The sequence below is a fragment of the Symphalangus syndactylus genome, chromosome 19 (assembly GCF_028878055.3).
Source record: "Symphalangus syndactylus isolate Jambi chromosome 19, NHGRI_mSymSyn1-v2.1_pri, whole genome shotgun sequence".
NCBI classification, from domain to species: Eukaryota; Metazoa; Chordata; class Mammalia; order Primates; family Hylobatidae; genus Symphalangus; species Symphalangus syndactylus.
This window is the reverse complement of record NC_072434.2, coordinates 64,242,899-64,314,987: the sequence shown is the minus strand read 5'-3', so window position 1 is coordinate 64,314,987 and position 72,089 is coordinate 64,242,899. Positions and strand designations below refer to the sequence as shown.

The 72,089-nt window shown below is 35.5% G+C and overlaps 1 protein-coding gene and 1 pseudogene across 5 annotated transcripts; one reads left to right on the top strand and one right to left on the bottom strand.

The window, feature by feature from the left end:
• Nucleotides 1-23,703: 23,703 nt before the first annotated feature.
• Nucleotides 23,704-63,996, bottom strand: LYPLAL1 (lysophospholipase like 1). 5 transcript variants are annotated; one of them, XM_055233467.2, is made up of 6 exons: nucleotides 63,844-63,967; nucleotides 57,566-57,665; nucleotides 57,386-57,412; nucleotides 42,319-42,488; nucleotides 25,083-25,198; nucleotides 23,704-24,244 (listed from the first exon to the last, which is right to left on the bottom strand). In XM_055233467.2, the coding sequence occupies exons 1-6, from the start codon at nucleotides 63,932-63,934 to the stop codon at nucleotides 24,008-24,010; spliced, it is 741 nt and encodes a 246-aa protein (XP_055089442.1). In that variant the 5' UTR covers nucleotides 63,935-63,967; the 3' UTR covers nucleotides 23,704-24,007. The 5 variants fall into 5 exon arrangements, with proteins under 5 accessions (XP_055089442.1, XP_055089444.1, XP_055089443.1 ...); XM_055233469.2 differs by having other exon boundaries at nucleotides 42,319-42,440; XM_055233468.2 differs by lacking the exon at nucleotides 57,386-57,412 and having other exon boundaries at nucleotides 63,844-63,996.
• On the top strand, nucleotides 33,062-35,665 carry LOC129458795 (beta-citrylglutamate synthase B-like; annotated as a pseudogene).
• Nucleotides 63,997-72,089: the final 8,093 nt, after the last annotated feature.

Here is a 72,089-nt window from a genome sequence, read left to right as displayed (position 1 = left end):
ATAATAATTTGATTCAATAGCTTACGAATAAGAGTTACATTCATTAAGTATTAGTATATTACTACTTTGTTTTGCAAAGTTGAAAACAATTTTGATTTGAAGCAAAAACATTTTTATTTGAAAATAAGCAATAATTATGGTAATAATGATTTATTAGTATATTCTTTGTTCCAGGCTGTGTATTGGATACCTAACAAACACACATACATAAATTGATTCTCAAACGATCTTATAAGGTTTATACCATCATCACTTAACATGGAGAAGTCAGGGACCAGGATGTTTAATGAACTTGGCTCAAAATAGCAATACTTAGTATGGTTCAAACCCTAATGTAAATGACCCAAGATGCTACAGTCTTTCTGATGTTTTCTTTACTTCTCCTCCTCTGCCCCATCACCCATACACATTACATCTCTTTTTTCAGAATCCCTATCACAGCTTCTTTCCCCTATGTATGGTCATACTTAGAGGCAGAGATTATACTACCTTGGAAGGCATTTCTTTATTATTATTGATATCTGACTGCATTTTGTTAGGCCTTTTTTATTTAAAGTGCTAAAATGCACATAACGCAAAATTTATCATCATTTTTTTTTTGAGACAGGGTGTCTGTCACTGAGACTGGAGTGCAGTGGTGCAGATCACGGCTCACTGCAGCCTTGATCCCCTGGTCTCAAGCCATCCTCCTGCCCCAGCCTGCCAAACTAGCTGGGACTACAGGCTTGCACCACCAAGCCCAGTTAATTTTTAAAATTTTTTTGTAGAGACAAGGTCTCCCTATGTTGCCCAAGTTGATCTTGAACTCCTGGGTTCAAACGACTCACCTACCTTGGCCTCCTAAAGTTCTGGGATTACAGGCGTGAGCCAGCATGCTCGGCCAAATTTACCATCTTAACCATTTTTAAGTGTATAGTTTTAGTATGTTAAGTATATTAATACTATTGTGCAAACAATCTCCAGAACTTTTTATACTGCAAAACTGAACCTATACCTGATTTACAATTCCCTATCACTCCCTCCTTTATCCCCAGGCAACTATGATCGTATTTTCTGTTTTATGAGTTTAACTATTCTAGATACCTCAAATAAATGGTTGTCCTTTTGTGACTGTCTTGTTTCACTTAGCATAATGTCTTCAAGGTTCATCCATGTTGTAGCTTGTCAGAAGTTATTTCATTTTAAAGGCTGAATAATATTACACTGTATATGAGCCACATTCTGTTTATCCATTCATCTATTGATGGACATTTGGGTCGCTTCACCTTCTGGCAATTGTGAATAATGCTGCTGTGAACATGGGTGTACCCTTTTAATGTTTTTGAATACCAAGAAGAAGAATCACTGGATCATAAGGTAATTCTATTTTTAATTGTTTGAGGAACTGGCATACCGTTTTTCATGGTGGCAGCATTATTTTACATCCTCAAAACAGTTCACAAGGGTTTCATTTCTCCATATCATGACAAACACTTGTTATTTTCCTTTTTTTTTTTTTTAAATAGTAGCCATCCTATCAGATGGGCAGTGATATATTGAGGTTTTAATTTACATTTCCCTAATGAGTAGGCATGTTGAATATCTTTTCATATGCTTGCTGGTCATTTATATATCTTCTTTGGATAAATGTCTATTCAAATCCTTTGCCAATTGTTTAACTGGGTTATTTGTTTTCCTGCAGTTGAGTTGTAGGAGATCTTTATGTATTCCAGATTGTAACCTCTTACCAGATAAATGATTGGCAAATATTTTCTCCCATTTCATAGGGTGCATTTTCACTTGTTGATAGTATCCTTTGACATACAGAAGTTTGTAATTTTGATGTAGTCTAATCCATCTATTTTTACTTTTGCTGCTTATGCTTTTGGTGTCATACCCAAGAAATCATTGCCAAATCCATTATCATGAAACTTTCTTCTTATGTTTTTTTCTAAGAATTTTATAGTTTAGCTCTCATTGGTCCATTTTGACCTAATTTTTGTATACAGTATAGGGTAAGGGCCTAACTTCATATTACACAATTTTTTTAAAAAGCATGCGTATATGTTTGTGTGTATGTAAGTATATTTTTAAATGAACTGCACTGAGTCTATCTGAGCTTGGGTACTACTGTTGTTATAGAAGAGCTAAGTTGTTTGGGGGTCTCAAATCTATGTAATAAGTATCTCCCTTAAAATCTCACAGACTTTAGGTGAACACAGGTAGTACAAATACCCTTTCCAAAACAAACACAGTATGAAAGCTAAGATAATAAAATATAGAATTTGAAAACATGTCTCCTGCAATCCAAAGGCCAGTTGTATGGAAATGACTGTGACAGAAACATATATAATTTCAATTGTATAGGAAGGGACAATAGTCTCAAGATATGTGTCATGGAGAACATAGAAAAAATACAAAATGGTCCCTATTTCTGAAAGCGTTTATTATTTAGTGAAAATATGACAGCTAGTATATGCTACATAGAAAATAATTACATATACATATTGGTAGTTATTTGACATAGCCTTTACCCTCATGACAACATATATAGAGTTGTCTATAGATATTGATGTTCAACATGTAAGGGAGGCTTGCCAAGCTTGTCAAAGCATGGCAGACAGTCTACAGGGAAATTGATGCAGACAAAACATCAGTCTGGTTGGACTTCCCCAGGGACTGTTTTTGCCATCTGTTTAAAAATGAATGATCCTTTTTATTTTCTAGCTTTAGTGTTGTTGTTAAGAAAATTAGGAAATAAAGGTTTAATAACAACAATTTTCTATCGTTTACTAGTGACATTTGTTCTCTGAAAAACCTCAATACATGGAAATATACACCCACATATATATATATATATAAAAATGTATGTATATTATATACATACATGTGTGTTTATTAATATGCACATTTGCATGAATATATTTATATATCAAGCTAAACTCTTGCTGATAGAAAATACAAATATTTTTAGTCCAGAGAATGACTAAATGAACATACCATGGGCTTTGACATCTTCATGTTCTTGCATTGTTTTACAATTTAGGACAGTTATTTCCATTCTTACAATCACAGTGTTTGATGTTTCCAATGTTTTCCTCTAACATGTTTCAAACAACCCTTTCTACATTCTTGTCATCTGGATCTCATCTCCATGTATGCAAGGTATTCACCCACACGGCCCTCCATCTGTACGGAATTGTTAAGGGGTCTTAAAGATGATTTACTTAAAATTCTAAACATTTCAATATACCAGCAAGAAGGACTAATTTAAAAGTAACATTCTATTTTTTTAGAAATGCCCTATATGAGTTAGCTGTCATTGTTAATGGTTTTTATTAGCTATTTGCAAAGACTTATATAATTACATTTTGGCAAGTAATTTTTTAAAAGAGTCTCTAAAAATGACTTCTGAATCGGAACAATGCCCACTTGGGTGGGTGGTCAAGTGGGATGCTGTGAGTCTGGCACAATGTTGGATGGAGAACTGCCCTGGCATGGTTGTCTTAAGAATTCAGCTCTTCAGGTAGAACGGTGGCTAGTAAAAACAACTTCAAATCAGCACTCCAAAAAGCTGCTTTGCATCAATCCATGAGTATTTAAGTTGAACAAACATTTTGAATTTAAATATTCACTGAGCACGTAGATAACACTTTAGGCATTAAGAACCAACTGAGTTAATAGAATAGGGTTAAAAGAGACACAGATGGAGGCAGATTGTTATACTTGGGGATAGGAAGTTGTCTGCTAAACTTTAATTATAATTAGATTTTGAAACTTTAATGCCATAAGATTAGCTTGATACATATTTTTCTTGTATCTTTCTTTTAGACAAGATTGAAAACATTATGAATCAGGAAAATACAATCCCACAGAAACTAATTTTCTCTTGATACAGAAACTAATTTTCTCTTGACCAATGAATTGACTTTGCTAAGCCAATCAAATTGCAAGATAAACCTATGGCTGGATGCGGTGGCTCACGCCTGTAATCCCAGCACTTTGGGAGACCGAGGTGGGTGGATCACAAGGTCAGGAGTTCGAGATTAGTCTGGCCAATATGGTGAAACCCCGTCTCTACTAAAAATACAAAAATTAGCCAGCTGTGGTGGCAGGCGCCTGTAGTCCCAGCTGCTCAGGAGGCTGAGGCAGGAAAATTGCTTGAACCCGGGAGGCGGAGGTTGCAGTGAGCTGAGATTGTGCCACTGCAATCCAGCCTGGGTGACAGAGTGAGACTCTGTTTCAGAAAAAAAAAAAAAAAAAAAAAAAAAAAGATAAGCCTACCATACAGTTTTTAAGTTGTTGAACAGTGAAAGTAACCCAGGACTTTTATTCTTGTTTTCAAAATGGCCTTTATATAAAATGATTCACCATAGTTGATAAGAGCTAACTTGGAAAAGTTAGCTAAAAACACAGATTAAGATATTAGCCAAAAGCTAAAAGCACAGAGAGGATTCTTTTGAACAATGAAACATGGCTTCTCCATGACATTTCAATGACTTAAAATACTGATGTGGTTCAGATATCTTAGCAATTATACAATCCTTTCACATGTCATTTGCTTTCATTTTATTTTTATTTTTATTTTTATTAACACTTTAGTGTAATAAGGTTTGTCACATAAAATAGCGGCCCTCTTTTTTAGTTGCTTATTCTGGTACTTACTTTCACATCTTTAAATAACATGTTTTAGCTGCTATTTCTTTTTCAGTTTTAGACTTTATCATCTTTCCAGTAGGGAACAGTGAATCTGCCCTTCTGTGATGTTTAATATTGAGTGTCATTTGATTGGATTGAAGGATGCAAAGTATTGTTCCTGGTTGTGGCTGTGAGGGTGCTGCCAAAGGAGATTAACATTTGAGTCAGTGGACCGAAAGAGGTAGACCATCTTCAATCTGGGTGGGCACCATCTAATCAGCTGCCAGTGTGCTAGGATCAAAACAGGCAGAGGAACGTGGAAGGTCTAGACTGGCTGAGTCTTCTGGCCTCCATCTTTCTCCCATGCTGGATGCTTCCTGCCCCTAAACATCGGACTCCAAGTTCTTCAACTTTTGGACTGTTGGACTTACACCAGTGGTTTGTCAGGGGGTCTCTGGCTTTTGGCCACAGACTGAAGGCTGCACTGTCGGCTTCCCTACTTTTGAGGTTTTGGAACTTGGACTGGCTTCCTTGCTTCTCACCTTGCAGATGGCCTATTGTGGGACTTAATCTTGTGATCATGTAAGTCAATACTCCTTAATAAACTCCCTTTCATATATACATCTATCCTATTAGTCCTGTCCCTCTAGAGAACCCTGACTTATACACCTTATTTTTTGCTTTCTTATTTACCTATTCTACACGTGCACCTGTCTCCTCTCCATCCTCCTATTCTCTATTTGTAGTATCTATCTATCTATCTATCTATCTATCTATCTATCTATCTATCTATCATCTATCTCATCCACATATCACCCATCTATCTATTATCTATCTATCTATCTAATCTTCTATCTTCTTTCCTCCCTGCTCCTCTCTCTCTTTCTGTATATGTATATACTTCTAAATACATATAATATTTATATTTTCCTTTATTATGGTGAACAAAATGTCTTTTTAATTTTTTATTATACTTTAAGTTTTGGGATACATGTTCAGAACGTGCAGATTTGTTACATAGTTATACACGTGCCATGGTGGTTTGCTGCACCCATCAACCCGTCATCTACATGAGGTATTTCTCCTAATGCTATCCGTCCCCTAGCCCCTCACCTCTCAACAGGCCCCAGTATGTGATGTTCCCCTCCCTGTGTCCATGTGTTCTCATTGTTCAACTCCCACTTATGAGTGAGAACATGTGGTGTTTGGTTTTCTGTTCCTGTGTTAGTTTGCTGAGAATGATGGTTTCCAGCTTCAACCATGTCCCTGCAAAGGACATGAACTCATTCTTTTTTATGGTTGCATAGTATTCCATGTTGTATATGTGCCACATTTTCTTGATCCAGTCTGTCACTGATGGGCTTCTGGGTTGGTTCCAAGTCTTTGCTATTGTGAACAGTGCTACAATAAACATATGTGTGCATGTGTCTTTATAGCAGAATGATTTATAATCCTTTGGGTATATACCCAGTAATGGGATTGCTGGGTCAAATGGTAGTTCTGGTTCTAGATCCTTGAGGAATCACCACACTGTCTTCTGCACAGCAAAAGAAACTATCATCAGAGTAAACAGGCAACCTACAGAATGGGAGAACATTTTCCCAATCTATCTGACAAAGGGCTAATATCCAGAATCTACAAGGAACTTACACAAATTTACAAGAAAAAAACAAAAAACCCCATCAAAAAGTGGGTGAAGCATATGAACTGACACTTCTCAAAAGAAGACATTTATGTGTCCAACAAACATGAAAAAAAGCTCATCATCACTTGTCGTTAGAGAAATGCAAATCAAAACCACGAGATACCATCTCACAACAGTTAGAATGGCTATCATTAAAAAGTCAGGAAACAACAGATGCTGGAGAGGATGTGGAGAAATAGGAACACTTTTACACTGTTGGTGGGAGTGTAAATTTGTTCAATCATTGTGGAATATTTATATTTTCTTAATGATTACTGTTTATTTACTATAATTACGTAAACTCCATTTAGAGCTGAGATATGTAATATTCCATGGTTACATTTCCTCCCGTGAATAATAAAGTGCTTATAATTGTATTTGAAAAAATATATTTCCAAATAACTACTTACCACAGTGATACAATGAGCCATCAGGCATATATTCTGTATGGGAAGCTTGAGGAAATACATGTAATTGTAGTAAACAAAATAATAAATTATGTCACGTGAAAAAAACCATATTTACTTGAGATAAGACATAGCAATATTTAAGGGGAAAGTTTTCTATATTGGAGATTGCGGTAGGATTTCCAGTTGCCTACCCAGCATTGATTTTCTCACTTTCCAACTTTTTTTTTTCTTTTTTTTAGCAGGATCTAATTACATTCAGGTATCTGCTCTCCACAAAGACATGTGCTTCATAAAAAGGTGATTCTATCCCCAGTTGTAGGTAATAAACTCTAATTTGGCTAAGCAAGGCATGATAATTCCACTTCTCTCATCAGTGATTGGTTTAGAAATGGGCAAGTGACCCACATCTGGCCAATAACATGTGAGAGTTGGTCTTATGGGAACCCTTAGGGAAGTTTTCTCACTCTCAGGAAAGAGCCAGGAAGAGATGGTTTCTCTTTGTTCTCTTGATGACATTACATCTGAATGTGATGCCTGGAACCGCTGAAGCCATCTCTCTACCAGAGAGGGAGTCAGTCTGAGAGCAAAACCAGCCCTGTTAGCATGGCAGTGCCAAGTGATGGCATGAACTTGGGTCCTGAACAGCCTGGCTGCACTGTGGAGGGCTCTAGGCTTACCCAACCTCTGGACTTCTTTTTGTATGAAGTAATACCTTTATTGCTTAAGTCAGTTTGAGTTAGTATTTTCTATTACATGCTGTTGCAAAACATCCAAGCTGATAGAATATCCTTTTAAAATAGACAATAAGGAATAAGTTATTATTTAAACATATACGGTTCTCCTTTAAGAAAACCATATCATGGAGAAAGGGTGATATAATAACATTCCCTCTTTTCTTCTATAAGGTGTTAAAATCCTAAGATTAAATTTTTTAAATGTCATTCTTCAATTTTTTTTTTGCCAAGTCCTATACAATCTAAAAACACTCCTGTGGCTGTTTTCCAAAGTCATGTTGTATAGCAAAAGTTTCCATTTAAACTATAAACTCCTTCCCCAAATGGGACACACTAAAGGAAAGCTGGCTGTTTAAAGTGCAAGACTACAAAATTTTCAGCACTATAATTGATTAAAATGAACAAAAATATGCAAAAATAACCTTGCAAGTGTTAATACTTATAAGTAGGAAGAAGCCCAAACTGATTTCATAAACTAAGAAATATTAGCCAGGAAAAACACAATATCGAAACAGACACCACAAATCAACATCCAACTCCTGTCTTTGAAAGAGGAAAGCAGAGTGGTGGGAAGTAAGTAAAGGCAATTCTGAAAATCTTCTGAACTCCTCTGATTTAGATGTTTTTTCTTGAATGGAATATGGATGTGCTACTAGAATGTAAGCTCCTTAGGGCAGAGATTTTCTCTGCGTTGCTTACCAAAATCTCTCAGCATTTACAATAATGTTCAATAAATGTTCATTGAATTAATTCATACATACACTGTAATCTTGGCAGAATTAGGCCCCTGCATAGGGGTGTGAACAAGTTCAAACAAACAGATGCAGTTTTTTCCACATATCACTCATTCAGTACAAAGATAGAAGAGTTGAAATTATCTTAAAGTATACATTGGTACCTTCTACTTGCCTGGTTGTTATAACGCAATCATAAGATACTGAATTGGTTTTGCAAGTAACTTAATGAAGTACATAATACTTAAACTTAATGAGACTATTCTTTTTATATGATTTTAAACTTTTCCCCTAGTTAATTCACATTCCTCATTATATTCATCTTTACACCAACTACCAAAAGTTGCTTGAAAATTAACTCTTCAATTTTTGAATAAAGAAAATGAGGCAAAATAGTTTGGCAATAAATATTAACTAATAAACAGTTAACTGTTGAATATCTATGGCACACAAGATGTCAGAGTACCATGGCATGCATGTTGGAGTTGTTGGTCAGCAACAAAGCTGGATCAGAATTTGAGGTCATTGAGAATTCACCTTTTTTTTTTTTGACTATGTGTTATTCCAAAGAGATTTCATATCAGCTACCAACTACATTCAGCTGATAGAAGCTACTTGATGTGCTGTATTGAGAAGGGTTAAGAACCTACATGGCTTCTCAGGGAAGAATATTTTGACTGATGATCAGTGTTTTCCAAGGACTGAGTGGGAGCAGAACTCATGCTGTGTATTTGGCAGCATTTTATAGTCAAAAACAAAATGTTGCCTTCATAAAAACTAAATCTAACCTCAGGGAAAACAAAGGCAAAAAACAGAGGATCAGATCCCTGGATTCTTATGAAATAAATATAAAAGAACATCCAAATAAACTAGCAGTTTAAAAAGCCAACCAGAAATGATAGTTATGTTATTGTTCAGTATTGCATGTCAATTGTGTGGTAATCACTGTACTAGGCATTAAGAGAAAAAAAAAGATAAAGGGATAGATAGCCCTTAGCCTTGAGTTCAAAATGTGTAGTGGGTACAGGACCAACATGTAAAAGATGAATACAGAAACATGGAGAACAGAGAACATGAGTGACTTCTTCTACCATAGACACTTGGGCAAGGCATTGGGTCACTCAAAACTTGTGTCTGAAACGATTAGTTTGTCAATTGAGGGAGAAGGAAAGAGCATTCCAGGTAGAAGGAATAATATGCTACACACAAAGTCATGAAAAGGTTTGGCACATCCAGGAAATATTGGCATGGCAGAAGCATCAGGTGTGTGTGTATGTGTGTGTTTCTATCTGTCTGTGCACATGCACTGTAACATGGGAGACAAGAGAGGCAGGAGGTGAAGCTGTGATGAAGCTGGTAAGGACCAGATTGTGAAGGGATTTACTGCTGAGCCAAAGAATTTGAATGTTATTCTGAAGACAGACTAACATGGGGAGCCAGCAGGGCTTATTAGGTGGTGGAACAGACCAATAACTCTCAGAGCACATGGGAAATAAATAGATGGAAGAGAGGAGAAACCAGAGGCTGGGAGATCCATCCAAACTGATGATAAGGAGGGTAGTTGGAGACAACAAGGATGATTTAGATTTCACAATGGAAAGATGTTGCTTTTATAGAACATCAAAAGCATTTGTTAACTGACAAGTGAGAAGATGAGAGGGGGGGATGAATAGATGCTGACACAATGATATTATGTGGAGAAAATGTCATTTTTTAAAGATCACAAAAGGAGAAGCAGGTTCCAGGATGAACCACAAAAACAGTAACTCAACTTCTGTCCTGGGCTCTTTATATTAAATCTCACCAGAAACCCATTTTACAGTTAAGGAAACAAAAACTCGGAGAGATTAGCATTTTTTTCTCCCAAATCACGCATTTGGTAAATGTAAGAATTTTGCATTGTTTTGAACATATTATGGCTGGTGAGCAACCAGGAGAGGAGGCCCAGCAGGAAGTTAGAAACATGAATCTGGAACTAGGATGAGTGCTTAGGGCCAGAGGTATAGACATGGAGCCGGTAGTCTGAAGCCATAGAAATAGCAGCTCAGCCAGAGAGAGAAAAAAAAGAAACAATAGAGTCAAAAGGACCTTCCACATTAAGGGGCTAACAATGAGTGGGTCATTGAAAGAAACAGGAAAATAGCTGAGAGAGACAAGAAAAACTAGACTGCAAGGTCCAAGTTTCTAGAATCAGTGGTTAATCAAACCCTATAAAGATATGGAAAAGATAAGGACTGAAGCAGGCTATGTAATTAGAAAATTAGAACTCTGAAGGAAATGATTAATAACCTTCAAAAACTCCTAAATATACAATTCTACACCATGACTATAAAAATTAGATTGGGCCTGCTATCACAATGAGGCAGAGGGAGAGACCAATGCATTCCTTTAGCAGAACAATAAAAACTGAGCTAAAAGCAGCATGAATATAAAATGTCTACAAAGGAAATAGCTCTGAATCTAGAACATTTGAATTTTATATGAATTTTAAACCATATTTTTTTCTGCACACTGCCATTATGGCAGTGTGGCACAGTGACAATAACATCCATAAGGAGAATTATGTTTTCGTCCTGCATAATCAGAACCATGAGTACGTCACCACTCTTCTTTGGGTCTCTGTTTCCATATGTATAAAATGATAATCTCTGAATTCCCCTCCAGCAATAAAAGTTCTTTGATTCTATGGAAGAACTAAGACAATGTTAACCAGCTGACCCAAAACACACGACACTTCATAGGGTAATTAAGAAGTCCCCCTCAAAAATGCATTTTAGCTACTATTTGAAATTGATATTTTTTCTCTTGCCACTTAAAAATACTGTTGTTAGACTTACCTAGAGATTTATTGCTGTTGAAGTAAAATATTTTAAAAGAGTCATATATTTGCTCTTGCCAGTTAGTTCATGTTGTGAACTTTCATTTTTAACACTTCTTTCTTTCTTGTTACATAATCGAGAAGCTGGCTTAATACCTAATGCCCAAAGGAAAGACTTCTGTCTCTCATGGACATCCCCACTCAATATTTCAATTTCAGTAATTTCATTGGCAAAAGAACACATACCAGAAGTTGCCAAAATTAATATGTTAAGTAACTAATATGTCAAGTATATCTCTAGTTTCAGTTGGACAAGCCAACAACTGAATAGGAAAAATCAGGGTAGGGAAGAAAGAGAGAGACACAAAAAATGGAAACAGAGTGATTTTTAACTAAAGTAATACTATGCCTTTAAGAGTAGAAAGTGAAACAGCAAAAGAAAAAAACAAAACAAAATACGATTTATGAATTTATCACAATAAAAACTGAAGTAACAAGCTATTTTGAAATTACCCCTAAAACGAATTTAAAATAAAATGCAAAAGCATCAAACTTTCTCATCGCTTCTTAAGAAAAAAAAAAAAAAAAAAGATCTCAGAAGCTCTGAACCAAACTATTGGCAAAAACATAAGTCTCTTATGGGCATTTTGCCCAAAATATGATTTCTTCAGAACAAAACATCCACTATGCATCATGGAACCATTAATTCTATTCTTGTTATAAAAATAACATTACTTTCAAAACCAAATAGAAAACTAAAGGCCTAAATAATATCACAAAGAAAAAGCACATAATAATGAAAGGATAGCACAAAAATATATTTTGAAGTAATATTTTACATTTTTGAAAAGTCCTCAATATTTTGAATATAATTTCACACTTATTTTCTAAAGTACTCAAGGGCTAGAAACAAAGGATAAAGGTTTTGCAGGAGGATTAACAGGATTTGAGGGAAGTCAATGGCAAATGTTGAAAATGTTGATCAAATTGTATGGTTTACTGGGCAATAAATTATTTTTCACTTTATTTCCTCTTAATGAGGAGAAATTAGGGAGGCAGGTAACTGTAGGCTGAGGGAAGACATCCAAACAACTACCCAAATGGTTCCTATTTGTTGCTACTTCTCTTTCAGGTGGGAAAAACTTGGTCCACCTCAGCCTTGGGCCCATGCTTTTATATCTAGTATTAACATTCATTCTGGATGTGTAGAAGGCTCTGCCCTCTTTCAGACAACAGTTATTGCTATGGTTTGAATATATGTGTCTCTCCAAGATCCACATGTTGGAATTTAAACCCCAAGGTGACAGTATTAAGAGGTGGAGCCTCTTGGAAAGTGATTAAATCATGATGGCTCTGCCCTCAAGAATACATTAATGCTCTTCTAACAGAAGTTGAAGGAAACCCCATAATGCCTTTTGCCTTCCCCATTCCACAATGTGTGGACATAACATTCTGCCATATGAGAATTTAGCAAAAAGACACCATCTTGAAGAAAAGAGACAGCCTTCACCAGACACCAAATCTGCTGGCACTGTGCTCTTGGACTTCCTTATCAATTAATGATTCTATGGTATTTTGTTATAGCAATGGGAACAGACTAAGACAGTTAAAGAGAGACACATTTTCATTGAGTGTAGAAAGAGGGAAACTTACAGTCCTTTTAAGCAGAAACCAAGCAAGTTGCTAGACAGCTGGCTGGTACAACTGGAAGATGAGGGGGCTGGTGTGCATGATGGTTGCTAACGAAAAACCAGCAACAGAGGGACTTCTCCTAAAGTCCATCATGCCAAACTTTGATCCATTTGAAGATGGCAGTGAACCACCTCGGAACTTTGTTTTGTTTTCTTTACAACTAGGCATGCCTGCTTTCAAGAAGCTTTGGCCCTCTCAGGGAGATTTCCCTGAGACAAACAATTTCCCTTGGGAAACCAAAAATGGGCCTTGACTAGTATTCAGGGTCTTATTGTTTAGATTGAGTTTACAAAGCTGAAGAGGTTGATGCCCTGAAGTGTGAGAAACTGACCCCTCAAAATCAAAATAAATTCTTGCAAGCAGCTGCCACATTGCTCAAAATTGAAATGTGGTTTGCTTACTGCATAGTGCCACTCTTCTTCTCCATGGAGAGCCCTTTGGTCCATCCCTCCTCCTCTCACTGCCTTAAGTGGCATGAGAAGGATGATTTGAGATAGGACATCATCTCCCTGCTCCCAAGAGGGATTAAAAGCCATACATCTATTGAATATTTTGAAGAATGTCAGGTAGGGAAAGGATCCCAACTTTTGTGGCTCTGTTGGATTCTATCACGAGTTATCATCCTATTGGGTCCCATAGGGTGAGGATATGTCCAAATTTGAGTTGGGGCAGAGATCATAGTGGGGAAGGGAAGTTACCATAACCTGAGTGTTGAGCCCTCTATTGTTTTAACATATTGTTTTGGCTTCCACTACTGAAAGTATAAGTGGTGTTGATGTTTTACATGCTTATACTGTGAATGTTTGCAAGTACCAAAAGGGATTTTACTGATTGGAAACAGCCAGATGTAGAGAGGTGCTAATACTTCTGCAGTCCCACATCTTCAACGATTCCTTTGAGTTACACATCTCTGTGACTCTAATGTTGCCAGTGGGAGCCTCTGGCAAATGAAGGTGGCCTCCACTTGGAGGTGCCCCTTAGACTTTGGGCTTTGCCTCCTTGAAACAGCTACCAGCAGATAGGCTTCTTTTGAAAAGCAGCTATTAGTTTACTATTGGGTGGGTTCTTGTTGAAACTGAGCACCTGACCCCCAGGGGAACTGTAACTCTTTGACTTGATATTTCAATTTTGGCAAGATCAACTCAGACTCCATGACTAACAAAGTGAAAAGGGTCCAGAAAAGCTCACTTGTCAGATAGAAATGGTAAATCAAGAACACAGCCAGCCTGGCTTTGGTGACATCTAGGTGCTACATGAAAAGATGCAGCTTTTCTACTCCACCACCTATAGCAAGATGCTGGCTCAATGAAGCCCCTGATTCATAGAGGTTCCCCATAATCACTTGGCCTGCTTCACCAATGGTTCGGCTAAGCTGAAATCTGCTGGTGTCCACTGGGTGGCTTCAACTGGTCAGTCTTAGGCAGGACCAACTATTCAGAACTGAAAATAGACACAGTCATCACTGCACTTAGTGGGCAGAACTCAAGGCTGTTCTCACAGCTCTGGCAAATAATACCCTTGATGCGTAGGCTACAACTGCATGCTAGAATTTTGATTCCTGCTAAAAGTTGACCTGGTTGTCTTGCAATGAGGGCAGCCATACAGCATGGGTCACTGACATCGACCATATCTGTTTCTGACACATTAATCGCATCTGCCCTGTGACGTCTCCTAGGGGTTGTAAATGCTGCCTTACTGCAATTAACACTTTTTCAGGTTGTGTATTGGTGTTCCAGTCTCATAAGTTTACTCCGGGCACAAATTGTGGCCCATGAAACTAATCTGTTGTATTTCTGACTTTATGGGCCACTTGGTATCTGACAATAATGTGTGTTTTATTGCAAAACAATTCAACAATGGGCTAGTAGTCAGATCTGATGGACCTTTTATGCTCACTATAATTCTCAAGGATATAGAATTGTTTAATGTTGGGCGTTCTCCTCAAAAATCAACTCCAGAAATGTCATGTCTGGCTGTACCTCCCGCCCTTTCTTCTGGTTCACATGCCTTAGTAAGGCAGTTTGGTCAGTAAATGCAGGTGTTCCCAGAAGGAGATCATCTCCTTTCAATGATATCCCAGATAACGGTCAGAAGGAAAGTGCTGGGAGCTACTTTGAAAATCTGGCATTCCACCTGACAATTACTGGGCATGATGATGCTCTTTTACTTAATGGGTAGCCCTAGGGAAAAGTCCTTCTTTTCTCTAATGGTATTTGGTACTAGTAGATGGCTGACCTGGTCGATACACCTTCTGAGAGGCTGCTTAGTAAAAAAGAGGCAGGATATTTAAACTTCATTCTGGTTAGCAGATACGGATTTACTTGTTGCACTGACAAGATCTTAGATCAAAAAGATAATGGCTGGCCAGGCGTGGTGGCTCACGCCTGTAATCCCAGTTCTTTGGGAGGCTGAGGCAGGCAGATCACGAGGTCGGGAGATCGAGACCATCCTGGCTAACATGGTGAAACCCCGTCTCTACTAAAAATACAAAAAATTAGCTGCGAGTGGTGGTGAGCGCCTGTAGTCCCAGCTACTCGGGAGGCTGAGGCAGGAGAATGGCGTGAACCTGGGAGGCGGAGCTTGCAGTGAGCCGAGATCGCGCCACTGCACTCCAGCCTGGGCGGCAGAGCCAGACTCTGTCTCAAAAAAAAAAAAAAAAAAAAAAGATAATGGCTAATTGGTTGAGTACATTACTCCCCAAGTGGCCCTACAGCGGTCCATGTGGGCCAAAGTAGGGTGGCATAATGGGTCCTTGTATGTTTTTTAAATGCTCTAGTCCCTTTTGTATCTAGTCCTTCTAGAAGAAAGCTCTGGATTAGGGCTGACTGGAAAAAAGATGAAGTTATAGCTTCTGAAATGGGACACAAAATTATAATTATAGGGAAAGCAACAATTCTAGGACCTGAGAACACTCCAGTAGCTACACAGAAGGGAGAAACTTTAATGATTGCTATCTTCCACAACAACCCCTGGAGCTTTCCTTGCAAAGGAAAACAACATGATGTTGTTCTCCCAAACTGTTGCAAGCACCTTAAATTTAAATTAAAGTTGAAATTAAATTTGACTGCTAGGCTTGCCATACCTCAACAGAGGACTCACTAGTTGATCACTATTCTCTTTTACCTTACTGAGAAGTTTATGGAAACAGCAAAAGAGAGCGCCAGCTCCTGTACCACACCTGGGCTTGTGCACAGACACACACACACACACACACACACACACACACACAAACATGAACCCACCTACCAATACCCCCAGGTATCTTCCCCATTTCTCATAGAATAATAGTCACTATTCATTCTGTGGTATGGACAGATGCCACCCAACTGGTGGTGCAAACAGCACAGGAATGCCCTTGGGCATCCCCTGCATAAACCAAGAACTGCACTCAATTGTTTTAACTAACTGGGAACTCAAAGGCTTACCAGATGGCCAGAAGACCACACTGTGACTGATATTGGTCCTGTTTGAGGTGGCCTAATAAGTGTTAACTTGTCTCTAGAAAACATGGTGACTTTCACCTTTTATAAGAAACTTTGGCATTTAAGGAAATACCACAAATCACTCTTGTAGACTTCAGGTGACTGCAGGGATCTCTCCAAAATGAGGCTTACCTTGGTTATTCAGGAAAACTTTCCGGAGAGAAAACTGATTTGTTATTTAAGTACAGTCTGAGGGCCCATGATCCCTACAATGGGAATAACTATGAGAATAATTAGAAAAGTTGGTATGAAGTTTGTGCCAGTCTTTAGCTAAAATGATTAATGATACCATCTTGGCCCTGGAAGCATTCAGGTCCACCTCAATTCACTAGCTATGGATGCTGTGAATGGCAACACCATCCTAGACTTCCTCCTTGCAGGCCAAAGTGGAATCCGTGAACTTGCTCATACATCCTACAATGCTGGGACTAATGTTTTGGACAAAACAGGAAGGTCAATACAGAAACTTAAGGAGGAGGACAGCTGGCCTCCTAATGCACACCTTTAATCATGGGATTTGTTTGGCTGGATGGGGCCAGGACCATGGGAGGGACAGTTGAGGTTAGTACTTCAGGTTGGCCTCATTCTGGTACTTGCATTCTTATTCATGGTTGTCTTAATTCAATGCTACATGAAACAAATTGAACTGATTTCATTGCAGCTAAATGGCAGAATTGAACAAATATGAAAAAGATAACACATGCATGGGTCTGAATCTTACCTTCAATATAGGAATATGCTTAGTCTTCCCTTCAGAAGAGTTTACATGTGTACACTTAGGGTGTACACATGTAACATTTCTTAAGGGAAACAGAATTATAATATACCAAACAGCCTATTTTTTCTCTCTAAATACAGTTGTAGCTCTTCATGTGTTAAAATTACTCAAAGGCTGGTGAATCGGCTGTCTTGAGTGATCATATAATCTGAATTTTCTTGAAATGTTTACATCAAGTGTGTCCAATTTTTTGGCTTCCCTGGGCCACATTGGAAGAAGAAGAATTGTCTTGGGGCACACAAAAAATACACTAACAATAGCTAATGACCTAAAAAAAAAAAAAGGCAAAAAAAGTCACGATGTTTTAAGAAAGTTTATGAATCTGTGTTCATTCAAAGCTGTCATGGCCCACATGTGGCCTGTGGGCTGCAGGGTGGACAATCTTGGTTTACATGCTGTTGGCATTTTCTTGAAATATTTGGTAATTTGTAATTACATGGCTTTGCTAATTCTGTGCTCTTGTCATATGTCAAGAAATTCTTTTCATCTAATGAAGACATTGTTTAAATATGTTCTTGGTAATAATATCTGGACATTTTATTTTACATATCAAAGTACTACACATGCTCAATTATAACCAGTCTGCCTCCTATTTTGTTCTCAGTTCATTTTGTTATACTTCGATTGAACTATCCAATTTCCTATAAACAATATATTTAATTTCCTTACTACTGATGGTCATTGCCTATTCAGTTTTCAGCTGAGAAAAAAATCCTATCAATAAACATTTTACTTCTCTTTAAGGATTATAAAGTAATAAAGCCTGTTATAAAACTTCAAGCAGAAGAACTATATAATAAAAAATGAAAGTCCCCCTTCACTCACATCCTCATGTGTCTCTCTCCTCCTCTGCAAAATTCCAGTTCCCCCAACACATAAATGTAATGTATTGATAATGATTTATGCTTTCTTCTTGCTGCAATTTCTCCTCACTCATGTAAGAAAGTATCAAGGCTACTTCAACTTCCTGGCCTTAGGAAATGTTTATATGTGCAAAGCAACAGAAAGTTTTGGGGTGGGGGGCATGCAGAGAATGGTTGAGTGGTTTCTTAGGAGAATAAAACCTTAAACTCCAGGGTTGCCAGCCTTAGCAATGATTTGTCAGGCTCAAATATTTGGCTTTAAGAGACCACGCATATGTGGGCAATCACCATCTCAAGGTGAATGAGGAGTAGATAATTGAAGGTCTCCTCTGAATATATTGCCCTGTGCAAGGGGCCCAGACCTTGCATGATTTAGAATGAAGAGTTCATAACTAAGACTGAATATCCTATCAGCTAATTAGATGGAGGACCAGGATTGAAGATTATATAAAATATTTTGATATATCTTCCACACATTACTCAGTCTGTGAAGAAAGATTTACAACCATCACACACATGCACACACACACACACACACACCAAACCTGGCAAAACAATACTAACAATACTTTGAATCTGTTTAACTTTTCATTTTGTTAAAGACTTACAGAACAGTCATTCATTAAAAAATCTGGATTTCTTTCCTTTAAATTATATTTGGTATATACAATGAACATGTCACAGGCATGATATCTATGACACATGCATGTAACATGTATGCTACTCTTAAGGCAAAATGCATCCATAAGGATTTTAAACATGAATGGCACAGAATATGGTCAAGATAAAACATTCAATATTTCAAGGTGAAGGTCATTAAAAGCTTTAGAAAATTAAAGCACTGCATGAGTTGAGTCTTCTCTGAAGGGATTTTATTAAATTCTCAGTCTTAGAGGAAGGAAGAGACTTCTACTTTTGACCAATATGATCAAGATGGAATAATGGGGTCCAAATTAATTCTACTTGAAACAACTAGAAAGCTGTACTACATATATGTTTTTACATATTGTACTCTGGCAGCACAGGACAGTCATTCCTTAAGAAGGGAAGATAAATGAGGTAAGCTCTAAGGAATGTCCCAGCTTAATGTCTGAATCAGTTTTCAGATTGCAGCCTGGGGAGGGAGATCTAGCTGGGGCCATGAGGATGCTGAGCTGGGAGTCCACAGAGGTCAAGAGCTTAGAGTTCACAGAGTACAGTACTGCGCACAGAGTGCCAGAGATCTGCAGAGGCGCCCCCGCAATTCTTCAGTAGAGTACTAGTTAGTCACCAGGTATGTGTGAGGAAACCATGAACCCCCCGAAAGGAAGAGGAGCAATAGGTGGGGCTCACATGAGGATGAGAAGTTTGTGTTCCCACTAGCTATAGTGTAAAAACCTCACAATCCAGACAGTATCATATAGAGTATGACAAAATGTATTGCTTGAGTAGTATGGCAACATTAGTCCTGGACTAAACACTGCTCTGCTACCACCAGGAAACCACAAAAGAAAGCCTGAAAGGATAAAACAGTTTTTAATACTTTTCAATAATTGTATTCCATGACAAAACTTGTGAATATTTAGAAATGCAAAAATACCAAGCACTTAACAAGCGAGAGCTCACATGTCTAGAATCCAATCAAAAGTCACTAGATATTATAAAGGGACCAACAAAATACTACCCTTAATAAAAGTATATACAAACTCAAAAGTGATAGACTCAGAAAATATTAAAAACTGCTATAATTACATTCCATATATTCAAAAAGGCAGAGATTAAGCCTATTATATAGAAAAATATAAGAAATAAAAAAATAGAGATGAACAGTATTTGCTATGAAAAATAAAGTGCATTTTAGAATAAAAGATCAATGAACTTCATGAAGTATTTCAGGCAGAAGGAAAATGACACCATATTGAAATTTAAAGCTATATCATGGAATGAAGAGCATTAGAAAAGGAAAATGTAAGGGTAATATAAAAAATTTTTAAATATTTTTAAAGGATCATTTAGCTTCTAGCTATGATGTAGTAACAGGGAGTCTTATTCTTTCACCTGAAACAAATAAAGAAACACATAGCAAAATAATGGAAAAAATGTCTTTTCAAAAGCAGTGGACATTGGGTAGTAAAGGACAGTGAACCCTCAGAAATGGGAAACAAACAGGGTAAGCTTTATGACTACTCTGGCTTACTGACTTAAGTGAGTCCCAGTCCACAGTACAGTGAGGGGAAATCCATACAAAGCCTGGTGGACTCCCTGAGGTGAGACGCAGTTATGAGTCTGAGTATCTGAGCAGATCAAGCTGGCTACATTTGATAGGGCAGAGTATCAGAGACAAGTGAACTGCACAGAGAGAGAAGTCCTGAGATCTAGAGATGGTCTATCTTGAGTATTAAGCAGACTACTGATCACCATGGGTGTGAGTAAATACCCTCAGGCTGAGGAAAGAACCACCCACAAAGATCAGAGGGCACTCCAAGCACAAGACACGTGAGAAATTATACCAAGACACACAATAATCAAGTTGGTCAAAATCAGTGATCAACAGAGTACTAAAACCAGCAAGAATAAAAAGACACAATAGATACAGAAGAACAGAGATAAAAAAAAAAATGACAGAAAATTTATTGCCCGAAATAATTCAAGTAAGAAGATAGGAAAACAACATGTTTAAAACACTAAGAGAAAACATGTTTATCTGGAATTCTACACTCAGTGAAAACACCTTTCAAAAACAAATGTAAAATACAGACTTCATCAGACACAAAAGCTGAAATTTATCACCAGATTTGCACTCCAAGAAATACTGAAGAATGTACTTCAGTCACAATGAAAATACCAGAAAAAAAATACAGGTCTAAACAAAAAATTGAGGAGCACCAGAAATGGTATCTTCATGGGTAGATCGGTAAGATTTTTTTCTCATTATGTAATTCACTTTAAAGAAAAATTGCCTGGGCCAGGTGCAGTGGCTCAGGCCTGTAAATCCAGCACTTTGGGAGGCTAAGGTGGGCAGATCACTTGATGTCAGGAGTTTGAGACCAGCCTGGCCAGCATGGTGAAAACCCGTCTCTATTAAAAATACAAAAACTAGCTGGGGATAGTGGCAGGTGCATGTAATCCCAGCTACTTGGGAGGCTGAGATACAAAAATCTCTTGAACCCAGGAGGTGGAGTTGTAGTGAGCAGAGATCACGCCACTGTACTCTAGTAGACTAGGTGACAAAGCAAGACTCCATCTCAAAAAAAAAAAAAAAAGAAAAATTGCTTGTTTAAATAAAGTAATATGAGGTTGATGGTACATGCAACTTATATTTATAAGCAAAATAACAAAAGTAGCATACAGGCTGGGAAGGGAAATATGAAAGGTTATTATAATAAATGTGAAGTGGTATAATATTGCTGTAAGAAAATAAAAAGTTATAATATACAGAAATCTCTGAGCCCAGATGATTTCACTAAAGAAATCTACCAAACAGTTAAGGGAAAATTAATAGCAATACTATATAATTTCTCCCAGAAAACAGAAGAGGAGAAAATACTACCCATTTTATGAAGCTAATACTGTCCTGATACCAAAACCAAAGATAGTACAAAACAAGCAAAAACTGCAGACCAAAATCTTCATGAACATACACGCAAACATCCTTAACAAAGTATTAGTGAATACAATTCAGCAATATTTAAAAATTATACAAGATAACCAAGGGAGTTTATTTCAGGAATGCAAAGCTGACTCAATATACCAAAATTGAGCACCACAGTAAGAGACTGAAGAAGAAAAATCACAAATATATTAATTGTTGCAAAAAAATCATTTGACAAAATTCAACAGCCATTCATCGTAATAACTCTCAGAAAAGTAGGAACAGAGAGGAACATCATCAATTTGATAATGGACATCTATTAAAACACTACAGCTAACATATTTAATGATGTAAGACTGAATGCTTTCTCCTAAGGCTGGGAAGAATACAAGGATGTCTGCTCTCACCACTCTTGTTCAGCATAGTACTACAAGTTCTAGCCAGTGTAATAAGTAAATAAAAGAAAATAAAAGGCATATATTTGGAAAGGAAGAAATAACACTGTTTCAGTTTGTAGATGACATAATGATCTTTGTAGACAATCCTAAAAATCTACAGAAAAACTCCTAAAATTAATAAATTGAGTTCTATAAGATCAAGACCAACATATAAAAATTGTGATTCAATATGCTAGCAAAGGGTACTTGGAAACTGAAAATAGTACAAACCACTTATAATCAATCACAAAATAAAATACAAGTATAAATCTAACAAAATAGGTACAGAACTTGTAAGGAGAAAGCCTCAAAAACGCTGATAAAAGAAATCAAGTATCTAAATAAGTGGAGTAACATATCATGTTTGTGGATTAGAAGATTCAACAGAGTAAGGATGCAAATTCTCCCCAAATTGATATACAGGTTTAAGATAATTCCTACCAAAATCCTAGCAAGAATTTCTTTTCTTTTCTTTTCTTTTTTTTTGTAGATACAGACAAGGTTGTTTATGTGGAAAGGAACAACAATAGTCAAAAGCAATCTTGAAAAAAAATAAACTGAGAGGCCTTACTCTACCTGATTTCAAGACTTACACAGTTATAGTAATTAAGACTATGTGATGCTGGCTGATGGATGGATACATAAATCAATGGAACAGAAGACAGAACCCAGAAACATCCACAAAGGCAAGATCTAGCTGAATTTTGACAAAGTTGCAAAAATATTTCCATGGATGATAGTTGTTTCACCAAACAGTGCTGAGACACTGTTAATCAGCATATAAAAATTAACATATTCATTTAGAAAATGTAAATTAAGCCACAATATATTACTACCATATACTTACTGAATGGATAAAGGAGTCATAATGAGTGTTGGCAAGGATCTGGAGCAATAATACTCTCATACACTGCAGCTAGAATGTAAAATGGCACAACTGTTTTCTCAAAGAGTTGGCTATTTCTTGGAAGGTTATAAGTATGCCTAAAATATAACCCAGCCATTCTACTCCTACTTATTTACCAAAGAAAAATAACATAGGTCAATGCAGAGACTCTTAACATGAATATTCATAGCAGCTTTATCTGTAACAGTCTCACACTGGAAGCAACTTAAATATGTCAGTGGTGAATGTGTAAACAAATAGTGATACATCCACACAATCGAATATTACTGAGCAATAAAATAGATGAACTATTGATGTACACAACATGGAAAAATCTCAGGATAATTTTGTTGAATGAAAGCAGGCAGGTATTGTATGATTCTATTTATACAAATAGGGATAATGTATATTTTATCAAACTTAAACGGTTCTGAGGATCAAATAAAATCAGATTATGTATGCATGAGAACCAACTAATATATGAAAATGTTATTATTTATAGTATTTTCATTGAAGTAATACAATTTCATTTTTCAGTGTATTCCTGGAACCAGATCATGACTCTCCTTATGGTTAATCTTTATCGAGTGTTTATTATGTATTGGCTTTTGGCTATTTATTTAAATCTCAACAAAAATCCAATGGGATAAGTACTATTAGTATCATTTCACAGACGAAATTGAGACCTAAAACAGAGCAGCAATTTGGGTTAACAGAAATAGAGCTCCACTGAGAATTAGGAGACCTGAATTTCTTGTCTTGACCCGCAAGCTGTGGGAAAGTCTTTAACCCCTCTATTGCTATTATTAAATACCAGTAACAACTTCTCAGCTTACTTCACAAAGCTCTTGTGATGATCAAATGAAATAATGTGAAACCGGTTTATAAACCTAGAGTATTAATGTTATTCTGTGGAAAATTACATAAACATAAATATCTTTGGAAAGGTAATTTAAACAAAGTTGTAGAAAAGATAAAATAACACTATGCTAAGTCCTTTCACGTTTTTTCATTGTCCTTTATTATATTAGTTTAGAATACTTTATTTCAAAAATTTAAATGTTTAAATACTTAAAAGGTTTCCAGATATTTACAGAATTGTGTCTGAAAAATTATGCACAGATGTTTGTCTATTGTTTTTCATTAATAAGATTAGCTACTGTCTACAGTGATAAGCATTTTCATAATAAATAAGTCAGGAAAGGGTTATTTCTTAATATTTTAATTATCATTATAATTTGGCAGTAAAAATCACTTTTCACAAAGATATTACACTTATATTGACAAAACACTCGATTCATTCATTTTTGTTTTTCCATTTCTCCTGGCAGCTTTGTAAGAATCCACAACTTCAATATGTCTAACTCAGTTTTGCTTAGCTCATGGTAAACATCTGGAAAACTATGAAACTTCGTGGTCACTCCTAGAGATTTTAACATTGAGTTTGTCTCTTCTGCCCAAGAATGAAGAACTAACTCATCTGCAGTACCATGACACTGAAATAATTCAGGAAGTACACCATTACTCTTCTGAAGAGCCTAAAGAAGATATAAAGAAAGAAAAGTTTAAGAAATTCCATTTAAGATCATTCTTAGAAATCAGAGAGAGCAGGAAAATTCCAATTTTACCAAGCCTTCAATAACTAATGGGAAAAAAAAGAGAGAGTGCTGTCTGAGGTATACATTGGTGGCCCAGGCCTGGGGACTTAGCTGGTTCCTGGCATCACTCAATTTGTAACTGTGTGTCACTTACATTTATTCTATAAAGAACGTCTTAAAAATGGCCAAAGCATTTCCTAAAGAAACTGAGTGACTTGGGAAGACAGACGTCTTCACACAGTGTGGAAGGAGGGAGGAGTACAGAGCTAAGGCACAATCAAGGGGACAATTACATTTTAGTTCTCTATTCTGTATCTGCTTTATCATTTCCACTTCTGGTACTGAAGCTGTAACATTATAATTGAAGCTGCATCATATTCATAGATGAGGATATTGCTGCATAATAAGTATGTGCTATGTAACTGATTTTTGTTTTATGTTCATGATGCAATAAGCAAATCCAGCTATAACCATCATGCAGTTTTAATATGTATAAAATTTACACATATGCTCCCCCACAACCACACACGTAATTATCCTTTCCTCCTTGACATTTTGCTTAACAATATTTCTTGTACAGGGGATTTCGAAAACATTAATGATCAGCTGGAATTTAATCACTATGACTCATTTGGCCATGAATTCCAGGAATGGTCAATCCATATCAACTGTGCATCAACTGTGTGTGTGTTTTACAGCTTTATTACTGATTTTGCTTTAGTTTCAACATGTATATATTTCATATTTTTTTCATTTTTTTTTTAAATCTGGAACTTACCTGGTAAACAGCAGATGCTTTATTCAGAAAACTAGAAAGAGCAAATACTCCTGCCACATCTTGATGATTTCTATATGCTAAATGCATGGCCATGCATCCTCCCATAGAGAATCCTCCTAAAAGCAAAAATATACTTCAAAGTAGAATACATAAAATAATAATTTAGGATATGATATATAACAATTTTCCATATTTTAAAAATATCTGGAGACCTTTAAAGAGAATGCTAAAAAGAAATTTCGTCTAAGTTTCACAGACAAAGGCCTGCGATACGTAAATAACCCTGTTCCCTCTATGTCACCACTGGTAAAGAGAGCTGTGCTCTGAGCTAGGATTAAACAAATATAGTTCACCAAGTAAAATATCTATCGTAATTCAGAATGAGTCATATTACAAGCATTACTTAAATTCTCAATATTTACTTATATTTTGTTTACTCTTACAGAAACCCTCACACTGCAACTACAATAATTTGCACCTTTTTGTCTTACTTGCTAAGCTGTGAGCTCCATGAGGAGTTATGTTTCTGGTGTCTGCTATATAATAGATGCTTAGTGAATTCTGAATTAAGAAGAATGATAAAAAAATTTGAGGAGCTAGTTAACACTTTTTGGATTACAATATTATTTTGGAAACTAATTTATGGTAGTATAATAAAAATGAAACGTGTATGCCTGTATGTAGTTTTTAAAACCAAAGTTTGAAAAAAAAATTAGTCAAACTGTTATTGTCTCTTTAATGTACCAACTCTATGCCAGTCACTGGATATATGCAGATTAAAATACACAGACCCTCCTGTTCAGGGGAACTTTGACAAGGAAACACATCCAACACAGAATATGGAGATAGGTGTATGAGGTGACGGCAGCAGAGAGAATGGTAATTCCAGGCCTGACGACAAGTCAGTGACTCAGTGTGACATTCCTAAGCTTGAGAGAAAGCTAAATGACATCTCATTATATTCCATGAGAAAATACAGAATGTTAATCATATAGCCACACACTCATAGAAATACAAAAATATACTTTGATGTAGAATTCAAATCTCCTAATTTCAAGTCTGCTGCTTTATTTCACTTAACAAAGTGTAAAGCTGAGCTCTTAAGAGACCATAAATTTGAATTTACTACAACAATCTTTTATGCATGGAGGGAACTGAGGCCCAAGATTAGGTACACATTATTTTAGATATAAAGCTATTAATAGTAATTTTGGAATTCAGATCTTTTGCAACAGAGTTTAATATACTTTCTACCATCCTTTGATATTTATTAAAATAGGACTACTTTATCTGGAATAGGCAGGTAATATTATTTTGGACTCAGAACACAAATACCCGAGAGAGGATTACCAGTCTGGCAAAGTTTAGGTTTTTTTAAAAAAGGCACACTATGTAAATAATGAATAAAAATTATCTGTGATTTTCAACATACCAGCAAGAAATAATAAGGTCTTATCGTAGCAGTAGCCCACCATAGACAAGAGCCACCTGAAAGGCTCTTTCAAAATACCCCCAATAACTCCAGATGCAGATACATCTAATTAGAAGTTCATAAATGAGCTTGGTGGGGGAGAAAAAAGCACAAGCATCTTAACACTGTATGTAAAATTTGCAAATGTACATTAGATTCTCCAAAAGGTTAAAAGCCACTGGGCTACATTATCCACGAATTTGTGCATTAATAAATCTTTGACATGTCCCATTTAGATATGAACAGCTTACGTAAATACACAAAATTAGTATTTCTGGTAAACATTTATTGTAAGTACACAGAAAGAATTCTCAACTTTATTGTTTTCTGCCACAATTCTAGTTACAGATTTCTCTCTGCTTATGAAGTTTTCTCTTTAATAACATCATGAAGGTTGTAAAGTGAAGACATTTTGAAATAAAATTCTTATCGATTTAATTTATTGAATATAAATTATTTAGATTTTGAAACCCTTAAGGGTAAGAAACAGTTTTTCTTCAATAATCAAATTTTCATTGAGTGCTTATGATTAGCTGAACAAAGTGTCTCTGTGGTGCATGCATACTAATGAGTCAGTTTCAACTTTACATGCTCAGTGGTAAGTATAGTGCTTTGCACATAGCGGTAACTCAATAAAAATTTAACTGAATTTTTAGAAACCGTCTGTTATGGGTTTCTAATGAAAGTAGTAAAAAATTTACAAATATCTCTTAAGCTTATCAGAGACAACATTAAGGAAACTAGTTTTAGTCCTGCCTGTGATACTCCCAAGCTGAATGTCTTTGTGTAAATTATTTAAAATGCAGGATTTCATTTATAGTAAAACAAGATAGATGGACTAATCTCTAGATTTTCCATCAACCTTTTAAATACAAATACTTAATCAGTTATAAAAACTAAAATTGTAAGAGCTTTTAAAACGTACAGTTACTGTAAATACAGAAATCGACTTTAAAGTATAAAAAAAAAAAAAAAAAAAGAATCCCTATCTCTCAGAACACAATTCTAGCTTTCCTAAAAGTTCACAGAATAGATCTTAGCAAACACTCACTTCCTTCATCTCTTCCAATCTCCCCTCTGTTCTTTACAGCCCATTTACTTACAAAGGAATTTCAAGTTGCTTAAAATCAAATGCACTGTTAATAATAAAACTACATCTCTAAAATAGGAGAGAATGTGAGAGAGGAAGAGATGGGATTTGAGCAAAGAGTGAGACACAGAGAATAAAAAAAGAGACTTACAGACCATGATGTTAGGGTGGGGGCAGTAATTACGTGCGCAACTGGGCATTTAACAGTTTCTCTGTAGCAAGGCAATATTCTTTAACAGAAGGAATCATAACAAGTCATACTAGAAATTTTTCTTAGCATTGAATTCCTTAATGGAATTTATTAAATGGATCTTTATTAAACATAAAATTCAAAATCAGACATTCTACATACTGCCACTTCTGTTGCTGATTCTTTTCATAAAATTTTCGGACATAAAGATTTAACTTTCACTAGAATTTAAAGATGATGGGAGCTGGGATTTTTGTGTTTGATTCACCAATGTATCCCTCTATGCTTACAACAGTGCCTGGCACACAGAAAGTGCTTATACTTATTAAACAAATGAACTTAATGTAACTGTAACTCAGTAACAGTATCTCTGCAAGGAGACAAATTTATCATCAGAAAATGTAGGTTTTTGGTGATTTAATCTGATATAAAAGTAAAGCTGAAAAAAACCTAGGAAATCTAGGAATGAATGATTAGTGTGCTCCAAGCCCATCATTCCTAATCTGACCTCTTAAAAATAAAGATTTTAGACCCAATCCCAGACCAACTAACAAAATCTCACTGCATATGTCTAATTTTTAAAAGCTCTTATGCCATAAATCTGATGTCTGAGAATCACAGCTGTGTGGCAAATAATTCAAAATTAAGTATAATGGGTAAAACCAAAAAGTTAAAATATGGTCACCATTTAAAGAAAAATCCACATGCGATAGATAACAAGGCTGCAGGAGCAAATTTATTATTTTTTTCTGAGAAATTCAAGAGCCTGAATTATATGTCTGCCAAATGTAACTAATCAATATTTGAAATATGCTAGTGTGACCAAAGAACCAAATTCTATATTTTATTTAACTAAAGAGCCACATGTAGCTAGTGGCTACCATAGTTCTAGATCATCTAAGCTGTACAAATGATTGAAAAAAGCTTCAAAATTTATAAATGAAGCAAAAATAAAATTAGTATTTCACAGATAATTTTGAGGCTAAAGATCATTAAAAGATAAGATGTAAATAAAAGATTAGTAGGCAAAAACTTACATTAAAAAGAGATTTTAAAAGCATAACTATCAAGAAAATTTTACATATGAAGTGACAAAGACTTCATTTTTGTTGACCAGGGAATTTAATCACTTTATGTAGTTTCAGAGCCTTTTGATGGTAACAACTTAAAAAAAAAAGAGAAAGAAAACATTTACCCGCACATAAAATGTCATTATGAATACACATAAATGCATCCTGCAGACATTTAACTTCATGTTCAATTCTCATAAGTTACAATGAAGAAAAATATACTCATTGAAATATTATTTTAAGATTTAATCTAAGTCCCTTTCCCATTTATGATTTTGTGAGGTAATCTGTAACTCCTCACTAGCCGTCTTTGACAATACAAGGACCTTTAGCATAGGACACTACTGTGAAAAGAGACTTTGTGTATTTTTTCCTAACAGAAGAAAATTTAACACAAAGAACTAGTTATTTGAATTGAATTTTCCACCTAAGAGTCTAAAAAATGATATAAAATCTACTGTTCAATAAGTAAATACCAAAATAGTAAATCCATTGTAGGTAATGGTTATAACGGGTATTTACGGTTGCTGGCAAAGTATTTAAAATGTCAAGAGTTAACATTTCAACATACACTTAAGATTAACAAGCTGAATAAAACATGTTAAAAAATAATAAACCTGGCTTTATGAACTCTTTATATAAAATAAAACAGAAACAATCTATAAAAAGACTATATTGGGAACATTAAGATAATCAATCCGAAAGTAAAATCCTTAAAAAAATCCACTTACAATTAAAGTGTGCTATCAACTGAAAAGAACTTTAAACACGCAATAAAGTCCTACCATTCTAAATTTCAACAGCTCTTCCATTTAACTGGTGTACTATTATAATTATTCTTCAGATTTGGGAATATGGAAATTATGACTAATATATTTATTTGTATATCTCCTCTCATAGAAAACTTGTGGGATAAACAAAATATTTATTTTCCTCTATGGAAAACTGTTAGAACAACAGTCCAGAGCCTTTAAAGTCCTACTAGTTGTTGAAGAAACATAAAATGTTTAATTAGAATATATATATGTTCAAAGAAAGTAGAAGAATGCTGTCATTCTGAAGTTTTAGCTCCCAGCTGGGCTACAGAGAAAACGTGTACAAGTTCAGAAAAAGGCAGGCTGGAAATTTTGATGCTAGACTTCATCTTGGGAATTCTATCCCTTCATTTATTTTTATTTTTAATCTTATTGCAAAATTAATATACACCCATTGTACAAAATGTTTCTTGTACAAAATTTTCTTGTACAAAATTTTACAATATTTTGAACTGTACAGAATAATTTTGACATGTTCTCTTAAATTTCATTTTAACAGTTAAACTAACTCTACATGTTCAATTTGTCTTATTTTTTCATGTAATACTAATTTGAAAGTCTTTCTACAGAATTACAAAATTTTATAATTATTTTTAATTGAACACATACTTACTGAGTGCTTTTTATGTGTGTGTACATATAGCACTTAATGGTTACATAATACTCAATTCTATTAATTTATTAATACTCAATTCATCATTCCCTTAACCATTCCCGTCATGATGGACATTTAGATCATCCATGTAAATTACTGCAGTGTAGTTCCAGAAAGACTTGATTTTCTCTGCTTCAAACTTCTGATAATATGCTTATATTATCAAAATTCTGATAATATGCTTATATTATCAAAATTCTGATAATATGCTTATATTATCAAAATTCTGATAAATCTGTTCATATCATTTGTCAAGTTCTATACACCCTAGATCTAAGTTAAGCCTAAATTATATCAGTATTCTCTCTTAACAACAAATTATCACCACCTAGTGGCCAATAAAGGAAGGTATTATGGGGACCCGGGTTCTAGTCCCAACTCTGTATTAGCCAGGAATCACTTTGAATTTTAGTTTCTTCACCTCTGAAATGAAAATAATTATATCCTATTTTACTTTTACATACTGAAAGGCCCAGGAGATCTAATGTATATAAAAACAACTTCAGAACTTAAAACATTACCTAAATATAAAACACTGACATGTAATGGCAATTTAAAAACTATCCAGTGCAATATAGATGCCAATTAATCTAAAGCTATCTCTACCATATGTACTTTCTAAGCACAACAGTACACAAGGGAAAAATGATATACTTTTCTCCAGTTTCCTGTCTTATACAGAAAAAAACTAGAAGGAAATGAAGAGTTCAAGACAGGCTTTAATAGTGATGGAGAATGTACTGACAATAAAATGCTTATATTCCACACACTGGACACTTTTAATATGTTAATAAAGCCAGAAGAAGGCAGGATAATCTATTATTAATAATTTTCTCAGAAAACAGAATTTGAATCCTGGTTCTGTCAATGACTATATTGCCAACTTTTGAAAAGTAATTTAAAAGTCACTATTTTATTGCCTGTTTTCCCTAAGTTTTATCTTAATGTCTGGTAGAATCGTATGAAACATAAATATACAAAAATAAATTTTAAAAAATCAACATTTTTCTTATATTCCTAATGTACAGAGTGAGCATCCATGAATGTCTCCAAGGAACCCCCTTTAATTGAACATCCCCTGTAACGAGCCTTTTGCTGGTTCTTCCTATCTTAACAAAGTTTATTATTTTTTTCTATTAAGAAAGCAGTGCATATCCGTTGCAGAAAGATTAGAAAACAAAAAATTTTCATAGCTAAACCCTACAGATGATTGAAATTTTAAATGTAATTTTACTCATCCTGGTATTCCTCAGGTCTTAAAATAGTGTGTCAGTTTAGCATTTCATCATTCTACTAGATCTATTGCATTTGCTTTCTTGCTGTTTTTCTGACCTTCACACTGACTAGTCAGCCCTCCAGAGTTGTCAGCATAATCTTTCTAAAATGCCCATTTGATCACATCATTCACTCCCTGTATATAATTCAATGATACTAGGATTTGGGATGTACACCAAACTATTTCCTGGAAGGATTTAATGTGTCCCTTGCTTTCTTTCATGAACATATTTCTCTCCTTGTTTACCAGTCACATTCTCAATTACTCTTTAAGACTCAGTTGCCACTTCAACAAAGCAGTTCCCAACTCTCAGAAAGATTTACTTCTCTCCTTGCTGCTTACACTATACCTTCTACATTGTTCTTCAATAATACCTGTACAGTATTAGAATACTTTACTTCCCTATCTGCCTTACTAGACTGTAAATTTCTCAGTTTCTTTTATACTCCAGCACATAACATTTTGTTGACAATTTGAAAATAAAATTTAGTGAGAAGTATCACTTTTGACCTGTCCAGGCTAGACACACTACCTAGAAAAGGTAGAAGATCATATACCATAAGAAAAAAAAAAAGTTTCTAAAACTGAGTTCAACATAACAAAATACCACTAATCAAATAAAACCACAAAGAATGGGCTCCTATCTACATCAAATACAGAGAGTAGTTTTGTTTATAAAGTTACACAAATATAACTACACTCTCAGAGATTGGGTCCTATTAGGACATACTGTCTTATATTAAATCAGAAATCTGAACAGATTATTAAACAAAATAAATAAGGGTAACAACTTTTGAAACTATTACTTTCACATTTCTTTTCCAATCTTACATTTTGCTAGTTTTTCCCATTATAATTCATTTTTAAAAGAAACCTAGCCTGGGCCAGCCATGGTGGCTCACAGGTGTAATACCAACACTCTGGGAGACTGAAGCAGAAGATCACTTGAGGTCAGGAGTTTGAGACCAGCCTGGGCAACATAGAGAGACTCCATCTCTACATAAAACAAGCAAACAAAAAAAAAACAGCCAGGCAAGGTGGCAAGTGCCTATCATCCTAACAACTCAAGAGGCTGATGCAGGAGGATCACTGAGTCCAGGAGCTTAGGTTGCAGTGAACTATGATCACGCCACTGCACTTCAGCCTGGGCAACACAGCAAGACCCTGTTTCAAAAAAAATTACCTAACTTTATTCCTCACTATGGGTTGTGTGTGCTTAATAAAAATTGTTTGGAATCTCAAATGCATTTTTCTTTTATTTCCCACTGAATCCCTCCTTCATTAAAATATTATGAATAACACTTAAATCTGACCTAACAACTTAAATGTACCCCTAACAGACACTGTACAAAAGTATAAAAGCTAGTAGAAAAATACTAAACAGTAACTCTTGTTTAAATAATCTAGGAGCAATGAAAAAGAAAGAGGGAAGCAGAGCTCATATACCACTGAGGAAAAAGCAAGCAGCTGGTAGGAAAGAAACAACTAAGCTACCTGTAAGTCTCCAAGTGGTACCACTGTTCCGGTGTGGCCTTTTGCTATCCAGGTGACCATAGGGTGGGTGGTATGAAGTATGTAACAATGGCAAGAAAACTTTTTCAACATTACATGTCAGACACATTTGTAAGTATTTCACACGAACTGACTAGTTCAACTATTACAACTCTAAAAGGTAGGTATTATTACTATCATCCAAGACACAGAGAATAAGGAGACTGGACACCTGCAAACTGGGGAATATAGGATTAGAACTCAGCACTCTGAGTCTAGAGCCCAAGTTCTTAACTATGTTATATGATGTCAGCTTAAGGGCATTTGTAATTATGATGTTTCTAACTCAGGGAATACATACATGAGAAGTTCAGCTAGATCACTATGGTAAACAACAAATATATACGAGAGGTTCAGCTAGATCACTAAGATAAAAAAACAACCACAACAAAAAACTGCAACAAAAGACTTGAATACTATTTGCTCTATGAATCAATAACTAATGTATGTGAAGAATCCAGCATATGAAAAGTGGGGTAATAGGACTAATGTTTTGTCACAGTATAAGAGGTCAAGAAACGTGTGTTTTGTGCCATGTGTATAATTCCATAAAACTTAGTGAAGATTTATTTTCACTGGCTAAAGAACTATACAGTTAACAAAAACAAACATGACTGCATTTGCACTTTTGTGGTCTCTTTCTGTATCTCAATGTAGAAAAAAGAGGCTTCATAGACATTAATTAGCTCATCTCACAAAAAATGTTATTACCCCCACTTTAATTTGGTATATTATATATTATAATATGAAATTAATAAATCTTAGATTTTATAATTTCATAATAGTCAATATATCTTCCAAAAAGAAATTTTATTCTCATAAACCCAAAAGAGGCTTAACAAAATACTGAACACATAACTGTTCCTTTAGAATTATAAATAAGACTGTCTTTTAACAAGGTTCTCTTGGTACTTCAGAAAATAATTAGTCTTCCATTATATGGTGGAAAGAAACAAAAATAAACTCCAGAGGAGTCAAATAATTCAGTGTAAAAAAAAAAAAAAAAAGCAACACTAGAAAAACCAGTAGAATATTTATTTTATATTCACCCACGTTCTAATGAGAAAACTTAAACTCAGAAATTATTTCAAAAAAATTATAAAAGATTTTTAAAGTTTCTTATGTCAAACTATAATGGAATTGAAAATAACAAATTAAGCACAAATTAAAATTAGTTACCACTTCCTGTGTACTTATTTTGAGAAAAATTTTTTCAAGACCATATAAATCACAATGTAATAAGGTTCTAATTCTACTAAAGATGCTTGGAAGTATCAACTGGTACACTTTTTTTGTGAAAGGAATTTGATAATACGTATTAAGAATCTTTAAAAAGTTCAGCTAAATTTAAGAATCGTTGGCTTTAAAATGAAATAAAGTTAGATTCAAAATTCGTATTGGCTCCCAGACCTTAAAAAAATCCAGAGATTCCAGGTTAGTGGACTGCTTCCTTGTACCAGGAGGCAACTCTGGGGAGACAGAAGCTCCTGTCCTCAGGACCCTTCCAGACCTTGCCATATATATCTCTTCACTTGGCTGTTCCTCTCTTCTTTATAATATCTTCTATAATCAAGTGATAAACTTTATACTCAAGAGGAAATAATCCAAGCAAGGAAGAGCAAGCAGATCAAGATGTGTAGCTCTTTTGGCTGCCGAGTTGTGGTTTTTGACAGATCACGGCATCAGGAACACTACCCCCAAAAGAGATCTTGTGAGCGCTGAAGGCCAAATGCTGTGAAGGCCAAGGGCTGTGGTGACGGATGAGGTGGTATCAACAATCCAACAAGGAAAGCAGGTCTACGGATCAACTGCTTATCCCACGTGGTGGCAGTGACAGTACCAACCCTTGGGCGATATCAATGTTTTGCACCATCTAGAGAAGATGGAATGCCAGTTGATGAACTGACCTCAAACCATCCTGAAATGTGCTATTAAGTGGTGGGCATTTCAAGAGTTGGTTGGCCATGGTGTTCCTCTGTCAGATACTTTTTCTTATGATGGCTATAAAAATTTTGCTAAAATGATTGATGAAGCAGAAGTACTGGAGCTACCAATGGTAGTGAAGAATACATGGGGTCATAGAGGTAAAGCTGTTTTCTTGGCTCGAGATAAGCACCATTTATTTGGCTGATCTAAGCCATCTTACTCATCATGAAGCTCTATACCAATTCCAGAAGCATGTAGAAGAGTTTCAAGGACAGGATATATGTTCCATTGTCATGGGAGGTTGTATGGTTGGCACCATGTTACGTTGTTCAATAGATGGAAGGATGCAAAGCAACTGCTCACTAGGTGGTGTGGGGATAATGGGCTCACTGAGTGAACAAAGGAAGCAGCTAGCTGTCCAGGTGTCTAATATCCTGGGGATGGATGTGTGTGGCACTGATCTCTTGATGAAAGATGATGGCTCCTTCTCTGTCTGTGAGGCCAGTGAAATTTGCTATTTTCCTTCAGACGGACCTTAAATTTAATTTCTTGGACACTTGAAGGCAATAATATTCGAGACCAGCCTGGGCAACACGGTGAAAGCCTGTCTCCACAAAAATACAAAAAATTAGCCGGGCATGATGGTGGGTGCCTGTAGTCCCAGCTACTCGGGAGGCTGAGGCAGGGGAATGGCATGAATCTAGGAGGCGGAGCTTGCAGTGAGCCGAGATCATGCCACTGCACTGTAGCCTGGGCGACAAAGTGAGACTGCATCTCAAAAAAAAAAAAAAAAAAAAAAAAAAAATGAGCCGGGCATGGTAGCGTGTACCTGTAGTCTCAGCTACTCGGGAGGCTGAGACAGGAGAATTGCTTGAACCCAGGAGGTGGAGGTTGCAGTGAGCCGAGATCTTGCCACTGCACTCCAGCTTGAGAGGGCCACAGAGCGAGACTCTGTCTCCAAAAAAAAAAAAAAAGATCAGTATTAACCAGCTTTAAGAAAGGTTTGATCATGCTTACTTGTACAATTTTTCCCCATTTTAAAAAGAAGTGTTATAAATTTTTTTCCCATAGACTTAAATAATATTAAAATTGAGTGAAATGTTGATTATTCATGAACAGAATAATACTTCTTGTCTGTACAGTGTCTCATTTCACCTCATAAAAAAGATACAAAAGAGGAGTTTCTAACTTATCTTCAGATATTCTAATCATACCTAAGAATTTGTCTTGCATAGGGTAACTGAGGGACTCACATACATATATTAGTACCTACAACTCATTAACAGAAAGAAATACTAAATACTTTTTTTCACTGAATGACCATACTTTGGAGTACGCATACTACTTGGTATCGAGAAATAAATGGGGAAGAGAACTGCTTAATTAAATCATCATTCATATGTTCACGTATAGACCTTCTGGTTGCCACATATATTATGATATATATACTTTGAATAGTTATATGTCATGTGTAAGTAGACAAATGCATTTAAAAACACAAACAGAACAACCTCTGTATTTGATGAAAAGCTCAAGTTTGTGTTGGTGAGGTATGGGAACCAGGAAAAATGTATGTAGCTTTTTTCAACTTAACCAACTATATCATAGGAAATGTCTGAAATTAGTTCACTTCTAATTTTACTTAGCATCTTTTGTGCATTCATGTAATATTAAAACATAGCTTTAGCAACCTATTTCTGGGCTGTAAACTCATACGTTAGAATGAAAAGGGGAGAAACGGTCAACTTAGATTTTATAAACATGGATATCTTCTTGAATACCCTTAAAAATTAAGGTAAAGAATAAGAAAAATTCATTCTGGAAGAACCCAAAAGAAACAGCAATAGATATTTAAGTGAATGTTAAATTTATTTTCCTATATGTTTAATAACTTTAATGTAATTTCATTTCCATTATGAGAAAAAATATATCAAATGTATAATCATGACAAAATCTTAATTACTGTAAACTTTTTATGTTAAAATTGTAATTCTAAACTATACTTTAAAAACAATTATTTCTGATATTGTTTATATCACCCATGAAAATTGGATTATATATAACATATACAATATGTACATATATGCATATATTATAAGTATAAGCTATTCTACTTAAAATTTTTAATAATAGCTTTTTTTTTTCATTTTTGGTGCATATAATTGGTCATTCCTGCTAGCTTTTCTACAATGAACTTTGAAATATTTCTGTATGTGCTGTCAATCAGAAAACTATCCTGGAGCATCAGAAAAATTCAGCAAGAGACTTGATTTAATCAATCACACTGGCAGACTTCGAAAAGCTATCAAAGGCACTGATTTTTAAAAATCATCTTTTTCTCAAGAAGAAAATGGAAAAACAAATTATCTTCATTCAGTGAGCCCCAAGTTTGGGGTTTGGAGGCTTACAGACATTGCAAAATCAAGTCTTGTGTTATATTTTTCTCCCAGGTGACTTTTTTTGAGGTTTATGGGCAATCTGGCTGGTAAGACACGATTCCCTCTAAGAAAATATAGGTGCTCAAACAGGTAACCTCTCCTGCTACTGTTTTTATGTATGTGTGTAACTTCATTTAAGATTTGTTTCTGCTTTGAGAAGTGTCTGTTCATGTACTTTGCCCACTTTTTAATGGGTTTTTTTTCTTGTAAATTTGTTTAAGTTCCTTGTAGATTTTGGATATTAGACCTTCATCAGATAGATAGATTGCAAAAATTTTCTCCCATTCTGTAGGTTGTCTGTTCACTCTGATGATAGCTTCTTTTGCTGCGCAGAAGCGCTTTAGTTTAATTAGATACCATCTGTCAACTTCTGCTTTCGTTGCGATTGCTTTTGAAATTTTCATCATAAAATCTTTGCCCGTGTCTATGTTGTGAATGGTATTGCCTAGATTTACTTCTAGGGTTTTCATAACTTTGGGTTTTACATTTTAGTAATCCATCTTGAGTTAGTTTTTGCATAAGGTGTAAGTAAGGGGTCCAGTTTCAATTTTCTGCATATGGCTAGCCAGTATACCCAGCACCATTTATTAAATAGGGAATCCTTTCCCCACTGCTTGTTTTTGTCAGATTTGTTGAAGATCAGATGGTTGTAGATGTGAGGTCTTATTTCTGAGATCTCTATTCTGTTCCATTGGCCTATGTGTCTGTTTTTATACCAGTACCATGCTGTTTTGGTTACTGTAGCCTTATAGTATAGTTTGAAGTTGGGTAGCACGATGCCTCCACCTTTGTCCTTTTTGCTTAGGACTATCTTGGCTATATGGGCTCTTTTTTGGTTCCAATTTTAAAGTAGTTTTTTCTAATTCTGTGAAGAATGTCAATGGTAGTTTAATGGGCATAGCATTGAATCTATAAACCACTTTGGGCAGTATGGCCATTTTCATGATATTGATTCTTCCTATCCATGAGCATACAATGTTTCTCCATTTATGTCCTCTCTTATTTCCTTGAGCAGTGGTTTGTAGTTCTCCTTGAGGAGGTCCTTTATATTCCTAAGTATTTTATTCTCTTTGTAGCAATTGTGCATGGGAGTTCATCCATGATTTAGCTCTCTGCTTGCCTGTTGTTGGTGTATAGGAATGCTTGTGATTTCTGCATATTGATCTTGTATCCTGAGACTTTGCTTAAGTTGCTTATCCACTTAAGAAGCTTTGGGGCTGAAATGATGGAGTTTTCTAGATATTGGATCATGTCATTTGCAAGTAGATACAGTTTGACTTTTTCTCTTCCTATTTGAATACACTTTTTATTTCTTTTTCTTGCCTGATTGCCCCGGCCAGAACTGCCAATACTATGTTGAATAGAAGTGGTGAGAGAGAGCATCCTTGTCTTGAGCTGAATTTCAAGGGGAATGCTTCCAGCTTTTGTCCATTCAGTATGATATTGGCTGTGGGTTTGTCATAAATGACTCTTCAGACATTTCCCAAAAGAATACACTTATGCAGCCAAAAAACATATAAAAAAAGCTCAACATCACTTATCATTAGAGATGCAAATCAAAATCACAATGAGATGCCATCTCATACAAGTCAGAGTGGCAATTATTAAAAATTCAAGAATTTTTGAATTTTGAATTTTTAATATGCTGGCAAGGCTGTGGAGAAAGAGGAACACTTTTACACTGTTGGTGAAAATGTTAATTAGTTCAATCATTGTGGAAGATAGTGTGGCAATTCCTCAAAGACCTAGAACCGGAAATACCATTTGACCCAACAATTTCATTACTGGGTATATACCCAAATGAATATAAATCATTCTATTATAAAGATACATGCACACATATGTCCATTGCAGCACTATTCACAATAGCAGACATGGAATCAATCCAAATGCTCATCAATGATAAACTGGGTAAAGAAAATGTGGTACATGTACACCATAGAATACTATGCAGCCATAAAAAAGAACAAGATCATGTCTTTTGCAGGGACAAGGATGGAGCTGGAAGCCATTATCCTCAGCAAACTAACACAGGAACAGAAAACCAAACACTGCATGTTGGAAGCTGAACCATGAGAATACATGGACACAGAGAGGCAAACAACACACACTGGGGCCTGCCAGGGAGGCGGTGAGAGGGAGAGCATCAGGATAAACAGCTAAGGAATACAGGTCTTAATACCTAGGTGACGGGTTGATAGGTATAGCAAAACACCATGACACATGTTTACCTATGTAACAAACCTGCATGTCCTGCACATGTATCCTGGAACTTAAAATAAAATTAAAAATTTTTAAAGATTTGATTTTGTTGTACTAGGATTTTTTAAAATGTCATATACTGCAGAAAATCCATAATATCTCTAGTACTCAAAGATGAACTAGATGAAGTAATGGATCTGGGAAAGGAAGAGAGAGGATGGGGCAAGAGACAAATGGACAGCAGTTACCATTCAGTGTGATAAACTCTTCAATACACACTCATTAAGAGTACTACTCAGAGTATTTTCTCCTTTTATCTATTTTTTTGCTTATGAAGACTGTAATTTTATTTTTTAAAGCAATTTCTCATCCTGATCTTTTCTTTTGCTATTGCCACCACACCACTTTCAGACTTTCATTATATTATACTGGTTTCTCCATGTCAGACTTCTCATCCTTTTACTTACCCCTTCTGCCAAATTAGTTTTTCAAAGTACAATTCTTATGACTTGAAGACATTATTTAATGATCCTTTACCAATTATTACATGTTATTATACCTACAAAATAAAGGATTAAAAACTGAACAGAATATTTACTGAGAGTCTAGAATAAACCAAATATTTTGTTCATCTCTCAGTAAACAGATATTATATTATTATTTCCACTTTACAGATTAGGTAGCAAAAATTAAGTGTAGGTAATAAGTGGTGAGCCAACTAGGAAGTGGTGGACTGTAGATTTGAACTCATTTTTGTCACCATTATGCCATCATGTTCTAGTCTCTTACTGTGGCTATCTAAGTCAACAGGTACTTTCTAGTTAGACACAAACTTTGTTACAGCCAACTACTGTCCAGACAGACAAAAACAAAAAGTATTACTTTGTCCACTTCTATTTTACTGTACAAATCATTCCCTATACCTACTACACTGTAATAGTTAAAATTTTAATAATTTGTGCATCTCAAATGCCACTGCATCTTAAATGCCACTGCCATCTTTCTATTAAATCTTCCTCTTATAGCCCCAAATGCATATGACTACTTCTTCCTCTAGATTCCTATAGTACTAACTGACAATTTACTGATTGGGTAATGTTATTCATTATAGATTTCCTGAGTATTTGCTCTGTGCCAGGCATTGTGATAGGTTCTGGGAAATAAAAAGAAATATACACTATCATTGGCTTTGAAAAGCTATTAGTTATACCACATTAGAGCACTCATCACAGCCTGGCTGGCATTATAGTTACCACTTTAAGAATCTCATTGGCCCTTTCAGGTTGTAAGAAATATGTAAGGCAGACAGATCTTGTTTTATTTATCTGCATGTCCCTGTGAACATCTATAATACTGTGTGGCACATAGTGGGGACTTAAAAAATACTTGCTAAAGATTGAATGATGACTGAACGATACATGATTCACATGTTTGGAATTCTATCTTCCAACTACTTCATAATCCCCTAGACTAAGTTGGGCATCCCTTCCCTATGCTCTTCCTAGTCCTCCAATAATGCTCCATGTTTATTTCTATTAGAGTTAAACATCAACGTTAAACATAGAAACACAGAAATATAGAGTTAAACATAATGAGGAAACTAAGGACCAGAAAGGTGATGTTATTATGCTAGAGGCCACGCTGCTTTCAACAAAGTGGAAACTAACGCCAAGACAGAATAGACTGGATTTTATCCATTATATCATGTTGTCTCTCATGACTCAACAGATAGTTCAGTACTTCAATAAACACAAAGAAAGTTTATTAGTTTACCCAAATCCCATCTATAAAGAATTTCAATGTGCATTTTAATGTTATTTAGAACATAAAGGAGATACTTAATTTGCTTTTTAATTTCATCATTAAATACAACCCATTGTAAGTTAAATAGTTACATTTGGAAATAAAACCCTTTCACCAAAATATGTCGTGTACCATTCATATTCTACATGCTCCATCTCACTTTTGTATGTATTAGAAACAGAGATTTTAATAATTTATATATATGCTAAGTACAGAAACAGAAAAAGGTATTAAGCAGAATAAAGAGCTTATATAAAGCTACTTATATTCCCTTAGAAACAGGGCTTGCTAAAGACAGTTTAACGAAAATTTATAAATACTTTATTCTTGTGAGATTAACTCTGAAGATTATAATTTTCATAAATTTAATGGTATATTTTGACTACATATCTTAATAATGGCAATAGATGTTTAAACTTATATTCATAAGACTTAAGGTAACTGAAGTAAAATGTTTTGAAAATTGAAATGAATAATCTCTTAACTGAAAATTGAACTAGAAGAACAATTTTAACTGCCACAAGATTCTCAAAATCCATTATTATTCAAAAAGAAAATCAATTAAAGTTTCATGTGCTGCTGTTTATAATTCTAATATCTTTGAAATCCTCAATATGTAAAGTTTATCTGAAACTATGAATGCATTGAATGATATACAAGTGCTTCTAAATAATGTTCCAAGCAAGATTTGATGTATAGAATTAGACAAAAGTGAACAGCTATAAATTACCAACATTTAAAGTTCTTACCTATTAATATCCTGTTCTTCTTGATGCCACTTTTTACTTCTTCATCAATCAAATCAGTAAGCGCTTGACACATGACATCAATTGATTCAAGGTGTTCTGGGCAGTCATTGGTTATTTTAAATCTGTCAAACCATACATTGGAGATTCCTCCTTTCATAGGAGTATATGATCTGTTTAACAACCGCCCCCCCAAAAAAAAAGAAAGGAAAAGGGAATATGAAAATGGATCCTTTAATTACCAAAATACTAGTGTTTTGAATAAATGATTTCAATTTCCTCTGTTTTATAAGTTAAATGCATATTAAAACTACTCTCATGTATACTGTATTAACTATCCTATACTTATATTTAATCCATTAAAATTTACTAATGCCAGTTCATATCTTTACCTACTCCCTCCATCTTTTAAGAGGTAGAATAGTTACAGTACCAGTGAATCTTAATCCATTCATTGTATATTCATGCTCTGGGATACTATGTTGGTTAAAAAAAAATACACACACACACACACGTGCACAGGCACACACACCATCCAGATATTCCAAACTGTAATGGAGTAAAGGGTGTCCTGTATTCAAGTATTATGTTGGTAGATGTAAATGAAAGGGGAACAAAAAAAAACCTTAGAGATTTCTGTGGGCAAACACAGAGAGGGATGGGGGATAAATTAGATAAACACAGAACAAATGTTTTCCAAATATGAAAAACAGAAGAGTTGCACAGAAGATAATGCTTATTCCTTGGCAAGCCTTGCTTTCTCCTCACGTAATGATGAGAAACAGAGTGCCAAAGAAAACATAGCCAGTGACAAAAGTGCCTATAGTAATTTGAAAGAACTCTAAACCAATGACAAGTAATATTTCCCTTTGATGAACCCAGACACAGGATTCTTTCCACACCAATACGTCCTCTACTTTGCCATCTCAAATTTAGCTGTATACTGTCACCCACCAAAGTCAGTAAAGTAAAAGCATGAAATGTGCAGCTAAATTGAAAAACAAAAATGGAGGGCTAAAAGAAAACAGGTGAGACCTGAACGTGCTTTTGTACTTCTTCTCTAGTGAAAAACCCAAGTAGAACCTCAGCATATTCAAGGAGCTAGAAATATTCAATTGTCATTGGCCTTGGGATGCATACAATCTTTAGGACCAGTGGGTGGTGCTGGAAGGGAACAGAATTACACCATTTTTCAATATTGATCATACCACCCCAAAATAAATGGACATCCACTTAAGGAGCTTGAATGTCAAGGTTATATTTGGAAAGTTTCTCAGAGAAACTAAAAAAAAACCTGGAAACAAGAAAGCTAGACTGACTAAAATTTAACAAAAATTCATATACAGGGGATCTTTTATTTACTCAAATAGAATTGTATAAACATTACTTTGTAACACGTTTTCTAAAATTTAAATGGATATGACGAATACCTCTGAAAGCCAGTACATAAAAACTTAAATGTTTTCCCTAAGTTTATGCAGATACATAAAATTTTTTAAATATGAGATTTTATATATATATATACATTGTTGAGATGTTTTTCATGTAAATCTTATTCATTTTTTACCCATCTCTATATTCCTCCTCTTCTCTCCAACTCCCTCACACATCTTGTCCTTTACATTTAGTAAACTGTGTAAATGATCTGAAATATATCCTTCAATGTTATTCTTACACATTAAAATATGCATATTTACAGGCTATTTCTTGGCGTACTATTTCTTTTCAAAAATACAGTAGTCTATCTGATTCTATTATGTGCATCATGCTTTTTTCCTTCAACAATATCTCATGGAAATCCTTTAATCAGTTACAGTTCTAACTTACCCTTTTAATGGCTATATTATATCCTATGATAAGGATATTCTGCAATTTAATCAGCCATTCCCCTAATAATGGGAATTAATTTGGTACCCAGCTTTTAGCCACTAAGAACAATGCTTCGTTAAACATATGTATACATGTATTTATCTACTGGAACTTTTATTCCTATGGAAAACAGTCAAGAAACAGGTTGGATTAAAAGGTACAATTTTTGTCTTAATAGATGTCTCAAAGTTGCTTCCATAAAAGTTGTAAAAATTTACCTTTCTACAGGAAAGGTAGGAAAATATCCTTTTGCCCACAGCAGTAAGAGCAGTAGGTGCTGACATACATTAAAATGTTACCATTTAAAAGTATCAATTGAAGTTTTAAAACCAACTTTATTGAGGTATAATTTACATTATAAACTATATTGAACTACACACATTTTAGGTGTATAGTTCAATTACTTTTTACAATGCAACCACCATCTCCACAATGATACAAAACATTCCTTTTCCTTGGAAAATTCCAACATGCCCCTTCACAAGCAACTCCCGTAACCTTCCCAGGCAACTACTGAGTGAGTCTATCAATATTGATTTCTTTATAGCAGCATGATTTATAGTCCTTTGGGTATATACCCAGTAATGGGATGGCTGGGTCAAATGGTATTTCTAGTTCTAGATCCCTGAGGAATCGCCACACTGACTTCCACAATGGTTGAACTAGTTTACAGTCCCACCAACAGTGTAAAAGTGTTCCTATTTCTCCACATCCTCTCCAGCACCTGTTGTTTCCTGACTCTTTAATGATGGCCATTCTAACTGGTGTGAGATGGTATCTCACTGTGGTTTTGATTTGCATTTCTCTGATGGCCAGTGATGATGAGCATTTTTTCATGTGTTTTTTGGCTACATAGATGTCTTCTTTTGAGAAGTGTCTGTTCATATCCTTTGCCCACTTTTTGATGGGGTTGTTTGTTTTTTTCTTGCAAATTTGTTTGAGTTCATTGTAGATTCTGGATATTAGCCCTTTGTCAGATGAGTAGGTTGCAAAAATTTTCTCCCATTCTGTAGGTTGCCTGTTCACTCTGATGGTAGTTTCTTTTGCTGTGCAGAAGCTCTTTAGTTTAATTAGATCCCATTTGTCAATTTTGGCTTTTGTTGCCATTGCTTTTGGTGTTTTAGACATGAAGTCCTTGCCCATGCCTATGTCCTGAATGGTATTGCCTAGGTTTTCTTGTAGGATTTTAATGGTTTTAGGTCTAACATTTAAGTCTTTAATCCATCTTGAATTAATTTTTGTATAAGGTGTAAGGAAGGGATCCAGTTTCAGCTTTCTACATATGGCTAGCCAGTTTTCCCAGCACCATTTATTAAATAGGGAATCCTTTCCCCATTTCTTGTTTTTATTGCGGCACTATTCACAATAGCAAAGACTTGGAACCAACTCAAATGTCCAACAACGATAGACTGGATTAAGAAAATGTGGCACATATACACCATGGAATACTATGCAGCCATAAAAAATGATGAGTTCATGTCCTTTGTAGGGACATGGATGAAAACTGGAAAACATCATTCTCAGTAAACTATCGCAAAGACAAAAAACCAAACACCGCATGTTCTCACTCATAGGTGGGAATTGAACAATGAGAACTCATGGACACAGGAAGGGGAACATCACACTCTGGGGACTGTTGTGGGGTGGGGGGAGGGGGAAGGGACAGCATTAGGAGATACACCTAATGCTAAATGACGAGTTAATGGGTGCAGCACACCAACGTGGCACATGGATACATATGTAACAAACCTGCACATTGTGCACATGTACCCTAAAACCTAAAGTATAATAAAAAAAAAAATATTGATTTCTTTTGCCTGTTCTAAAACTCCACATAAGTGGAATTGCTGACTGATGTCATTTGCTATTATTTTTTCCTATTGTCATTTCAATTTGTTTTCTTGTTTAAAAGAGTACTTTGTCTATTATTGACAAATATTTGTTACATTTATTTCAGGTATTTTCTTCCAAGTCTATTTTGAATATTGATATTACATTATTATGTACTTAAAGTTTTTTGTTTTTTGTTTTTTTGTTTTACTGGATAAAAGACTCTACATTTGATGTAAGGTCTTTTTCAAAAAAAATTAAATTTCTGGGTCTCCAGATTTGCTTAAGAAGCTCCTGCCAATCCATATATTTTTTTATATACAGAAGCCCAGATTTGCTTTTAAGATTTGTTTTCATTTTTACACCTAAGCCTTGAATTTTGGGGGAATTTCATATATGGAGTAACCTAAGGATTCAAATTCATTTTATCCCATAGAATAGTCGATTGTGCTTGTGCTATTAAAAGAAGGAGAGAGAAAGGGAGGGAAGGAGGAAGACACCCTTCTCAGCAAACAGTGAAATTTTATCTTTGCCATACATTTTATAGTTCTGCATTATCTGGTCTCTCTAACCCTGATTTCTGTGAGAGAAGTAAGCCCTAAGACATATGCTATATACAATGAACTGACTTCCCTCTAATAATCTAGAATGGTGCTAGTTCTATATCGTACATGCAGTGGGCAGGGGAACAGTCACTCAAATAATTTTCTATGTCTTGTGATTCAGCTGAAGAGCTTTAGTTGAGAAAGGCTCTATTTTGTTCCACTAATCTATTTATCTATTAAGTTAGTTTCTATTAAGTTAGTATCTATTAAGTTAGTACATAACATTAATCATATTATAGTGGTTTTAGAGCATATTTTGAAGTTGTGTAAGGTAAGTTCCCCTCTCCTTACCATCGTTACTCTAGTCTGCGTTTTCATACTTGTCCTAGCTATTCTCAGGCATCTATTGTTCTTGATTATCCAATAAATTTATCAAAAAATTTAGTAAACTTTAAACTACTTTCAAATAATTATCCTTAAAATCCTTTTGGAATTCTAATTAATACTGCATTATTGTCTGAGAATTACATTTTATGACATAAACCTATGAGGAAGGCAGATTTTTGCAGACTGAGCTTTTCCTTCATTGCTCTTTATCCAGGCTCTCAACTGGTGCAGAAAGGATAAAATCTTGCACCAACTCTATACTAGGACTCCAACAGAGCATAAATTATCCCACAACCCCATATGCCTTCTGACCCCAGAAGCTGCGTGGCTCTAGAAAGGTAGATAAATTGGAATCAGAAGGGGAGAGAAGGCAGAAAGCATTCAAACCTTCCTCCTCCCAGAATCCCTTCTCAAAACTAGCTTCTTAACTAGTTTTGAGTTACTCATTTTCATTACTCTGAAAATGAGAGTAGGTGCTTTCCAAATAGTCATTGTCAGACAAAATGAAACCTCAAATTGTAGTCAAACTGTCACTAAAATCACAGTGAAGTTCTAAATCAAAATATCAAAAATACAACACTCACTTTAAAATTCAAATGAGCCTATTACCCTTCTGAATTGTACTACTTCCCTTTTCATTTTACTCTGCTATTTCTGTGTTTATTTGTCTGTCTAAATACTTAAATAAGGATGATATCATAGGCTAAAATGTGAATCATTCTGGGAACTCAGCCATTAATGGAAAAAAGTGGCATTCACTTAACTTTTTTCTTTGACAATGCCTTAATTATAGATAGATGCTCAGTAGAGGTAGAATCCCAATGTAAATATTTTACTAATGTGGTAGCTAAGAAAATTAAAATTCTGTTCAAATGGAGTAATTGAGAAAATTTAACAAGACAAAAATAATTTAGAACTTTCTTGCTAAGAAAGCATAACCAAGAATGTATAAATCTCCTAAAATGTTAGAATAACATTTAAATAAAATATAAAAGTTGTTTTTTAAACAGCTAAAAACTATCACATATGTTATACTCATTCACCTTCTTCCTCAAATAAATCACTTTATTAGCTGTTATAAAACTCCTCAGACATTACCACAATAAATAAATATGTTTGGCAAAGAACATCTGTGTGGTTCCTAAGTTAATCAATCAATCAACCCATTACACATTGGTAAAATATTAAGCTAGAATAAAATGTCCAAGGTTAAAAAAAAATAGTTGACATTCAGCTTGATACCAAGTTGTTTTTGATCTGTGTTGCCTTAAAGTCATAAAATCGAAAGTTCATTCATAACCTTTAAGTTAACAAATTGGCACCAGTCTTCCTCTTTATCCTCATTTCATACCACTTCTCTCTCCCACCATTCACTAGGTTCCAGTCACATTTGTCACTTCCTTTTCTTCAAATAGTACAAGCTTATTATTAGTTGAGTGGCTTTGCATCTGATATCCCCACTACTTAGAGGGCTCTTTGCAACATTTCTGCATGGTGGGCTCCGACTGTTCATTTAGGTCTCAGCTCAAGTGTCACCTTCTCAGGGGAGCTTCTTTGATTCTCCAACTGAAAGTATACCTCCCTCTTACCCTGCAACACACACATATACTCTCTATCCCCAGTCTTAATACCATTTATCACTATTTGAAATTATTACATTTAATTTCCCTTTTATTTTCTGTCTCTACATGGGCTCACTGAGAGCAGGGACTTCATCCTTTCCACAGATATAGCCCCAGTGTTAAGAACAAAGCCTGACATAGAATAGATGCTAAATATTTGCTGAATAAATTTCAGTAATCATTTGTGTCACTTGGGAATAATTTGTGCCAGCTAGAAATAACAATGTCTAAAATTATTTTATTTTTGCTTCGAACATATTTTGACTTTAACTCTTATAAAATCTACACTGTGATTTGTAGAAAACAGTCCATTTTTGTTTCTTTTTAAAAAAACTATATCTAAGAAAACTTTTCCATACTAGTATGTATTTAAACATACCTAATAATTACCAAAGAAGTACATTATTTCTTCAAAATAGCTGTTTTTAGTAGGGTTCCTTACTAGCATACTTGTAGTACAGATCTACTGTTATCAGGAGAGGGCTCTCCTACTATCATGCTTCAGATAGGAATCCTAAGTGATGGAGTAAAGAGGAATTCATTGTTTACCATGTCTAAACAAAAAGTGCCTAGTTTATTTTAGAATACATATTTACTGAAAAACACAAACACGGACTTTGTGTGGAAAAACAGTGAATCCAAAAGTATAGGCACTATGCAAATCTTACTACTTTTAGAAATTTTTAAAACACCAAAAGAAACTATATTATCATATAAATCATAAATGGCTTGTTAAAAATTATTTTTAAATGGAAATTCTAATAATAAACACAAACTAAGAAAATCTCTAAATGTAAATATAGCTAAAGCATGTCATAGAAATAAAAATCTTTATTGGGAACTTCAATTAAAGAGTCTAAATTACCACAGTGAAAAAAAAAAAGCAGTATTTTCCATCTAAATCAACACAGCAAACTAATTGCTAACTTTTACTGAATATGCCCCTACCTTGGCTGATTTAAAACATCTATTAAATATAGTTGAGGAAAAGGGATACCTTATAATCAAAATGGTAATTCACAATTTAATCAAAACACACTTATATGCTGTAATAGACCACAACTGAGTATATACAATAAACTATTGTTCTCTTCTTAAGCTCTTTAAAATATGGTTGACTGTTGAAAACAAAAATTATAACCTTGTTTGGTACAGTTTTCAATGTATGCAGATGAAATACATATGAAAACTGTAACATACACAAGATGAGGATAAAGGGACCCATATAGTTACAAGGAAAAAAAACAACAAAGAACCCTAAGTAGGTAAAAAAGCTTTGCTATGTAAATCATGATCCCTATGGCAATCAGAAAAAAAAATAAAGTAAAATGGTGTATTAAAAAATGAATAATCCAATAGAAAGTGTAAAAGGGAAACAGAGGAATGAAAAGCAGTAGACCTAAATTCAAGCATATTAATTGTTACATTAAATGTAAATTGCTTAGACAAATCACTTAGAAGACAAATTATCAGTTTGGTTAAAGATGAAAACAAAGCCCAACTACGTGTTGTCTATAAGAAATCTACTTTAAATTCAATGATATAGGTAGGTTAAAAGCAAAAGAATGGAAAAAGACATACTGTACAGCTCTAATCAAAAGAAAGTAAAAGGATGAAAAATGAAGTGCCATGTAAACAGTAAGCATAGGGAAGCTGAGGTATACTATATTTTTATTAAACACAGTACACTTCAGAGTATTACCACAAATTAAAAAGGAACATTTTATAGATAAAAGTAGCCATAAAAAAGACAACACTACTACATGACTATGCACCTAATAATATAGCCTAAAAATACATAAAGAGAAAACTGACAGAACTAAAGGGAGAAACAGACCAATCTACAATCAGAGCTAGAGATTTTAATACCCATCCCTTGGTAACTAATAGAACAACTTAGAAAAATAATCACTAAGCATATACAGAATTTGTGTAATGCTTTCAAATACCTTGAACCATTAATATTTATAGAACACGAAACACAGAAATGCACAGTAACAGTCACCAAGATAGACCATATGCAAAGCCATAAAAAGGTCCCAATGAGTATCAAAAGAAGAAAATCATACAGGATATTTTCTCTAACAATAATGAAATGAAACTAGATATCAACAGTAATAAGAATATCTAGAATAGCTCCAGATATCTGGAAACAACATGTTTCTAAATAACTCATGGGTTATTTAGGACCCAGAACTTGTGGGTTATTTAGGTCCCATGGGGTTATATAGGTCCCAGAACTATATTTTCCATAACTGGCCAGAGTAATACCTTCCATCCCACATGCCCTTCTTACAGTGTAACTCTGTCTGACACTTCATTAAGAAACAGAAGTCTGTTTTCTCTGCTTGATTCTAAGCAGTCTTTTAACTAATGAGGGAAGAGTACCATGTTACTGTTAACACTAGGTCTTTAGGTCTGGTTCTCTTTAGACACTTGCTCTTGGAATCCAGCCTCCATGCTGCCAGGAAGCCCAAGATACTACATGGTGAGGTCTCACACAGGTGTTATGGTAATAAGACCAAAGGAAGGTCCCAGTTAATATCCAGCATTATGCCATATATGTGAGTGAGCCTTCAGATGATTCCAGTTCCTAGCAATCACATAACAAGTCATCACCAGTCTTCAAGTTTTCCCATAGGAGAGGCCCCAGATCAAGTCATAACCACTGTCCCCCTTCTGAATTCTTAGCCCACAAAATTTGTGAACATAACAAAATTGTTATTATTTGGGGTGGTCTGTTATAGAGTACGGCAATGGGACCATGAAGATTTGAAAACATTTCAACATAAATAAAAAGAGAGAAAAAAAGTAGTGGAACTTAGCTAAAGTAATGATTAGTGAGAAATGTATAGATTTAATGTAAATAGAAGAAAATAAGAAATATAAGAATAGATATAAATGAAATAGAAAGCAAATAAGAGAGAAAATAAGAAAGCCAAAGCTGGTTCTATAAAAGATTAATAAAATTGGTAACCTCTTGGTAAGATGAACCATGAAAAAAAAGAGAAAATACACAAATTATTACCAGTAATGAAATAAAAGGTATCAACAACAAATCATAAAAGCATTAAAAGGAAATATCATGAACATCTTAGTGTCAATAAATTTGACAAATCAGAAAAAAGATACAGATTTCATGAGAAATACAAATTATCAAAACTGGCCTAAAAATAAATATAAAATCTGAATATCCTGGTTCTATGAAAGAAATTGAATTCATTATCAAAACCTTCATACAAGGAAATCTCAGGTCCAGGTAATTTCAATAGTGAATTTCATCAAATATTTAAGGAAGAAATAACATAAACAGACACAGAGAAGGGAATCCTTCCCAATGCTTTTAAGAGACTAGCATAACCCCAATGATAAAGTTTTTCAAAGGCATTAAAGAAAATCACAGAACAATATTCCTCATGAATACAGACATAAAATTCTTTACCAAAGTATTAGCAAAACAAATTTGGATACATATAACCAGGATAATACATTACAAAAGGGTTTATCCCAGGAATGTAAGGTTGGTTTAAGACTTGGAAATCCATTAACGTAATTCACTGTGTTAACAAAATGAAAGATAAAAACCATGACTATTCCAAAGGACACAGAAAAGCATTTGAGAAATTCAAAGAAACCTCTCAGCTAATTAGGCAAAGAAATGTCCTCGATATAAAAAAAAGGCATATACACAAAAAAACCCTAGAACTAACATCACACTTAGTGAAATACTGAACACTTCCCCTCTAAGATTACACAGGAAGGAAGTACTCACTTCTATTTAACATTGTACTGGAAGTTCAAACAAGTGCAAAAAAGCAAGACAATGAAATAAAATGCATACACAAAATTCATAAGGAATATATTAAATAAGTACTAGAAATAAGTGAATTTAGAAAGATAGCAGGATACAATGACAAAATAAAAAACTAAAATTTATTTCTCTGTACTAGCGACAATTTGAAAATCAAATTTTTTTTTAAATTCCATTTACAATAACATGAAGAAACAGAATACTTGTAAATAAATTTAGCAAAAGATTTCTACACTAAAAACTCCGAATCGCTTCTGAGAGAAATTAATAAAGACCTAAATAAATGGTGAGACATACCATGTGTATGTATTAGAAGGCATCTATTTTCTCTAAATCAAACTAGATTCCATGCAATTTCAATCAAAATCCAAACAGGTGTTTTGTAAAATTGAAGAGCAGGTTCTAAAATTTACAAGTAAATGCAAGTAACATAGACTGAGCAAAACTTACACCACTTGGTTTCAAAATTTTCTATATAGCTGTGATAATTACAACAATTTTGTACGACTATAAGATTAGACCAACAGACCAAAGGAATAGAGTCTAAATAAGAATTCAAATTATGCTCACGAAAAGACTTGTAACAAGAATATTTATGTTATCATTACTCATTAGATCTCAAAACTGGAAATGATCCAAACGTGCAACAACAGTAGATAAATAAACAAATTGTGTTATATTTATATAATACCTACTCAGAATTTTAAAAATTGAACAACTGATACATACATATAGATGAATCCCAAAAATACCAAGCTGAATAAAAGAAGCCAGACACAAGATTCCATTAAATCATTAAATGACTCAATTTAACTGAAATTCAAGAACAAGCCAAACTATGCTATAGTAACAGATATCCAAAAAATAATACATGAGATGGGAATTGACTTGAAAGAAGCACGAGGAAACTTTCTGGGGTGATGAGAATATTCTCCAACTTAATTGAGGTAAATAGGTGCCTAATTTTACCAAAATTCTCTGTACTATAATTTATCAAAATTAACTATGCACACACAATTTTTGTATTTCACTGTAAATTTTAAAGAAACATGTTAGAACTTATGTCCATGAGATGTCATTAAGAATGTGAAAATGCAAACCACAAAGAGAAGGTATTTGTATTCACATATCCAACAACAATAGTAAACTGTATCCAAAAAACTACAGAACTCCAACAAATCAATAGAAAAAGATGACCAAATAAAAGAATGGGCAAATAATCTGAGTGGGCATTTCTTTTGAGGATATTTAAATGCTCAATAAGTACATAAAACAGTGTGCAACATCATTAGTATTAAAGAAATATTAATTAAAAGCACAACAAGATACCATTACACATCCATTGGTTTGGCTAAAATTAAAAAGACAATGGAAAGTGTTCAGGAGGATGTGAGACAAATGGGAATCTTGAATACTGCTGGTGAGGCTGTCAATTGTTATAGCCTCTCTGGAAATATGCTTGGCATTGTGTACCAAAGTTAATAATGCTTAACCTGCTTTTATACATTTCATTTTCACTCATTTCTATAAATACTGGCTTGGGTAAAGCCACATAATAGTAAGCATCACTTCCATGTAACGAGAGATTAGATACATTCTAGGACAAAACTGCCAACTAACAGGCAGATAAACCCTGAATATTATTTACATGCCATCAATGGAATGATTTTACAAGCCAAGTGATATCTTCAGTATACCCTGTAGGAATAACATAGTCAATGAAACATCCATAGTACAGAAAAACTTAAGGGTTTACAAGTGGTGAAAGAAAAAAAAACAGGAGAATAAATACCAGGAATGTGGACAATATCGGAAAGTATGTAGCAACATGTTAAAGCATGAAACCTTGATAAATTTTTAAAAAGGTTATTAAAATTCATTTTTATCCTGTACCAATCACATTAAAAAGAGTGAGAGTTAAGGAAGGTACATATCTATCACATGCCTCCTTTTGATGTCACCAGAAAGGTAGCAAGCAAGGTAGATGACACCAGAATCTCTCTTATTAGCAGCACAAGAAACACTGCCATTAATAGATGGAAGGTAGCAACTATCCTTAAAACCCCAAATGAAGCCATATTACGCTACAAAAGCAACGACAATAAATCTATGCCCAAACTGCTTGCCTAAACAGGGTAATGTGTTAGGAACATCAATCAGAAGTCTTAAAACAGCAAAGTACACCATGAATGCCAGTGCATTCTAATAAAATATTATCAAACAGCATTCTGAAGTCTGGAAACCAGTTAAAAGCTATAGGCTTAATGATACCGCAGTGCTCCTCAATTTGAGACTCATTAGTTAAAAGTGGCCCATAATCTTGTGCTCATTCAATTAATCTATTACAGGGTCAAGTCCTAGGACAAGTAATTGCAACCCCTTATGAACGACAATTCTTAGGTTATTTACCACAACAAAATACACTTTTTAAAACCTCACATAGGCATAAACTATTACACAATTAAAATACTAGTATTATATATAAATACCCATAATTACTCATTCCTATTGCACTATTTTAAATTATAACAACAAGCAAATACTGCAAGATATGTAGTAAGTGCTTAGAGATACCGTATCCCTCTGTCTGTAGGGATACAGAAGTATCATATAAACTGCTCTAGAAAATTAGTCTAGCACAAGGTAGGAAAAAAATCAGCTAATTATAATACACTAAGTATGATATTATCTCTCTTAACTGACCTCCACTGAACTGCCTCATGGTATTAACCAAAGCCATGTGTTCCTATATCTAACGCCCATGGAAGACCAAATGGTCCAGATCAAGAGGCTTCATTCTTGCACACCCTCACACTTTTGCTCCCACAAATTGAGCCTTATGCTTTTTATGCTTACCAAGAGTCAACTATGTTTGTTCTCAAATTTGTTTATGCCAGTTTCATTTTCTATTGCAATTAAATAATTTAATATTTAAAGTAATGTGTTGGAAATCTATGTTTTGCTACTAATAAGTGAAAACTCGAGCAAACCAATGAGTATTGTATGCATAAGTAAAAATGATGACTTGATCTAGAACAGTGGCTCCCAATATATTGTATATGGGAACTCCTCTTCTTTAAGTTCTAAAACTAAGCTGTAGAAAATGGCAGCCCCTAACCACATAAGGTTATGAAGCACGTAAATGTAGCCAGTGCAACCTGAGGAACCTAATTTTTACTATTATTTAATTTAAGTGTAATTAGTTAGCATCAGAAGATGTGTCGTACATGCAAAACATGCCAATTTTCAAAAATTTAGTGTGAAAAATATAAAATATCACTTTAATAATTTTATACCGATTACATGTTGAATATTTTGAATATACTGGGTTAAATATATTATTAAAATTAATTTTATGTATTTATTTTTATAATGTGGTATCAAGAAAAGTTAAATTTATATGTAGCTCATATTACATTTCTATTGGTGAGTATGGTCTAAAACGTTTGATGATCTGTTCAAATAGCTATTGATTATAAAACTATAACAAAAAGTTACTATGAAGCTGGTCCAATGATTTCATATTTTACTAAATCACAACAGTACCCACAAATAATGCTTAGGGCACATGGAGATTTTTGGATTTTCTGAAATATCTCTGGCCAAAAGTTTGAGAAATACTGTCTAGAATTCCTATCACAATTGATAATGACATGAAATTCTTAAGATAAAAAATATCAATTCCTAGAATAAGGTTTTCAGTGGTCTTATGATTAATCAGACAATTGTATTTATATTTAGGCAGAAATGAACTTATCTTTCATCCCTGCAGAAATACCACTATGTTTCTTCCTTCCAACTTCAGCTATCCTAAAAATCAGTAACAACAAGCTTTTTTAACATTTTCAAAGACATGCAATTTATAGCACAAAAATAACCACTGGTGATTGGGTCTTTTAACTACATTACCAAACTTTCAAACTCTATTAAAATTACATTTAAATAATAACTCCTTTGAGTCTTCAGTCTTACATTATCATTTTGTTCTCCCTTTTTCAATTCTATCAATTAAAGTAAGTAAATTCTTATTAGTACATATAAAAACGTCCTTGAAGTTCTGGTTTTATTTCTCCTTAATACTAAGTTAATGGAAATATAAAGCAAGGCATTTGCATAGTATGCCTGATAAGAAAAAAAATCAAGAACAGGCCAGGCACAGTGCCTCATGCCTATAATTCCAGCACTTTTTGGGAGGCCGAGGTGAGTGGATCACCTCAGGTCAACAGTTCCAGACCAGCCTAGCCAACATGGCAAAACCTTGTCTTTAAAATTAGCTGGGCATGGTGTCACACACCTGTATTCTCAGCTATTCAGGAGGCTGAGGCAGGAGAATCCTTTGAACTCGGGAGGCAAAGGCTGCAGTGGGCCAAGACTGCACCACTGCACTCCAGCCTAGGCAACAGAGTGAGACTCTGTCTAAAAAAAAAAAAAAAAAAGAAAAAAAGAAAAAAAAATCAAGAACAGATTATGAGAAAAATCAGATTGGGGCGTAGCTCCACACATCATTTCACTTAACCAAAAAAAAAAAAAATCCCAATCCCTGATATACGGCATGTGTTCCGAATAAAAGACTATGCAGATGTTAATTTAATATTTACAAAGAGCAGTTTGGCCTCAAAACTATAGCAGTTTTATTACTGTGAATTTTTTGCACACACCTACAGGTTATATAACCTAAATATTTATTAAGTAGTCAATTCCATCTTCCTCTTCTGGTTTACTGATTAAAAAAGCATAACATTGTTTCTTAATAATCCTTTTAAATGTGGAAAGAATGCCATAAAACACTTTCCCAGAGATTATGAACTCTGGCTTAACTAAATTATTAGAAAGATTATACTTGTTGGAGTTATTAAGTTTCCTTTTGGGGTGAATGTAGAGAAGAAGTATGAAAGTTGAGCAATCTGCAGGGCAAGAGGAAGCAGAGTTACATAAGCCATGCTTGGGACACAGTTTAAATTCAGAGCTTTAGGGAATGCTTTACAGAAAGGGAATAAATTACTCACCTGGCAAAACTTGGTCCAACAGTGTAACTGCAATAAAGAATACATTCTGGGGACAAAGTACTCTAATTTAAAGTATCTTAAATACAAAATTAAGCTTAAAGAACACCTAGCTAGCACATCTCTTTATGTATATTTTATGCCACAGAGTTATACTGACAAGTGAGATAAATCACTGCATACCTGGGAGGAGCTGTTGGGTAAATAATTTTTATGTGTTGGAATGTTAAATCTTGATTTAAAACCTGCTTGATCCACATTCTTAATCCTTGTCCAGAATCACCTGATGAATAAAAAAATCTAGATTAAAATAAATATTTTAGTAATACAATGCATTTCAAAGCAGTCTAAAACTTTTACGTCACACAGAGGATGGAATAAGGGATTTAAAAAAGCTCCATACATCATAATAACCATATAGAAACTGACTAATATGAATTAACTAACTAGGTCTCAATAACTAGCAATAATTTTGATTATTTTACTCCTGGCTTCACCATTGATTACTCTGAAGATCTTGTTTAAGCTTAAGTTTTAAGTTACCTAATTTGTTTAGTGGGTAGTACAGGAATAAATAGATTTTTCTAAAAAAAATATTAGTTCTGTATTTATATATGTGACTTTTAATAGTCATTTCTTATCTTATTTTCAATAGTAATAAATTCCTAAAGTGATTGTTAAACTGCTGTAGTTAGAAGAACCTAATATAATTTTCTTGGTTAAAAAAAAGTCCAAAATGTCTATTCAGTGTAATTTTATTTTTAACTTGAAGAAATCATAATTTAATTTTGACAACATGTTTACACGACCTAAAAGAATAATTATCTACTCCAAAGCTGGTAAGTAATAAAAAGTCATACAAATATTAATGTATATGTATTTACAGAAAAAATGGAAGGAAATATAAGTCCATCTTATGGAGTCCTGAGGAGGAAATTAAGAGGTCACAATTTTAATTTTTTAATCAATTAACTCATTAAGGTATCAGTTCAAAAACTGCCTATTGAATCCCTATTAATGTGTCAAGCACTGTGTTCACTGCTAGAGGCAATGATGGCAGGGTGAGGGAGGAATAGAGTCCCTATTCTTACGGAGTCTGTAGCATATTGTGAAAAACAGAAATTAGTCAAAAAATCACCACCCATCGTCTGGGAGGTGAGGAGCGCCTCTGCCCGGCCACCCATCGTCTGGGAGGTGAGGAGCGCCTCTGCCCGGCCACCCATCGTCTGGGAGGTGAGGAGCGCCTCTGCCCGGCCACCCATCGTCTGGAAAGTGAGGAGCGCCTCTGCCCGGCTGCCCCATCTGGGAAGTGAGGAGTGCCTCTGCCCGGCCACCCATCGTCTGGGAGGTGAGGAGCGCCTCTGCCCGGCCACCCATCGTCTGGGAAGTGAGGAGCGCCTCTGCCCGGCCACCTATCGTCTGGGAAGAAGTGAGGAGCGTCTCTGCCTGGCCGCCCCGTCTGGGAAGTGAGGAGCCCCTCTGCCCGGCCGCCCCGTGTCTGGGTAGAAGTGAGGAGCTCCTCTGCCTGGCCGCTCCGTCTGGGAGGTCTACCACGGAGGCCAGAAGCAATGTGGGGGCTGGACGTGGTGGCTCACGCCTGTGGTCCCGGCACTCTGGGGGGCGAGGCGGGTTGATCACTTCGGGCTAGGAGTTCGAGACCAGTCTGGCCAACTTGGCGAAACATGAAGAATACAACAGACAAACCAACCAACCAACTCAATGACAACAAAACAGGTCTACCCTGGAGTCATACTCTAATTTTTTCTATTTTCCTCCCTTTCTGATCCTTTATCCCACTTTCTTTTTCTTCCTCTTCCTTCTCCCTCTTCTTTGTCAAATAGAGGATTGAGTTATTATCACTGATCCATATAAAGTCCCTCTCTCATTTATTTTAACTCCCACCCCCATTTCTATTCCCCGACTTCCCATGTGCAACCTTCCTAATATGTTTGATACACATCTTTTTGTTTGTATGTATTTTTAGAAAATGTTTATTGTTTTTGTATGCAAAAAAAATTAATAAAATAAAAAAGAAAAAAAAATCACACAAATAAATGTGAAAGGCAAATGTAACTGCTTCAAAGATGAGACACTTGGTGTTGCAAGGATTTATTATATTCACAACTGACTGGGTTATGGAGTTCATGAATAAATGCACTAGCCTATAAACTCTGCAGGATGAAGTTTACTATGTATTTTATCTGAGTTATTTGTTCACATAGTGCCTAGAACAGGACTGACAAAAACTGGGTATCCACGGATAGTTGCTGAATGATTGAACTAAAGTCTACACAATGGTGAGAAGTGCAGGGCAGAAGAAAAAAGTATCCCAGGCCGAGGAAAGGGCAGGTGCCAAGATTCTGGACAAGAGGGAGCAGTATGACATGTAAGAACTGAAAAGCAGAGAATGAAAAGAGCAGTGTCTATAAAATGAGACCAGAGAAACTGTAGGAACCTGACAAATCTGCTCATGGAGAAGCCATGAATATTTCTGACAGAAAGGTTGGCATGATTCTAAAGGATCAATCTGGAAGCTGTGTGAAGACACAATTGAAAGAGAGCAAAAGTAGATGTACAGAGATCAGTTAGGAAACTACTGTTCATGCTTAGACTACAGTGATGATGTAGGTAGACACAGATTAATAGAGAAATTTAGGTCGTAAAATTAATAAAGATTGGCAACGGATTTGTTATAAAGGGTCAACAGTGAAAGGTTTCATGGATGACTAACAGGCTTTTGGCCAGAGTAACTGGGTGAACAATAATACTAGACACCTGCCTAGACAGGAAACATAAGCAACAGGCATACACAAGTTGAGTGTGAGGTGCCTCTTTGTAATGCATACAAGGTCTTATACCATGGGTTGATTGAGCAACTATGGACAGCTAGAGGGAAGGACAAAATCCAGCCTAGGGTCCTTAAGGAGGATAAGCTAAGAATGAGTTTTACATTATTAAAGACTCCTTTCTTAAAGAGAGAAGGCAAAAATATGGGGAAGAGACCTTACATGGCCCACAAAAGCTAAAATGCTTACCTGACTTTTTGCAGAAAGTTTGCCAACCCCTGCCCTACACTACCTGGATGCCAGTACCCTCTTGGATATCCCTTCCTATTCTTCTCACTCCAGGCACACTAGCCTTACTGCTGTTCCTTGAACATGTCAAGGAACCTACCCTGGGGCCTCCGACTTGGCTTTAAATCCACGTCTAAGTCTAGCTGTAAAGTTTCATCTTCTGTCATCTTTGCAGTGAGGCATAACCTGACTACTTTTTAAAAATTGTAACACTGTTTCAACTTCTCATCCATGGAAGCATCCCCTTATCCTGCTTTCCTTGTTTCCATAAAACTTACTACCTTCTACTATAGTATTTATTTACTTCATTAGAACATAAGCTCCATGACAGCAGTGATTTGTTTTGTTCATTGCTGTATGATCAGAGCACAGAACAGTGCCTTACACATGGAGGCTGTGATACATTTCTTGAATGAATGGATTCATGAATGAATGTCTATCAGGCAGTTTGATAAACTTGTCTAGAGCTCAAAAACAGAATCTATGTATCTCCACAGAAATTCAAAGATTCTATTTTTACCTATACATCAGTGACACAAATGGGTATCTCTAGGAGACTTCCGTGATTAGCCTTGGGAGAAAAATGTAGAGTGAAAAGACCTTGGACCAAATTTAGAGAAACCCCATCATTAATGGCCAGGTAGAGGAAGATGAGTGCAAAAGAAGCCAGAAGGAGCAAATCAAGACAGAAAAAGAACCAGGAGAGTTTTTTGAGAAGAAAGCTGAATGCAGATGGCAGTTCATGTAAGAGGAATACTGAAAATGTCCATTACATTGAGCGACATAGAGCTTGAGCTTACGGGTGACTTTACCAAGAAGCCACTCAGTCAACTTGCTGACATGACTACACAAGAAGTCTTACTTCTTGTAAGTAAGACTTACAAGAAGTAAGCCTTACTACACAAGAAGAAAGCCATAAACAAGACACATGGTTTGGGCTTTGTGGACCTACTAGCTTAGTGTGGAATACAGACATTAAGTTACATAATTACAAGTATGACTGACTACCATTGAAAAAAGAACCAGTGTCCTATGGGAGCAAATAGGAGTGAATTAATCTGCTATGAGAGACTGAACAAAACTCACTAACCTATCATTTATTTTTATCATCTTAAAAGAAGGTCCATCTTTAGTACTTTATTAATCGAAAAGGCTCAAATTAAATTGGCTACATATAATTTACACTCCCGTATGTTCTCCTATGGCTGCTATCTCCTAGAAGAAAATCTCACGCTGTTAAGGCTTTTTATTTGAAAAAACAAGAGCTGTCTTTAATAACATTTTTTTCAGCCTCAAAGAGTAAGAATGAAGCTGCAAAACAACATCTATCCACTCACGATGTCTACTCTTTAAAAAGCTAGTACCTTATTCCATAGTAAAACTGTTAAAACTGGTTAATAGTATGGTAAAACTGAGTGTGATAAAACTGTTAGAATTGGTTTGCCCATACTCTAAGTAAGCAGAAACCAAACATCTCCTATAACATAAACACATATATTAAAGTTTAATGTAAAATCACTAGCTGCTAAAGACCTACTGGATGATACAGACCTACTCCCAATGATAAAGATGATAAAGACCTACTCCCAGTAAGGTTTTCTTTACTTCAGTGGAGATTTAAATATATAGGAATCACATTATACTCGCATACTTGGCAGAATTCTTTGAATAAATTCTTGGTTCAAAGTATGAAGGAAAAAATACATACATGACTCTGAATTTTAGAGACATACCCTTATAGGTTATGAAAATTTTAGAGACATACCCTTACAGGTTATAAAAATGTAATGTGAAATTTAAGAGAAGGATAGTTATTTTAAGCAAAGAGGTCCAGGGAAAAAAAGAACATAGTCTAGGAGTTCTTCCTAAAGATAATGAGAATTGATTATGAGAAAAGGTACAGTGTTGTGGAATTTCTGGGTACTTATAAATGAACACTCTTGGAGCCCTAAATAGTACTACCAGTCTCCTAGTTATTAAGTACCGCTGTCATCTTGCACACTTCACCTTCTAAATATATGCCAAGTCTTTCTCTTTAAACACTATCGGCCCTCTTCTTCCCTATCTCCAAAACAATACATCCTAGTTCAAGCTTTTTCCACCTTACTCCACCAAAGCCCTGAGTTTGAGGTCGGAGAGCTTTGGGTTCCAATCCCAAATCCACCACTACTCACAGTAACACCTAAGAGACCTTGGCCAAGCTGCTGAACCTGTCTGGCCTCATTTTCAAAATAAAGAGAATACCTCCCACAATTGCCCTTTTCCAGGTCTCTGCCCAGTACTCCTTTCCAATTCCCTTCCAATCACCGTCCCTTTTAAGCCTACCCGTCTCGGCTCAAAGACCACTTTCTTCGAAAAGTCTGACAAGCTTTTCATCTTCCAAATGCCTTAATAATGCCTAACCACATTTTTTTCTCTTACAATTCACTTGGCAGGAAACCATGCACCGTCTTGTGATCTTCCATGCACTGCTGACTCAAACTAATTGGATTGTTTTTGTTTTTAACTTTAGGTAGGCCCCCTGAGGACACCGGCTGCATCTCATTTCTTTAAAAAACATTTCCTGAGAGCTTACCCTGGGCCAAGCACTGGGGGGTGCAAAGGTTGACACAAGAGCCCTTACTCTCATAATCCAGTGGGAAGCTCACAATCCAGTGGGGAAGACAGACAAAAGTGATTACAGATGAGTGTTAAGAAACGATAGAGCATTCAGTACACATTACTAAGGGCAGGCAGTGGAAGATACCTGCCCCTGGGACTCCTGCCCCTGTAGTCTATCTTGGAAGTTTAATGACACAGGCGGGTAAGGGAAAGGAAGGAAAGAGAAGCGGGAAAAAGGAAAGAGAGAGAAAGCACTCCAGGCATGGCACAGTGGCTTACAGAAAAGCGATAATCTGTAAACAGTATCTAAGTTAACTGTGAATCTCAATTGTCTACATTAGTATGGGAGCCTGGAGAAAGCAATGGGCAATTACGACTGAAAAATCACTAGTAGCTGATAATGAAAAACACTAAATAATTTCCCTCTAGCATAAGACTTACCTTACTAACTTGCTCTGTTTAAACTTGGGGCGAGGAATGGGGAGGTGCTAAAGATTGCACTGGAGAGAATGTTGTGGGGATGGAGGGCTGGCTGAGCGGCGGGACACAAGACCCCAAAGCGAGGGTGGTGGGCCAGTGACCGCTCGATAGAAAGAGGAAGACTAACTGGGGAGGCTGGGGGCAGGTGGCGCTGCCCGTGCATCCACAGCCGGGGCTGGCGACGGGGGAGCCACCCACTGGGCCCTATTTGGGCCCGGCAACACCTCCACTTGGGCAACACTGGGATAACCGAGGGGAGGATGTTTCCTGAGCTGTAGAAAACCAGGACGTAAAATTGAAATCCACCTGAGCCATGCAGGAAGATCAGAGAGGCGCTATGCCTCCCAGCCGGCGACACAATACAGCGCCGCAGAACCGACCCCGACGCAGCCGCCATCGCTGATATCACTGCCAGTCATGCGGCTCCGCCCCTGCGTTGCCGCGCGGGGCCGCGCACGCAAATACGCAGGCACGCGCGGGAGCACGCCCGGGAGCGCGCATGCGCAGCGCGGCTGGCCCGCTCTCTGAGGAGCTTTCAGTACTTTGGGGTCAAGTCTGAGGCAACTGTAACTGTACCGAGTTTTATTTTGCTAATAATGGTATTCTACGTGTGTCAGCCTCGTATGGACTTCTGTAATGACTAATGGATATGTTTATATCCTGAGCATTTGCTGTAGGAATTGTAGATGCAATCCCAAAACTCAAGATTACCTTATTTGGAGAAATATTAGTGTTACTATGTTTAAAATTTGATAGAACCATATTTTACCTTTCACTTTGGGACTCGCACAGGATGTTTGCAGCTCTTGATATACAGGGTAAGCAAAGCATATAATAATAAGTTCTCTTCGTGTCTGTTAATAGTTTACAAAGCAAATCTAATTTAATGAGATTCTGCTTTATATACCCATTAGAATGGCTCTTCTCAAAAAAACAGAAAATAAGTATTGGTGAAGGTGTGTAGAAATTAGAAACCTTGTGCATAGCTGATGGGAATGTAAAATGATGTTGCGGCAATAGAAATAATTTGGTGGTTCCTCAACAAGTTAAACATTGACTTAGCATGGGATCCAGCAGTTCTGCTCCTAGGTATATACCCAAAAGAGATGAAAGCAAGGACTCAAACAAATACTTGTACTTCAGTGTTCTATAGCAGCATTATTCACAAGTACCAAAAGGTGGAAACAACTCAAATGTTCATCTACAAATGGAGAGATAAACAAAATGTGCTATGTACATATTGGAATGGAGTATTATTCAGCCTGTAAAAAGAATGTGATTCGGATACATGCCACAACATGGAAGAACCTTGAAAACATTATGCCAAGTGAAATAAGCCAGACACAAAAGGACAAATAATTGTATGATTCCACTTACATGAGATATCTAGAATTGGCAAATGCACAGGGACAGAAAGTAAAATAGAGGTTACCAGGGGCTAAGAGAAGAGGGAGTTGAGAGGTTGTTGTTATAATGAGTACAAGAGTTTCTGCTTAGATAGTGAAACATTTTTAAAAATGGACAGTGATGTTGATTGTACAACATTGTTAATAACTACCAGTGAACTGTACACTTAGTAAATTTTGTGTATTTTACCATAATTTTAAAAATACTAAAAAATGGAATTATTTCCTCTATAAAGGCCAAAACATAGGTATCTTTTAATACTGAAGGCAGTGGCCCCAGCAGGTTGCTTTTGCCTCATGTAAAATTCAACAAAATAACCCAGTAAAAGCTTAAGTACCATTAAACACTGGCCTTCCATTCATTGTAGTCTGCATTACATTTTAGCAATTACAACTTATCTTTTATTTGTTCCAGGTAATCACCCTACTTCCAGGTAACTAAACTGTTTACTATCAAACGTTAGTTGCCAAAATCAGCTCTAAGCTATCACGGTGTTATGTTAATACCAATACCGTCAACCAGAATGGTCCTACATGCCATTAGTTAACCAAATCAAAAAGAAATTCTGAGTCATTTCTCCAAAGCCCATAGATCTGCAGCAGAGAGTTGTATAAGTGAAGTCCCTGAGGAGGACAAACTAGGGTAGGCTGAGCTCTGATAGCCAATTCTTAAAAAAAAATACCTCTGTCTTTTGACCTGCCTTCCCCCATATGAGTTCTAGATAACCTTCCCTAGCCAGGTGAGAAGAGGGCAGTGCTACTAGGAAAGACCACTTGGAGATATACAGGGAAGGCTTTAAGTTCTACACTTAGAACCCCATTTACTACCTGAAAATCTTACTGTACACCACCCCATGCTTTTGAGACAGCAAAAAATCAAAATATAATTATTTAAGAGTAATGATTATTAATAATAATAAGCAACTAATATTCATGGGATTCACTAGGTGCCAAAAACTGTCATAAATTAATTCCAGTAAAACTCAGTATTATTACTATCTGCTTTTGTCGATCAGGCTCAAAGAGGTAAGGAACCTGGCTCAAAGTCATAGTGCCAGTCAATTGTAGAACCTGGATTCACATGCTGGGCTTGACTCCAGAGCATAGGTTCTTAACTATTACCTACATTTACACATGAGTGCGCAGAAATAAAGCAAGGGCATGTCCCAACTCTTATTTCAAAAACAAAAGTCTGGAATTTGTATTGTGGTCCTTCAGAGTTTCTATTTATTAGGTGTTCCTGTGCTTCTTTAGTTTTTCCCAAGTCTCCTGCTGTTAGTTCCTGATTTGTTCTTCCAACTATTCTACCAGTTTAAACAGGTAGATAAGCAGGTGGTAAATACCAGAAGCAACCTTCTGTATTCTGAATTTCACCGAGAACTCCAGCCTTCCCAGATTCATTATTAGAATGAGCCAGATTCTTCCAGGCTTAACCAAAGTGCTATTTTATTTCCACTGATTTAAATGCTTAGCTATTGTTGCTGTTCCTTTCATCTTTATTTGTTTATAGGACAAGCAAAGGTTTTAGATTACCTATATTTAGAGATCCCATCTGGTAGGCAAACTGTTGAACAAAAATGTTTTGTTCCTTTCATGTTACTGTACTACTTTGAAATGTAATTAAGTTTCAGGATGACTATTTGCTTCTTTTGTGGTGGATCTTTTGCCCTATTGAAGGTGGAGGAATATTATCACTGGAAGATTCCTATTCATACATTCTTTTACTCTTTATATAGCTCCTAATTATTTTTTGCTGCTACTCATTTGCTTTCTGCCAATCTATATGCACCTCCTTTTGGTAACTTCAGTTCTAAACTTAAAAAAGCAAGTAAACAAAATGAAAGAGAAAAAGTTCTCCTGTTTTGCAGAGTTTCAATATCAATTAGGATCTAACGATATAAGTGGCAAAGTCTGAGTTTAGTTTACTGTTCTTCAGTGTGTTGAGAAATGCTTTAGGCCACACTTGGTTTTCAAAACAGAAAAACAATTGAAAGTTCAGCCATTAAGATTGGTATAGTTTGCCTGGGTGCAGTAGCTCACTGTAATCCCAGCACTTTGGGAGGCCAAGGCAGGCGGTTCACTTCAGGCCAGGAGTTAGAGACCAGCCTGGCCAACATGGCAAAACCCCATCTATACTAAAAATACAAAAAAAACTTAGCTGAGCATCGTGACGCATGCCTGTAATTCCAGCTACTCCAGTGGCTGAGACACAATAATTGATTGAACCCCGAGGCAGAGGTTGCTGTGAGCCAAGATCTCACCACTGAACTCCAGCCTGGGTGACAGAGCAAGACTGTCTCAAAAAAGAAACAAAAACAATGAACAAGATTAGTATACTTGGTATTTTCAAATGATAACAGTTAAATGAAGTTGCATTAGTCATGAAGACAGTACACAGTTACCCATTTGTTGTTTGGCTCATTCTTAAGCATCAAACCATACCCTCTTTATTGGTTAGTTTTCATCTGTTGCATCATTCAGAGAGAGAGAGAGAAACACACACACACACACACACACACACACACACACATATATATAACACACACACATATATATAAACAATATATACACATTGCACAAAATGCTTCAGCTTTAGGTAATTTAACATTTTGTCATAGATAAACAAAATGATTTCTTTTATACATTCCCCCTGTCCATTCATGAAAGAAAAAGTGGAAACAAACTTAAAGGTCTTGAATTCTTACAAAACAGCAAAACTATACTTTTTAAAAATGAGATTATAAACTTTAACGTAACCATTGCCTCAGTTCTGGGGACCTTAATCTTTTTCATTCCAGTCTTTCCGGATACAGATATGGGTCTTTCCTCTACTTCACCTTACTACTAGATGTACATGGTCTCATTCTCTTTTTAGAGCAGATGGGTCACCTGGGGCATTGTGAGATGGCATTGGCAGTAGGGGTAGGGGAATACATGAGCTCCTCAAACACAGACCAAATGCAGCCTTGGAGAATGGATAGTGATTACTCTGCTGGATTATTAACAGTCAACGTGATACACAACAAAGCAGTGTGTAGGCCCTAGAGGAGGACAGTGAACTTTCCTCCCTTGGGTGCAGGCTACAGGGTCAATGTTTATGCTTAGACACCAGAACAATGTTCTTTGCATTGCCATTTGTCTTCTCTTTTCTGAGAAATGGGTCTTCTTCCATTTGAACACCTCTCATGGCCAGTTCTCAAATTCCTAAGTTACCCTCTGGAAACACTTCTTATTCAACTTCCACTCAGTGCTTATATGAGTCTCAGGAATCCCTCCTGCAATCTTCGTATTTGTCTCTGTACTCTAGAACCTATTACTTTTTTCTTCTATAACAAATTTTGAGGCTTTTAAAATCCAGGGCAAGAATCAACAGCAACTCCTAATCAGGTTTTGGGCCCTTGAGGGCAGGGAAGTTCAAATCCTACCATGAGACGAGGGGAAGTCATTGCATTGCATACATCTATTACAAAGAAAAGAAAAGCCGAAAGAGTAATTTCCTTATAAATGCAGTCAGAATATCTACTGTATTTTGCTACATTCATTTAAGAGAAGATTAGATAGATAGATATAAAAAATGTTGAAGTAATGAAAAGATAGGAGTTCCTGTTCCAGCTTTGGGGATGACAAGCTATATAACATTAGACAGGCCATTTAGTCTCATTGGACACGTTTCTCCAATTGTGAAATAAGGGAGCAGGACTTGATGGAGAAGCCCCAGGTTCTATGATTCTGAGATCCTGAAAGAATTTAAGTATGTGACATGTGCCACTCATTTATGAATATACCTCTGATGTTTAACTCTACTTATAAAATAATGGTTCAAAACTCTTAATTGCACTACATAAACTTTTAGTTAGTAGTGTGAGAAAGATCAGCACATGTGATTCTCCTTCCTCCTTGTATGGCTGAGTTTAGCAACCTTAATCTCGTCCTACTCTTTCTGTGATTACTTTTAAAAGCCAGGAAAAAAAGTTTAAAAGACCTTTAAAAAAAGATAATTAGAAAATATAAAGTCAATTTTTGCAGTTTGAAAAATGGAAGTGCACTTTATTCTGAAGTAGACTATTTTCAGGATGTGTCTGTGTATGTACATATTTCTCTGTGTATATATATTTATGAATATTTTCTATGTATGTATAATTGGCATCAAGGTATGACAATGGACTTTCTTTTGTTATAACTATATATGAAGAAAATCAAGAAGCTTTGAAAAATCTACCTTAGTTTATATTTGAAAGGCAAATTAATACAATTATTTTGTCATATCATATTTCCAAAGAATTTACTTTCTTATAGATTGATGGCAAAATGTCAGTCTTCAAGAGCAGATATTCTTTGTGTAGGTTAAAAATGGATGCAAGTGTATATACCCTAAAGTATTGAAAGCAGGGGCTCAAAGATGTATTTGTACACTCATGCTCATAGCTGTGCTAGTCACAATAACCAAGAGGTGGAAGCAACCCAAATGTCCATCAACGGATAAATGGATAAATAAAATATTATACATGCATGTAATGGAATATTATTCAGCCTTAAAAAGGAAAAACATCCTATCACATGCTACAACATGGATGAATCTTGAGGACATTATGTTAAGTTGAATAAAGCAGTCACAAAAAGACGAATACTGTATGCTTTCCCTTATATGAAATATCTGAAGTAGTCAAATTCATAGGAAAAAAAAGTATAATGGTGGTTACCAGGAGCCGGAGAGTGGAGGAAAAGGGGATTAGTAGTTTAATGGATATAAATTTTCAGATCTGCAAGATGACAAAGTTCAGGAGATTTGTTTCATAACAATGTGAATATACTTAACACTAGTGAACTGTACACTTAAAAATGGTTAAGATAATTTTACATTATGTGCTTTTTATCACAATAGAAAAAGGATGCAAATGACAAGAGAAGTTTAAAGCAGTGATTATTCAAAATGTTAGTTTGTCATTCATTATGTATTTTCATTCATATGCATTTATTTAGTTTTCCTTCACAGGGGTTAACAAAATAAAATAATATAAGTGAAAACAAATATCTTTATTAGACACTCTTGCAAACCTGAAAACACATACACAATTTCAAAATAATTATAAACAAAATCGTCATTGAGTTGTGGTAGAAAGTGCGATGGATTTGAGGTAGGAAAACCTAGGTTTGAGTACTTTTCCTGCATGGCTAGCCCTGTGAACTACTAAATTGTAGTTGCCTTAATAGCGCGGACTGTTTTATTTCTTTGTATCCTCCTGAAATACCTAAAACAGTGTCTCAGATATTACTTGTTGGAGTTAAATTATGCTTTTAATTGAGTTATATTTTGAACAGGAAGGATGAACAAAGAGGGAAGCGCTACACTCCTCTGGCATCTACTTGTTACTCTGGCATGTAAGCAGTAACCAGAGGTACACAGGTGACAGGCCACCTCTTGGAGAAAACCAGCCAAGGCCAGGGTCAGGATCACAATATTAGGACTGGTTTTCAGCTTAGTGTGGGAAGCAAAATTTTTGAAAATTACGAAGCCAAATGTCAAATCTTGTAGTGAGGACCAAGCAAAGCTAGAACATGACCCTGAGCAAGAAATAACTAGGTCATAAAAGACAAGAAAATGAAAGAGCCATAATACAGGAAGGCTGGTAGCTTAAAGTGTGGCATGTGTGATTGGAGTACCGAGGTCAGTCAGCCAATGAAGAAGAGACTCTGTACTATGGCAAGGCAATTAAACTGATGGTGACAATGGCAGGGGGTATTTATAGTCTCATTTAAGATTTTCCTTAAAGTTACAGACTCTCTCAAATGAAAGGGAAACCAATATATACCACACACACACACACACACACACACACACTCACACAGAGTACTCTGAATGCCCATTAGAGGGTTTGTGAACCCACCAAAGCTAATGAGTAGACCCCTTGAAATCGGTGGATCTCAGAGTGTGACTCACCTGCCTCATACTTTTATGCTTTTGAGGGCAGAAGCACATAAAATTAATGGCCACAGGTCCGTTCCAATTCCCAACAAGGCAAAGCTTATGAGAGGTCCTGTGCTTTATGTCCTCAACTAAATCAAAGCAGTACTATTTACCTGGTGCTAGCTACAACTGTCCAGTTTAGTTGGTATAGTAAAAATAATTAACTTTTATGGTGGTGGTCTCAGAAATTTGTCTATTATATATACCTATCAGTAAAAAGTTTTTAGAACATCTCTTATAAATGTGTATTTTTATTTATAAATTATATGAATGCACTATTGTAGTAATGCATTATGTGCATACTGAATATAGAAAAAAGTAGAAATGTAAAACAGGGAAGAAAAGTAAAATATAAACAAATTCTAATATTTTCTTTCCACATGCCCAAAGAACTGTCTTGTACACCCTTAAGGTGTAGTAATCCTATTTAGAAAATACTATTCTTTAGGTTAATTATGCAAATCTAAGCATGGAAACAAAAGCAAATAATGTCATTTTGATAGGAATGCCTCATTTTAAGAAAGTATAATTTATATCCCAATGTCTAAATTTACAAGATAGAGTACGTATAACTTATATCTCAATGAGTGTCTGTTTCTGTGACCTTCTTGCAGGCAAACTGGATTTTTTTTTTCATTTTCATTTCTCAATATCTATAAAAGCATTCTTCACAGAGTTGTCTTTTTACAAAGATGCTTTTACAGTGCATCTATTAGAAGGATTGGTACCAGTTTTCCTAAGGCTCTTTAGGAACACGCCTCTACTTACGTTCCCAGTTTTATGTCTGGAGACATCCAGTCTTATATTCTACTCTTTTTACCATGTTGAACACCAAGAGTGTTAAAAATGTGCTGTGCCACCTCCTGTCCCTTCACCTTTGCTCATTCTAATCTCAGCCAGGCTCGTAGCCCTCCTCTATTTACTTCTTCAACTGCCTACTCATTCTTCAAAACTCAGGTCTGCTGTTTCTTCCTTTGATCAATCCTCTTCTACTGGCTCTTAGCAAGCTCAGCTACCACTAACATAGCCATTTGCACATTTGACTGTTTACTTTTCTGCCTTTCCCTCTTTATACCAACATTGTAGGCCTGAGAAACAATAATATCAACAAAAATAAAGAGCTTCCCTTTAGTGTTGGCTCTGTGCTAAGTCCTTAATCATTCTCTCACTTAAAAATAGGA

Bases quoted from the DNA above. Each gene is read 5' to 3' on its own strand.
- LYPLAL1 (XM_055233467.2), bottom strand. From the start codon at position 63,934: ATGGCGGCTGCGTCGGGGTCGGTTCTGCGGCGCTGTATTGTGTCGCCG. The intron at 25,199-42,318 runs GTAAGAACTTTA...TTTTGCTTTTAG, and splicing joins GAAGAACAGGATATTAATAG to GAGGATTCTCTATGGGAGGA. The intron at 24,245-25,082 runs GTAAGTTCCAGA...TATCTTCTTTAG, and splicing joins AAGCATCTGCTGTTTACCAG to GCTCTTCAGAAGAGTAATGG.